Source organism: Lissotriton helveticus, chromosome 8, assembly GCF_964261635.1.
Source record: "Lissotriton helveticus chromosome 8, aLisHel1.1, whole genome shotgun sequence".
Taxonomy (NCBI): domain Eukaryota; kingdom Metazoa; phylum Chordata; class Amphibia; order Caudata; family Salamandridae; genus Lissotriton; species Lissotriton helveticus.
This window is the reverse complement of record NC_136069.1, coordinates 1,494,632,603-1,494,704,691: the sequence shown is the minus strand read 5'-3', so window position 1 is coordinate 1,494,704,691 and position 72,089 is coordinate 1,494,632,603. Positions and strand designations below refer to the sequence as shown.

Sequence of the window (72,089 nt, the reverse complement as noted above, 5' to 3'; positions counted from 1 at the left end):
GGGCTATTGGCTTTGCCAGTGGCTGTTAGGTGTGTAAGATAAATAACCACACAACTATGGCTTTGTTGTATAGAATATTGAAAATGCTTGTTCTGAAATGATGAGACTGTGAAAGAACTATAAAGAGTCTCTTTAAAGTTACCTCAAACGCAGTGAAGGTTGGTCCTGCTGCAGAGTTAAGATTTTTTTTTTTCCTCTGAGGGCAAAAATGGAGAGCCCGATAGAGACCTGTCTCAGCACCTGCTTTTTAGAACTGCTGATTGCTGTGCACTGGAAGGACCCAGCCCACTTAAAGCCTGGTGGTTGGGGCTCTTAAGTGCGCATGGTGACTTGGCCAGCAGTCTTGGGCCGGCCAAACAGTCATGCACCCTTTGCATGTTCCCCACCAGGCTGTAATACACAGCCTGGTGAGGAACATACTAAGCATGGGCGGATTTTGCGAATCTGGCGTACGCGAGCTTGCGTATTTACGGATTCGCAATCCGCAAAATCCGCTAACTCTCGCGAATTTGCGGATTTTTGTGTTTTTTTGTGTTCGCAAGGGTTTCTGCCAGTTCGCGAGGTTTGTGTACCAGTTCGCAATTGCGAACTTACTTGTCGGCTTGCAACGGCCGCGACTATGTTGTTTCTACGTCTGGTTAATCATCACAGGTTCACAGCACCCTCTGTTTCACCACTGCCACCCTCTGGTACACCCATGCCACCCTCTGGTACATCCTCACTGCCACCTTCTGGTTGGTTTATCACTGTAGATTATGGGGGTGAAAAAAAGCAAGCACACCTGCCCTGCTTCAACTGCCATGAATTAATTTGGGGTTGATTAATGTGTCACTGATTTTTAAACTTCCAGTCTGGCTGGCACCTGCTTCCTTCCTTATCTGTAATTTGCTTTCTGTTGCAGTGCAATTTTTTTTCACAGGACCTTTATGGCCTACTTGTAGCTATTCTATGAGCCTGCTGTGAGGGTCAGAGCAGGGTCATAGAATAGTTGCAAATAGGCAACTGAACTCTGGAGGGGCCCCTCAGGAAGCACTAGAGTGAATGGTTACTAATGTTAAGATTGAACTTTTGCACCTGCTGAGTGCTTTCAGTTTTGCAAAAATCGTTTTTCTGCAATTTTGCGCGATTTGGGGGGCGCGAATCCGTGCGAGATCGATTTTGGAAGCCGCGAATTCGTGCAAATACACGATTTGTTTTTTTTGCGGCGTGTTTGTTCGCGTGATTTTTTGCATGTTCGCAAGCCGCTTGTAGCGCAACGTTTGCGAAGTTACCCTAGCGGTCGTACATGGACGCGGCCATCTTGTTTGCGTGACGTAATTCCGTTTCCGGGCGCTATGTGTAATCTCGCAAAGTGTGCGGCTCGCTAGTACAATTTCGCGTGTGATCGCGAGGAAAATCTCGCGCGAACTTACCCACGCGGTCATGAATGGGCGCGGCCATCTTGTTTCTCATTCATTGCTATGGTTCTGGGCATGCTCTCTGTATCCTTTCTTAATCTCTGCCATCCTTTGCTTGTTTGAAGTTTTTTTTATCTATTTTACTTATTATCTATCCCTCTATTTTTCTAGCTCTATATTTTTGTGTTTTCTGCTACTTTTTGTTAATTTTAAACTACTTTTTTAAACGCTTTTCTTTTCTTCTTCCCTGTTCTATTTCTTCTTTCCTATTTTGCTTCCTTTCTGCCCAGACCATGGCAAAGGGAGCCGGGAAGAAGCCCGCGAAGGGGAAGGGTCCCGCACCCCGTGCCCGGCTCCCGTGCGGGCGTTTGAGGGGGGAGACAGTTATAGCTCGGGAGATTTTTAGTGCGGAGGAGGTGGCCGCACTAGTCTTTCACGTCCAGCGCCGCCTCCCCAAGACCATCATGGGAGGCGGTAAGATCGCTACCGGCTACGGGATCCGGGAGCGCCAGAAGCGGTGGGAGAAGGTGTGCCGGGCCATGTTTGAACACTCTGGGGTCCGGCGCACCTATAACCAGGCCACCCACCGCTGGACGGATCTCATGGACCGGGAACGCAACTTGCTGGACGTGCTCAGCGTAGAGATCCCCGGGCTTGGTGAGTAGTAGTAGCTATTTCTAGCTATTTCATCACTACTCTGTTTTCTCCCGCTCTGTGTGTTATTATATTGCAAATTTTTGTTTTTTACCAAGAGCAATAATGCTGCCGATTACATTGTAGGTAAATTATATTTCAACATCGTCTGTGCATTTCAGGTGCACTGCTCTCCTTCTCAGTAGCCTTGCAACTATGCTTATTTGTTTTCTAGTTTGTGTTCATGTCATTGGCCTGAGAAATTATGTATGAGTGTAGTGTAAAGAACTGCGTAATGCTAGACACTAAGGGTCAGATTTTCAATTACCGGCGCATCCCTGCAAAGTAGCAGGGATGCGCCAGTAATTGTGCGCCATGCCACCACCACCCATGGTGCGCCGTATTTACAATATGGCGCACCATGGGCCCAAAACATCATAGAAGCCTTACGCATCTGTGCCGTAAAGGCGGCGCATTGCTGGAGTTGCGTGACAACGATGGCGCAGCTTCAGCAATGCTCTGGGGTGCCCTATCTCCCCAATGCTGCATCAAGCCGTACGTCTGCTTCAAGCAGGCGCAGGGTTTGAGTCACGCATCATTGTCCTAAAAGTGACTGACTGACATCTTGTAGATTTCCCTCAGCCACTTTTAGGATTCGTTCCTGCGCAGGAACGCCCTCCCTTGCGCCGGAACGCCCCCTGATGGTGCAGGGCTTTACAACGTGATGCATCTCCCATATGCGTCACGTTGTTAATATACGCCGCACCATGGCGCCTCTTTTGTTCTGCCGCTGCGTCACAAAAGTCACGCAACAATGGAGCAAAAGAGCCGCAAGGGGCTTCTAAATCAGCCCCTACAGACTCAAGTCCAGTCCTTCCTTTAGACACATGGCTATAAGAAGAAATAGTGGTGGTGGTTGGTGGATTGATAGTTTGAGTATTCACTGATCTGCAATCACGATGGACTTTGTCTGTCACTTCGCGTGCTGCGGACTGCTGCCTGCCAGGCCTAGGCAAACCTTTTTAGTAGTTTGTTTAGTGAGTTACATAGGAACTTTCCAAGTCAACGGTCCGCAAATCAAGCAATACTAATAACGTAGTAGACCACATGAGATCGGTCAATATATCCCGTGGAATAGTTGTCTATTTGCTATTTCGCCAAAATATGTTGTTATTGTTCTTTTGAAATGTTTGATTTGGTTGACAATAATCATCCATGTTTTCGGGTCTTTCTTTCTTTCATGTTGTACATCAGCTCCCCCCAGGGGCAAGAGGACAGAGGAGAAGGTGGTTGCTGCTGCTGTAGAAGGCCAGGATCGGCCAGGCGAGGGCAGTGGCCCCAGTAAGTTTTCATTTTAATATAGAGTACCTATTTTTTCCTAGCGTTCCTCATTCGATTTTTTATAAATCGTCTTTGATCTTGTTCTAGACTGTATCTAAATTCTTATCCTGCCTCGACTATGACTCCCTGTGGTATTACTAGATTATTCTCATTAGTCTGTCTGTGTAGCTAACTAAGATTGCACATTTGGCAATTCCATTGGACTCCCATTCTAGTCAGCAATAGCTCCCTGGAAAAAGGAAAATATTTACTTTAGATTAGACAGTCACAAATTATTACATTGTTTTCTGTTTTTTTCACATTTCTTTATTCCTAGACCAAATATTATATAGTAGTGAGTGGTGTATTCTAACATTCTTAAATGTACTTTGTAGGTGGAACATCTGGTGGCGGGGCCAGCGCGGAGGTGCTGGTGGTGGTCGATGAGGAGGACATTTCTAGGGAGGAGGCGGTGCAAGTGCCGGACGACACCAATGTGCCTGTGAGGGTTCACACGGTGGTGGCGGGCAGAGGTAAGCTATATATTCCTTACTTATTGAGATTGAAGACTGCAGAGTGTGCTTTCTGCACGGGTGTATCAACTAGGCAGTAGCCTCCTCTAAATGTACTTCGACTTAGCTGTGAAGTTTTTGGCGAGAAGAATCCCAATCAGATCTGAGATGAACTTGATGGATGGGATGAACGAAAAGCAGTATTTTATGTGCATATGTCTGTGGTTACTGCTTTTGTCACAGAGAATCTTTTGTTAGTGTGCACATAAAAAAACGAAAAGCGAAAGAAGGGTGTAAGTAAGTGTGGAAGGACGAGAAATTTAATGATGACTGGCAAAGAAGAATGATATGTGTTTGCTTGGTCCCCAAGGTGGCTGAGAAGAATATGGTATGGTGCATGGCTGGGTGAATGATGAAGCAAGAATGGGTGGAAGGAGAACAGCCTTGGTGGGTGAAACAGAAACTGTATGTGTGCATATACTTTGAATAGATGGATGCCTGGATCATGGTACTATCTGACTCTTAGATAGCATATGTGTATCTAGAGAGAGTAGACGGTCACTGGATGAACTAAGTCAGGGGTCTCCAAACCGGTCCTGGAGGGCCGGATCCATGCCAGATTTTTAAAATAACTACATGTATCTCAATGGGGATATCCAAAAAATCTGGCATGGATCCGGCCCTCCAGGACCGGTTTGGAGACCCCTGAACTAAGTGTTACTTTGAAGAGCATGTAACACCGCACCCGCACGTCCGTTCCAGTGTAGGAAAGGCAAGGAAAAGAAGTTGTAATTTTGTCCAAATACTACCATGAATAGTAGCAGTAGTTTGTATGCAACTGCAAGCACAGCATATATCCGGTTATTACAGTAGACCCTCCCTACCTCTCTTAATAATTTTAGTTTAGTAGTAGTACGTCATTCATGTGTGGGTGTATCACTGTTCACTCAAAAAAGCAAAGCACCTAAAGTCATCCCATATGTAATCAAATACATCCCATGTGAAGTGATAGATAATCAGATTATTTAGTTTCTTCTTTTTCCTTCTCTAGTACTCATTTGCACTGTAGGTGAAAGTTAAATTAATTAAGCAGTAGCCCTTTTAACAGAGTATTCTCAGTGCCACCTGTAATGGAAAAATATGAGCTTCACCACCTGCATGTACTGTACCGGTACAGTAACGCAAGTCTGTCTCACTCATCATGGTGTGCGTCTGTTTTTCTCGGGTGCAAGTTCACTGCGCTGGCATTAGGCCGGCTTGCAGAAGATAACGTACCAATTTTCCTAAACAAGAGAGAAGAAGAATAAGACTGGTGTACTGTCATAGTCGACTGTAATGGAAGTCCATAGTGCTCGTAGAATTTGTTCCTTAAACTCACACTAATGTTAGAGCAAGGATGAAGAAGTGGGAGGTTAGATAGATACTGGCCTCAATAGTTATGTACTGTGCTTTCAAGTTGCTAGTTGTACTGTGACACAACTTTCTGCTCAATCATTTTGTGTTAATCTTAAGAGCATTGGTTACAGACTATGTCTTTCTTTCTTTATATAGTTGCCCCTTCCAAATCTCATAAACCATCAAGGAAGGAGCAGGCTCGAATGGCCCGGCAACGGAGGCTGGATGCCACTGTCGCTGAATATCGGCGGCTGCTGGCCCTGGAGGAGGACACGCAGTCTACGACTACATCTACTGCGACAGCTGCATCCTCCTCCGGGCCCACACGGGCTGCCAGCCAGCGCAGTGCTCCAGCGGTACGGAGCCGGGCTACCAAAGCCAACCGCCGAGCAGCAAAGACATCAGCTGCCCCCCACAGGAGTTGCAAGGCACGCCAGCGCCGCTTATCCCTCAGAGTGTCCTACCTGGAGCAGGAGGTCTTAACCTATAAGAACTTGGTGGGGGGCCTCCGCTTCGACCATGCCACCCTCCGCAAGGAGTATGATGCCCTGGCCGCTACAGTGAACAGCAGCCTGCCGTAGTGTCTCTTGCCCCTTTTTTAGAGACTTTTGGGGGGTGGGATTTGGGAGTTGGGTTCTTTTTGGGACTTTTGAAAGACAATCGTTGGGGTTAGGGAGGGCCTTGAGGGAGATTATTTTGTTAGGGCTATACAAATATACTTTTTGAAACTTTATCTGAGCATACCTGTTTTTTACTGCTTTTGAGTCTGGTGGGTGGTGGTTTAACAGTAAGTTTGTTTTCCTGAAACTTAAGTCTGTGTCATTTTCTTCCTTTAAGTGTAAATGGCTAAATGTTTTCAACACTAAGTGCCTCTCACAGAGTAAGTGATCCCCCCTTTCCCACCATGGATTTTCTTCAAATCGCTTGCAACAAAAATTACACATTCCCACGAGTGCTCTAAAACCCCAGAACTCAATTGCAAAAATCAAGAACACCCCGAAACACATGCAATCCTGCTGCTAGGGCTAACCCTAACGAACCCTAAGTTACAAAAAGTGCCAAAACCTTTTTCCTCATGGATGTTGTTTAAACCAGTTTTATCCGGTATTAGACCTTCCCAGCAATGGCCCCAGAGCCGTCAACCCAGGCGAAAACAAGTAGAAGAAGACCCCCAAACAGCCAAAAAGCAAAAGTACAAAAATATGGACTTAGTCACTTTTCTGAAAATTTCAAAAATCACTCAGCGCGCGCTCTGCAGCTAGGCCCTAACTCCCCTCTGCCTCCATGGATTTCCTTCAAACCTCTTGCTATCTAAACTATCCATACCCAGTAGTGCTCCTAGACCCCGAAACCCACCCACAAACACCAGGAAGCCCCCCAAACAGGCCCCCGAAAACGCTACATTGAGCGAAAAGTCAGAAAATGCAAAACCTTTTTCCTCATGGATGTTGTTTAAACCAGTTTTATCCGGTATTAGACCTTCCCAGCAATGGCCCCAGAGCCGTCAACCCAGGCGAAAACAAGTAGAAGACCCCCAACCAGCCAAAAAGCAAAAGTACAAAAATGTGGACTTAGACACTTCTGAAAATTTCAAAAATCACTCAGCGCGCGCTCTGCAGCTAGGCCCTAACTCCCCTCTGCCCTTATGGATTTCCTTCAAACCTCTTGCTATCTAAACTATCCATACCCAGTAGTGCTCCCAGACCCCGAAACCCACCCACAAACACCAGGAAGCCGCCCAAACAGGCCCCCGAAAACGCTACATTGAGCGAAAAGTCAGAAAATGCAAAACCTTTTTCCTCATGGATGTTGTTTAAACCAGTTTTATCCGGTATTAGACCTTCCCAGCAATGGCCCCAGAGCCGTCAACCCAGGCGAAAACAAGTAGAAGACCCCCAAACAGCCAAAAAGCAAAAGTACAGGTGATTAAAGTTTTAATTATATTAACTTGTGCAAAACATAGGAAGACAGAAACACAGGAATAAAAGTGAATAAGTATGAAAAAGAAAATTTCTGAATTCATTGGCTCATTTTCAGGCCTCGTGTCAGGGAAGGAGAGTTCGCCCTCATACTCTGCAAATTCAGGCAGGAGTAGGTCAGTGTCACCTAACACAGAAGAAATTCCCTCATCTAAGTTGCTGTCCTCCTCGTCTTCTTCCGTCGTGCGATCTGGTACTTTGAAATCTGGTGGTATGAGGTGCTCATTCATCTTGATCATTGTCAATATCTCCACATTTTTGGGCGAGAGGCGGGTCCGTTTGCAAGTTACAATGCCACCTGCAGCACTGAAAACACGTTCAGAAGACACGCTTGCGAGTGGGTAAGACAAGTAATGTATAGCCAGGTGGGTGATCTCTGGCCACAATTCTTTTTTCCCATGCCAATACGCCAATGGGTCAGCATTAACATAGACCTCTGTTGAGTCATTCAGATAGTCCTGCACCATCGACTCAAAGTTCTCCACGGTTCCTCCACTTTGCTGAATTTTCGCTCAGACCTTTTCAGAACCATAACCAATCTCAGCTAGCCAATCCTCTTCATCACCCGATATTTCTGTTGTGTCTGGTGCAGATGATGCGGTTGCCGGTGTCTTTAACGGCTGAGAGGCCACTTCTGCCACAGCCACAGGTGCAGAAGTGGAGTCTTCTGACTGGGGATGGCCTGCTGATGCTGATGTACTGCCTTTTCCTTCAATTTGCTTCCGTTCTCTTTCAAACCTGATGGCTGACCAGGCTAGCCAACGTTTGTACTTTGTAACATCTTCATCACTAAAAGGAAATAATGCAGAGCCTGCCAGCGCCTTTTTGTAGCGTGGATGCAGAATAGTAGCACAAATGTAATGCTGTTCTGAGTGGATCTTTTGAAGACGTTCATCGTCAAGTAGGCGCTCTAATAATTTCTCCGCCAAAACAAAAGGTTCTTGCTTTTCTTCATCTTTTTGAAACTTTGAAGACACCGCCTTCAGTTTGTGCTCCAGCATGCGCAACAATGGGATAGCTTTTCCCAAATTACAGTCCTCCCTGCTGACTGCACGCGTGAAGACCTCAAAAGGCCGAAGCATGTCTGTCAGGCTTTTAACTAGCTCCCATTGCGCCGCATTTAACCTCAGGTCCTCCTTCACAGCTGTACCCATTGTTAAGAAATACTGATCGAGTACCGTAAACTGCTCATACAGACGCTCAAGCATGTAGAAGGTTGAGTTCCAACGTGTTGGCACCTCCTGGATGAGTGCTTTCACTGGCATTCGACGTTCATGTAGCAGGCTCCTCAGATGCTTCCGGGCCTTAAAAGAATGGCTGAAATGGTTGCACATTTTTCGGCAGGTGACCACTAACTGGCATGCTGGACTGAGGAGTGATTCTGATAAAAATCATCATTTTCTGAAGGTTTATGCTGTTTGCTGGTGGATTTCTTGTGCAGAATTGCAAAATCTCTATTTCGCGAGTGCGAGATTGTTCCTGCCCGCCGCACCTACGTGTTCGCAATTGCGAACTCTCGCGATGCGTGCTGTGCAAGGTAAGGTGACAAGCCGCGATTATGTATTCGCGGGCGGCAAACTCCCGCGGGATCCCGCAGCAAGATCCAAAATGGCGCAGCACTCGCAAAATATCGAGAAAAACAACTCGGCAAACGCTGAATGATGGAAAATGAACGCCGTGCGCCACGCCGTGCGCCGCAATATTGTATCCCCAGGCAAAAAAAACCGCCGCGTGCGGATTTGCGGATTTTTGGCAAATTCGCGAGAGTTCGCGGATTGCGAATTTACCGAAAATCCGCAAATTCCGCGAGCGGAACGGATTTTACGCCCATGCTTAGAACATACACAGGCTCCCAGTCAACTTCTGAGCACCGAACCACGGCGCTCACCAATCACAGCGCTACATTGCAGCATTGTGATTTGCTTACGGGAGCCTGTGTGTGCTTCCTACTTCAAGCAGGAACAGAAGAGGATGAAGGGGAGGCGGCAGACGGTAGCACGATAAGTAACTTTTACATTTATTTTTCTATCCTCCTACCCGTGCTACTCAGTGGCAGCCGCCACTGATTGCCATAGAACTCCTCAGTAACTTGCAAAATCCTTATAATAAATTGCAGGGGTACTTTATCCCATATGCAGGGTACAATGGGGCATACATTATCCCTCATACCACAAAATTAGTTGCATTTTTTGCAGTAGGATAACAAACAAGCATTGGCAATGCCAATCGATCTTGCCATAGGGATTTTATATGTATTTAGCTATGCAGCACATTAGCACTAGGCCCAGGTGAAATGTTAGTTATGCTGGTGAACCTTGCGTAATTTCAGGCATTTCATGCTACACTTGTGCATAAATTCCCAAAAATATGCCATTATGCCACATAATGTTACTCCATGTCGATTCGGGTAAAATTCCTATTGTGGGAGCTTGGATCAATAGGACTGAAAAGAACACGAGAAGTTATTGCCGACTGGCAAGTAAAGGGGTTGATTCAGCTCAGTTGGTAAAAAGAGTCCTGTGTTTCTTTTTGGGGCTTTCGTTGACAGCGCCAAGACACCTCAGTATTTGTGAGTTCTACATATGTTTTACTCACGAGAGGGTGGTGCCTGTTCTTTACCTGTCCCTGGAGTGGATGCCACGGGCTTCAGGTGAGCCAAGTTTAGGTTTGGATGAAAGGGGGATATGTGGAGCAATGGCGCTCCGTGGTGCATTCAGAGGGCGGCATCGCAGCAATAGAGTGGCTTTGGCGATCACAGGCGAACCCATGAGATATACAGCACCCATTTTATTTCAAGGCAAGTAGCAGGCGCGCAGTGGGCATGGATCGGTGGGCACCGTGGGCGGGACAGGCCTGCGCTGCGGCCTAAAGGCCCTTGTACTTTTAAGAGACTTCAGTCACCCTTTAAAGAAATACAGGTACTTGTTTTATACAGGTGACTTGAACCCCGAGCCATCCAAATACTTTAGTAACAAATACTACTTTTATCAAATAGAGTGGGGATGGCTTAAACCACACCCTACTACTGGAGAGGAGGGGGGCTGTGCGAGGGACCTGTAACCGGGTCTTCGGACTGTTGAGCAGTGCGTACAGGTGGTGTCGGCATTTGTGCCGTGCACACCAGCCCACAAGTGACAATATAAACCGCCCACGCGCAAGCACAGACCAAGCTGCCGAGTGTAATTAGTGTCCATTAGGCGTCATCCATGAGTGACGCCCCATGAAGTCCTGTAACTCCACCAAGGTCCATTCATTCACGTCCCTCCATAGTCCACGCCCCAGCAAGATCCGCTGTTTCAGCTGGACGTGTTTCCAAAAAGCGGCAATTTCTATCTCCTCTCTGTATGCAAAAAGCCTCCAGGTGACACCCTTTGAAACGTGCAGAAACATCCCACCTGGGCGGCATCAGCGTGCTCCCGCGGCCAGGGCACAGTGCTCTGGTTTACCGTTACCAGGTGTGGGGCTCGGTGAGTCTGAGGAGCGTGGAGCCTCTGATAAAAGCAGTGGCCCGTGGTACGCGGAGGGCGCCCGCACTACAGACACTATACAAAAAATGAGTGCCTGGGCTCGGATTTAGCTAAGACTGCTCTTTATTTAAAAGCAGCCATGGAGCTTCGTTTTTTGGATTGCGAAGACTCTTGTATTTAATTCATACATTTCATTTCAGTTTACATACATTTACACATTCTAATTAAGTCTGAGGTTTTCACACGCCTATAACATAGAACAGCTACTACAAAAATCAGTATAACAAATCATACAAGTGATTATATGTGAGTACATAAATGACAACATTCACTGACTTCTAAACATGTTGATTAAACAAAAATAGGTTACAAAAATCGGTACACCAGAGTATGTTTTTGTTGTAGTCCTAACTTTTTGGTGTTCAAAGTTTGTAGGACTAGTCACACTGGGCTTATTACGTTTATGATTCCTAAAGGTTAACTTTAGTAGCCCTATATGTGAGCTGAGGTATTCAAATCCTGAAACAGCCACGGTATAGGTTTCCTTGGAACAGCCAAACAGCTGACGCGTTTCCAAACCCTTATCTAAGTTAACCGGGTTCTTCCTCAGGGCTGAGCTGGGTACCTACGGTGAAACAAATAATGGGGATTTTTAGCTTCTCCTGTTCCCTGAATTACTTAAAAGCAAATTCAGCATTTTGCGTAAAAGGTTACCTTAATTTTCAGAGCGATCGTTCTCTGTGGTTCTCATGCGCAAGGCGTCTATATTTCCTTCAATTACGACGCCTAGGCAAAAAATGGGGAGAGGGCGTGCTGATGTCTTTCTATTTATGTGTCAAAACGTTCTGCATTTGGAAACAGTTAAATCACATGTTGTTTTGTGGGGGTGCCGACACTTACTTGTCACTGGTTCAGTAGCTCCCTGTTGGTTGTGTTATCGGTATATAGCTCTTTTCTTCACAGGTGCATATTGCTGTTTGAACTTAATTGAAATTTGTAATCAACAGCTGGCTTTTAGCCGCGTGTTTAAAACTGTTTGTCTGTGTGGTTAATGCTTACTTGTGGGCGGGGAGAGAATTCTCTCTCGATGCGGGTCCGCTTCACTGTTGTGTCTTTATTTTATCGAGCGCCTGTAATGTTAAGGTATGGGTTTTATTTTGGCCCTACATTACAACAACGGAGGTGATGCTCTGTACGGTGCATTGATTATCTTTATGTTTCTTACCTTGTGTTACCCCTGACGGGTCAGCAAATACATCCTCCGTTCTACTGCATCACCGGCTTGCTGGTTTCCGCGATTCAACTGGTGTTGTTCACGGTCACCCGGAAGTGTTTTACCCATTAAGCGGGATGCTAGGGATGATGGGACTTGTAGCACTACAGACACAGCACCAGAGGGCACGCGACGCCATGACTGCTCCCACAGTGAATCTTTATACCAGTTAATCAGACGTTCTGACAAAACGTGCTCAAATGTAACAGTTGTAAAAGGGAGTTGACGCATGCGTAAGATAGCCGTCTGGACAGGCCAGGCAAAATAGAGTTTGAATTCACCCAGCCAATCCCAGGATAAAACAAAAATTTTAAATACAATAGGACTCGTATTTACACGAGATCTATTGCATTAGAAACGGAAGTGCTGCCGTCAAAGAAGGCACGAACGGAGGGCGGGTGGTGGTGATACGAGAAGTAACGGACTGCGGGAGGGAACGGGGGAGGCAGGGGAACAAAACAGTTTTGAAAGTAAAGGGGCCGATACCCATGGAAGGAGAAAAATGACAACCTGGCCATCAGGAGGCGGGACTAAATTGATGAAAACCAATCAGAATGCAGCATTTAGGATTTCCGCTGATCAAAAAGCTAGGCGGAAAGTGGGCGGAGCTTCCCTCGCTATACTGTATACTTCTTGCCTCGCAAAGCGGAAGAGCATGTGCGCTGCAGCGCTAGGCGAGACCTAAAAAAGGGTACCCAGTAGTCAGAAGATTGTTCTTTAAGCTGAATATAAAAATGTAACTGAAAAAAGTTGACACCTGTGACCATCATTCAACTCAAGTAACCTCCAGTAAGATGAAATGTTCTTCATAGCAGTTCATCACATATCCAAAAGTCAAATTACTACCAACCAGATCGAGGAGAAATTATGAGCAATAAATCCAGTGGATATTTCACCAGGAAGGTTAATCTGTTTGTACATGCAATACAATAAGTATACGGCCTACATTAGCCTCAAGCGTTCCAGTCAGAAATTGCATTATATTTGCATCGAAGCAAAAGCCAAATCTTCCAGTCAAATCTTTTCAGGCATCCCTTATGTTAACAAAAATCTAATGTGCCAGAGCTCTGGTGAAAAAGAAAATGATTCGTGCCCCCGTGGAACGAACTTATCACACAGGACGGCAGATGTGTCATGCTGATTTACTACTGTGTGAAAGCAGAAGGGGAAAGCCTGGGCCTCGGGACCCCCGATCTGAATAAAGGCCTTCATTTTCCGCGCATTAACATCTGCTTGGAAACGCTGACGTACAATACCGCGCAGCGCGGCTTTTTGTAATGTCACAGATTCCTACCATGGGGGTTCCCTCCGTTCCTTTCTCCTCCGACGGGAAATTCTGAAGGGTGCCTTTCACCCCACGGTCAGACATTCTTTCCTGCCCTCCAAAGGAAAGAAAAAAAAACACATGCAGAAGGGATGCAGTCAACCAGAGTTAACGTTTTGTTTTTTTGAGGCAACCGAATCTTGGATTTACTTTTTTTTTTTCTACTGGGTGGTGCTGTTTGGAATATTGGGAAGCCAGAAAGGAGCAGCGGTCGTGCCGGGCTGTGCTAACAAAGTCCTCGCGGCAGCGCTGTTTGTCCTGGGCCAGCGGAGTGTGGGTGGGAGGGTGCGGTCACGTGACGTCGAGGCGGCCACCGCCGTGTTAAAGGCGCTCTGAGGGGAGCCGCCGCGCGCACAAGTGAGCAGAGCCCGGCGAAGCGCGCGGAGGAGGCACCTGCGCGCGCAGCCCCGTCCCAGGTGGAGCTTTGAAGCGTGTGAGCGCGCGGAGCTTGGAGGCAAGGTCCCCTGGATAAATGCAGCATCAGTAGAAGTGGAGACCGCAGGATTCTGGGCTGGGACGAGGATGCACGCCTGAGCCACAGAAGCAGGGAGCGCTGATCCATGTGATAAAACTTTAAACAAGTCTGGAACTCCAGTGCAATTTCACCACCTGCCTGAGTTTGAATGTAGGCGCGCGGATAAGTACAGATACTTTCAGAGGGGCCCCCCTTGGATGAGTCTGGTGAGTAAAATGTGTCTTATGTGGATGTGGAGGGAGGGGTGATGTGCCCACTAAGTAGTCTGTCGTCTTAGTGGCTGCGTTTCTTTGTGAGCGGCGCAGGCTGATTAGCATAGGGAGGCAGAGACGGACACGCTCCATCTGAGTGTAAAGATCGCGTTACACTGTGATGCAAACAAACACAGCCCGGTAAGTTAGATCCAACCGTCCAGTTAGTATCCACAAATTGCGTTTCAGGGCGGAGTGTGGCCACTTTATGAGTTAAGCCCACAATCCTCTTGAAATACATGACTGGCTCGAGTTTGAATATCCTGAATCCGGAGTTTTCCGATGGGATTACTTTTTTGTACTTTTAATTTAATCGGATACACGTGAATAATCGGTGATAACTAAGGAGTGAACGTTGTTAGGCTGTATTCAAGGAATGTGGCATCTTATCTGACGGCTTGGGTGTGCACCCTGGCACTGGGGCCGCTTTAGCCACACGCCCCATGCAGCGCCAGGAGCATTTTGGCAGTAAGTGGCTTATAAACAATCCGTGCATGGCTTACACCTTGGCACTGTTGTGGTTTGACAGAATGCACGCGTGTCTTTCACTAACACCCTGGCTCAGATGAGTGGCCTCTGTTGCTTCCACACACACACACGTTTTTACAATTCCACCTGGTGGGATACACTGACAATACCCATGCAACGTATTTTTAGTGAAACTGTGCGTCTGTTTGGAATCAGGAGGGATATAACAGCAGACGGGCGTTATTCCAAAGCTGACTTCACTTTATCATCATGGTCACTGACTGTTCTCAAATAAATAAGTCAGCGAAGGGACATGTCAGGCTCAGCATCCCATAATTAATCACATTGGGGGCTTCCAGCTGCACAGAATGCCACGTTGTTAATGCGCAGTGCTAAAAAATTATTAACTTTCAGAATGCTGCTAAGCGCTTTCTCTTTTTCGACAAAGCAGCCGAGGTAACAAACATTTAGAGTATTTTACATAAGATTACAAAGTTTGCCTTGAGCATGGATGCCAAGTTTAATATTGAGTTATACCCTGGTTTTAGATTCAGCTATTACCCTATCCTCCTCCACCAGTCCACACTTCTTCTAGTACACCACATCACCTTCACTAGCTGTATATCCTCCTGAACCAGATTGATTTTGTTCCACTAACCCACATCTACTCCAGAAGACCACAGTTCATCCACTAAACCACAGTTCCTTCAGAAGACTACATGCCCCCAGTTAAACCCACCAAAGCTCCTTCACTACATCCATATCCTTAAATAGAGTAATTTAATTCCACTAGACAACATCTCCTGCACAAGACCATAACCCATACACTAGACAACATCTCCTCCAGTAAATCATATCCCCTCCACTAGCTCCTGATGATTACCTAGGTCAATGTAACTCTACATGACCACATCTCTTTCACTAGACCATAATCTGTCTGCTAGACAAAATCTCTAGCAGACCATATCTCCACCACTAGCTCCATATCTTTAACTAGATCAGTGTAACTCCACTAGACACACCTCGCCACAGGACCATAATCCATCCACTACACATCTTCAGTAGACCAGATCACATTCACTAGCTCCATAGCTTTAACTAGATCAATTTAACTCGAGTAGACAACACCTCCTCCACAAGACCATAATTTATCCACTAGACAACATCTCCAATTAACAAGATGGCTTCCACTGGCTCCAGATCAGTTTAACTCCAGTAGATGTCTCCTTCAGTAGACCTTCATTTCTCCTCTAGACAGTATCTCCTCCCGTAGACAGTACACCTCAGTTAAGCCACAACTTTTGAAGTAGACAACATCTCACCTAGATCACAACTGCTTTACCAGATCATGCCTCCTGTAGATGACTATTACTTCAATAGACCACATTTCCTCGATTATACAACTTTTACATCACTAGACCATGTTCCCTCCTGTAAACAACTCCTTGCTTGATCGGATGTATGTCGTTACTACGCATGCTTTTACAATGCATGCCTTTACCACGCAGGTTTTACAACGCAAGTCATTACAACGACTTGCGTTGGGGGGCGCTGGATAGTGAATAGTTTAATTTACTATTCCAACTCCAGTCCCCGTGGTTAGTAGGGAAGGTTTTGGATAGTAAATTAAACTATTTCCTATCCTACAGCGCCCCCCAGCGCAAATCGTTGTAACGACTTGCGTTGTAAAAGTTGCGTGGTAAAGGTACTGCGTGGTAAAAGTTGCGTTGTAAATGCTGTTTCCCTGCTTGATCTGACCACATCTCCCCCTAAAGTTAACTGTTATATCACTAAACGCCAAAAACCTCCTGAGGTCACTGGTACTTCACTATACCAGATCTCACCCGAAGAGAACTGTTATTTCAGTAGACCACTTCTCCTCCCGTAGATTGCTATTACTTCATTAGACCACATCTCCTGTAGATGACTATTGCTTCATTTTTGGACCACATCTTCTTCTATAGATGACTGTTACTTCACTAAACCACAGTTCCCCCATTTTAAGACTGTTACTTCACGGGACCACATCTCCTCCCATAGATGACTATTACTTCACTAGCCCACATCTCACAGAGATGACTATTACTTCACAAGACCACGTCTCCCATAGATGACTATTACTTCACTAGACCACATCTCCCATAGATGACTATTACTTCACTAGACCACATCTCCCATAGATGACTATTACTTCACTAGACCACATCTCCCATAGATGACTGTTACTTCACTAGACCACATCTCCCATAGATGACTGTTACTTCACTAGACCACATCTCCCATAGATGACTATTACTTCACTAGACCACATCTCCCATAGATGACTGTTACTTCACTAGACCACATCACCCATAGATGACTATTACTTCACTAGACCACATCTCCCATAGATGACTATTACTTCACTAGACCACATCTCCCATAGATGACTGTTACTTCACTAGACCACATCTCCCATAGATGACTATTACTTCACGAGACCACATCTCACAGAGAGGACTATTACTTCACAAGACCACGTCTCCCATAGATGACTATTACTTCACTAGACCACATCTCCCATAGATGACTGTTACTTCACTAGACCACATCTCCCATAGATGACTATTACTTCACTAGACCACATCTCCCATAGATGACTGTTACTTCACTAGCCCACATCTCCCATAGATAATTATTACTTCACGAGACCACATCTCCCATAGATGACTATTACTTCACGAGATCACATCTCACAGAGATGACTGTTACTTCTCGAGACCACATCTCCGATAAATGAATATTACTTCATTGGACCCCATCTCACAGAGATGACTATTACTTGAGTAGCCCACATCTCCTATAGATGACTGTTACTTCACTAGACCACATCTCCCATAGATGACTGTTACTTCACTAGACCACATCTCCCATAGATGACTATTACTTCACGAGACCACATCTCACAGAGATGACTATTACTTCACAAGACCACGTCTGCCATAGATGACTATTAATTCACTAGACCACATCTCCCATAGATGACTGTTACTTCACTAGACCACATCTCCCATAGATGACTGTTACTTCACTAGCCCACATCTCCCATAGATGATTATTACTTCACGAGACCACATCTCCCATAGATGACTATTACTTCACGAGATCACATCTCACAGAGATGACTGTTACTTCTCGAGACCACATCTCCGATAAATGAATATTACTTCATTGGACCCCATCTCACAGAGATGACTATTACTTGAGTAGCCCACATCTCCTATAGATGACTGTTACTTCACTAGACCACATCTCCCATAGATGACTGTTACTTCACGAGACCACATCTCACAGAGATGACTATTACTTCACAAGACCACGTCTCCCATAGATGACTATTAATTCACTAGACCACATCTCCCATAGATGACTGTTACTTCACTAGACCACATCTCCCATAGATGACTATTACTTCACTAGACCACATCTCCCATAGATGACTGTTACTTCACTAGCCCACATCTCCCATAGATGACTATTACTTCACGAGACCACATCTCCCATATATGACTATTACTTCACGAGATCACATCTCACAGAGATGACTGTTACTTCTCGAGACCACATCTCCGATAAATGAATATTACTTCATTGGACCCCATCTCACAGAGATGACTATTACTTGAGTAGCCCACATCTCCCATAGATGACTATTACTTCACGAGACCACATCTCACAGAGATGACTGTTACTTCTCGAGACCACATCTCCGATAAATGAATATTACTTCATTGGACCCCATCTCACAGAGATGACTATTACTTGAGTAGCCCACATCTCCCATAGATGACTATTACTTCACGAGACCACATCTCACAGAGATGACTGTTTCTTCCCTAGAACGCATTTCCTCTCATGGGAGTTTGTGGCAGGAAAGATTAACTTTGAATCCTAATGTTCTTTTTGATCGAAGATGATAGAAAACATGTTTGAGGTTAAATAACTAAAAGCATCTCGTCCCAGGCGCCTCGGGGGAAGGCGAGGAAAGGCCCTCTGATGGCTTTCATGTGGTCACCCTCCCTCCAGAGGCTGAACATCTGTGTACATCTGAGGACGCAGAGGAGGCAGAAGTGAGTGCAAAGTCACAAGTGACATGCTGGTTCAGTCTCTAATGGTGAAACTGTATTTGCAGGATTCCGTGGTGGCTCATGAGACCTTGTTGTTTATTTTCAGTTTTGCGTTGCTTTTTCGGAGGCTTGTGGTAAAAATACCCAGACTCACATTCATGCAGCAGAATCCATGCTGTCTGTGGACAGAACAACTTTAGGGCGTCCACGGTCTGCTCTGGCCGCGCCCCTAGTACTAGTGAGAAGGTGTGAGGCAGGCGTGAGAGCGCACATCCTATGCGAACAGTGTGATCTTGGGCAGGGTACGTGTTAACTTTCGAGCACTTGGAACCTTCCCTGCAAGGCCCGGATTGAACTCTGGAATGTCCCTACTCCCGGCGGTACCTCGGGCATTGACCTGCTACACTCCTCCGGAAGCCCCCCCCCACTCCCCCTCCGTCTTTGGCCCGTGGCCCACGAAGCCCTCCCTGGCCTTATATGCCCCGAAACAAAAACTGTCACTGCTCCCACCGCCGCCGCGCATCTTTACTCTGGGCGAGAGAGGCGTTCGCGTCCTACGGATACACAAGCCTTGCTCATCTGTTAGGACTGTGGGGGTGCCCTGGGCCCTGGAAGCCCTTTGGATGTCTATGCCCAGAGCTTTAAGTGGGGTGAAAAAACTGGGGGGGCGTGCACTCAAAGGGGCGTGGCCAATGTATTTAAGGGCGTGGTTAAATACATATAAACTAAAAAATCTGAGTTTAGCATAGTGTGACGCCCGACTAGTATTTTGTTGCTTTTGTCATTGCATCCACATATATAATACAACGAGTAACATTACACCTACAACAAGCCGGGACTGGTGGCTTTGCCAATGGTTGTTAGTCGCATTAGATAGATAAGCAACAACTTGTTACATCAATGTCAGTGAAGGGTGGTACTGCTGCAGAGCTAAGATTTTTATCACCCTGAAAGTGAGGGCAAAAAGGGAGAGCTCGATATGGACCCGTTTCAACACCTGCTTTTTAACTGAGCACCGGCAGGACCCGGCCCACCTAAACCCTGGACTATTCCTTAGAGGCTGTTGCCTTGTTTCAGTGCATTTATTTCTAAAAGTGCCCTGCTGAGAGCGGCGCTTCAGGGGCGTGGCCCCTGCTGGACAGCAGCCCCGAACCCTCGCCTGCTCTGCCAATGTGACCAATGTGACCACAGCTTACCCAGGCTGGCACGGTGACTTGAAGACAGTCGGTGACCGGGAAGAAGCAGGGTCCTTTCTGCAGTTTCAGTGTCGTTTAACCTCTGCTTTTTGCAAACACTGTTCAAGATTGTGTTTGCGCTTGCCGTATGTCTCCCCTGAGGATTATTGGCGTGGCAGGGGGCAGGGGGCAGCGAAGAAATGGTGAACGGTGCAGCCCATCTAATCAGATAACTCGGTAGGTCAATGTGCCTGCCTCCTACTGGAATCTTTTGTTTAACTCGTCTGGCTGACTGGCTCTTCCTTTCATCATCTGAAGCTGATGAGATGAGTGTGACTGACATGAGTATTATTGACACCTGTCATTCGGGGCGCTACGCTCTACACGACTGTAGTAACACATGCTACATATTAACACTTTGTGATCATGGCAGTTGCCTGGATCTCAGTTTTTATGAACCACGCCTGGGGTCTCCGCCCTTTCTTGCAGCAGGAATGGAGTAGACATTGCTACTACAGTTCCCATTGTAGTGCCTTCTAGACAGAGTCGCAACGAGAGCCAAATTTCGGAGGGGGGCGTACGAAAAATTTCGGGGGGTGGGGGGTGTCTGGCTCCTCCAGCAATATGCAGAGTTCAGACATTTTTGACTGCACTTGATGGAGAAACCCTAAAACGCAAATAATCGGCTGATGCAGGGAATGCTCTCCCGTAAAAAAAAATCCAGTGCCCGTTTGTAGAGGGAGCACTGAGCAGACAGTTTGGGTAATGTTTCACTCACGGGAGACCGTCCAAGTGTGCAGGCTAGCGATGGCCGAGACCGCTGATCCGCATCGTCACATAAAATCTCTGTGTTTCCGTTGCATCTCCAACGACAGTTCAGGAGAAAAAAAAGGCAGTCTTTGTTCCTCGCAGCCCCCTCCCTCGCCCCCGCGTCCCACCTGCAGGGGCCCCTGAGACAATGTACAAAGGGCAGAGCCCCCCTGGGAACAGTAGCTAATTTGTCTCAGTAATTTCAGGCAAGCGCTCAGATGAAGAACGCGGCGCTAAATTAAATGTTATTGTTCTAAACCAGCAACAGACAATCCTCAAAGTAGTTTAGAGATCAGAGACATGTCTTGCCCTTTTTGGGGCATGTAAAAAACTGGGAAATCCCATGATTTGCAAGTTGAGTAAAAATAATCTCAACGTGGCCATCCGGCACAACTACCCCAGGTGGGGGCAACAACACGCCGACAGAATGTCAAATCACTTTGTTGGTTTAATGCCATTCATCTCTCTTTGCTTTGACAATCTCGTGACACGGGTTTGCTTCTGTGAGAGTAACCTTCAGGCTGGCCGAAGGTTACTCACTAAAAATACCTCTGCTACAATTACCATTTGCCCCAGACTGCCCTCAAGCAGTTTAATTTCACAGTTCCAGGAATTCTGCAGTCGGGAACTTGGCCTAGTGCTGGTGACCTTGGCACCCAGCAAGGGGACACTGAAGAATTTGTTCCTGTATTGTGCATTTCTAATGTGTAATACTGTAGCGCCTTATATCTCTATCAAGGCACCACAAGGTTTTCCGTGGACAGAGCTTGTTGGAAGGGCGTGGCTTTGTATTGTATTCTGTATGGAGCGAGTTTTAGTGTCATGATCACCAGAGAGGCGTTGTTACATATATCCACCACTCACATTACTTTCATATGTCACCATACTAATTTACCATGAATCCTTTATGGGTTTCTGGGAGTAGCGTACTACTCGCCAAAAAAACCAAGCGCTATATAAATACAAAACGTGTTCCTCTTCTATCCTTCTGCTATCCTTCCGAATTCAAATAACTGACTAACCTATCCACCACTTAAATTACTTTCATATTTCACTACTCTAATTCAACACTAATCCTTTATGGGTCCCAAAGTAGCGTGCTACTCGCCGAAAAAGTGCTTCGACGCCTCGACAGGGGTAGTAAGCGCTATATAAATGCAATTACAATACAATATAGTTGTGTTTGTGCGTGGAGTGAAGAGGCCTGGGGGGACTAAAGCGCTTAAGCGCATTTAGCATCAGTGAATATCGCGTGGTTATTCACAATGTAAAATGTATTATGGATCTTCAGTAAGACATCCATTTTCTATCCGTTTCCGATACTGTCACTCATGCGAACTGAGAAAAAGTTGGGCAAATTGATATGCCCAAGATCAGACGGAGGAGGTAAGCTGGGATTGCCAGGATTACAACCCTGGTGTTCTGGGTACAAATATTTTAAACAACGAAGGAGTGACTTAATGAAAACAAAATAAGACAAAACAAGGTGTGTTAGGTTATGCAATGGTCCCTACCCGGTTGGCATAACTGTAAGGTTGGAAAAATCCAATCCTAACAATCAGGAGGTCGCAACCCAGAAGAGTAGTATAACTACACATAACTGGAAAGGACAAGTAAACCTCTTTGTTAAAAGGACCCTCACTCACCACTAGTTGGTGACATGCTTCATCATAGGGTCCCCGCTGGGGTGGCCGAATGCCCCCCCAGCGTGCTACAACGCCTGATTTACAGCGGAGCGGGTTGGTGTTGAGTGTGACAGTGGTTTAACTCAAAAGAAATTGTTGCAAAATAAGTGAGTGCAGAATTTAAAAATTACTAGGTTGAAACCCAAACAAAATCTTCAATGTGGGCCAACCTGTATCCAGATTAAAAAGGCGGACAAAATAGGTTCTGAATTTGGAGACCTGTGTCCTTGAGTGAGATATAAGGTCAACATGTTTCTGCTGTAAAAATGCAGGATCGCACAGCATTCGTCAGGACCATAGACCAATAGCACTCCGGTGGTATGTACACACTAAGGTACACCCTCCCGTGAGGCACTTGATGTAAAAAATTGAAAGAGTATGATGTAATTACTCACGGATATTGCCCGTGTCGGCACACTGTGATTCACAGCAGCCCGAGTTACAGCTAGAAGGAGGGAAATTCTCTTCATGGGTCAAGACAGCACGGGAATTGTTCACGCGGTGTAAAATTTTTCCACTCGCGACTCCCCGTCCAAAACCTATGCTACAGACGGCAGTCCTGTAGCATAGGTTTTGGACGGGGAGTCGCGAGTGGAAAAATTTTACACCGCGTGAACAATTCCCGTGCTGTCTTGACCCATGAAGAGAATTTCCCTCCTTCTAGCTGTAACTCGGGCTGCTGTGAATCACAGTGTGCCGACACGGGCAATATCCGTGAGTAATTACATCATACTCTTTCAATTTTTTACATCAAGTGCCTCACGGGAGGGTGTACCTTAGTGTGTACATACCACCGGAGTGCTATTGGTCTATGGTCCTGACGAATGCTGTGCGATCCTGCATTTTTACAGCAGAAACATGTTGACCTTATATCTCACTCAAGGACACAGGTCTCCAAATTCAGAACCTATTTTGTCCGCCTTTTTAATCTGGATACAGGTTGGCCCACATTGAAGATTTTGTTTGGGTTTCAACCTAGTAATTTTTAAATTCTGCACTCACTTATTTTGCAACAATTTCTTTTGAGTTAAACCACTGTCACACTCAACACCAACCCGCTCCGCTGTAAATCAGGCGTTGTAGCACGCTGGGGGGGCATTCGGCCACCCCAGCGGGGACCCTATGATGAAGCATGTCACCAACTAGTGGTGAGTGAGGGTCCTTTTAACAAAGAGGTTTACTTGTCCTTTCCAGTTATGTGTAGTTATACTACTCTTCTGGGTTGCGACCTCCTGATTGTTAGGATTGGATTTTTCCAACCTTACAGTTATGCCAACCGGGTAGGGACCATTGCATAACCTAACACACCTTGTTTTGTCTTATTTTGTTTTCATTAAGTCACTCCTTCGTTGTTTAAAATATAATTATTGGGGTACAGGAGTGTCTACTCGCGCCCTATCTCTCTTGTTGATTTTGTTGGTTCTGGGTACAAAGCCACATCCTACCTCTGACTCCATTTCCTTCCTGGATTCTATGGCAGGACCGGAGGCTTCAGATTATGCTTCTCAATCTTTACTGCATAAAACACAGCAGCCAATGAAAATGTATATTTTCAGTAAACAATAACAATAAAACTTCATTACCCATGAACACCCATGAGTATAGGCACGCCCCCACAGTCCATAAGAACCCCTTGCGTGCTCCCATCATCCTCTTTCTTTGCTGCTCACAAGCCAGAGTTAAGTGTACCTTCCCTGTCCCCTCACTCTGCTTGTCGCTTTGGGGGTGTCTTGGGAGACGTGCATGTGTTTACTGATTGATGCGGGTGGTTCCGCTTATGGATTGAGGACTGGGGTGCTCTCTGGTGTGATTTTATTTCATTTATGTGCTTTAACAGGTTCGAGCGCTCACCTTGCGCTCCCTCGCTTGGGCCGTCTTTCCGAGGGGCTGCTCCCGCGTTGGAGCGAGCGCCTGTCAGCGCGCGGCTTCCCTGGGGAGTGCGCGACTGCCAGCGCGTGTTTTTCACGGTCTTTGACCGGCGAGGGGCATTCCGCTTTCTCCACTGGGGCCCGGTACCGGCTGCCTGAGGGCGCGCGGAGGCTTCCCTAGTGCGCCCTGCGTTCAGGCCGGGTGGCTCACGGCCGACGCGCGCGCCCAGAAACGCTGACCATTTGGGCTGGTTTTCAGTTGGATTTGGTCGCGTTTTGGGCGGCGCGCCTCGGCACGTCTCCCTGACTTTCTAGAACGCGCGTTTTGCGCGTTCTACACACCGGTTTGCCTCACGCTTGATCGCCTGTGCTGGGTGTATTATTTTGGACGTCCAGAGTGTGCACACGCTCTTTAGATTAAGGACTTTGGCCACTGGCTGCTTTGACTACAGCTTTGCTGAGGGGGTTTGGGTACAGGTGGTGATATTATCTTGTTGTGTGCAGTGGGCTGACCCCCCCCACCACCCCCATATACTGCCAGGGTTGTTCCCTGTTACCTTGATTTTCAGCACCATGGAGGAATGGGTTCGGTACCCTGAAGATGGTGAGGCAGATGGGGAGGTAACTAATGAGGGACAGCAGGAGGCTGTCCTCGAAGATACCATTGTAGAAGCCTTGGATGCCTCGGTCCAAGCTTCTGTGGATAAGGCCTTGGACCGGAAGGTCCCCCAGACTGTGCAGCAGGCACTGGCAGTGGCCCTACGCCCCATTCAAAAACAATTGAAAGGCTTTGCTAAGCGCCATGGGTATGGGAAGCGCAAGCAGCAGAAGCGCGATGTTCCCTCTACCTCGGCTTCAGTCCCTGAGGAACGGCAGATGTGGCCGCATGCGCAGTCCTTAGCTGCCCTGCCGGTCAAAGATGTCCCTAGCCAGCCAAGTTCTGGAGGCAAGGCTACTAGTAAGCGCAGGGTAGTGGTGGACACGGATACCACCACCACCACGACTACAGGTACCGATACGGATACTGATACTTCGGAGGAGCAACCTCCGCCCCCTAAGAAGGCCAGACTGGCTCCCAAAGTGGTGGAGGATAAGACCCCTAAGGCTTTTCACTTCGATCCTTCGAATATTGTTCACCCTCGGTCTTCGGACTGGGTTCCTCCACCGGATGTGTCAGATTATATTCATGACCACCTCCGGAAGAGCTTCACCCGGGAGGTGCGCAACCGGCTGCGGTCGGAATGCCCGCGTCCTGATATTCCGGACTGCGTCGCTGACACGCCGGAAATTGACGCAAGTATGCTGACATTCCTCAAAAAATTTTCAAAGGATCCGAAAAGAGGGCTCGACAGGGCCTGGCGGGGCTGTCAGGACAAGATGCTCGATGTCATAGGGCCCCTAGCGAAGATCCTGGAAATGGCCTTGGCGGCCAAACAAGGGGCTGATCCAGTAGATCCTGACATCCTGGCGGAATGGACTCAGCGCGCCATTTGTTTCCTGGGCAATGCGAATTGCGCTGTTTCTTCGGAGCGGCGCAAGTCCTTGCTGATGCGCATGGATAGCAATTTAACGGAACTGGCGGAGGCAGAACCGGGCCCTCTGGCGGGGGGGTGTCTCTTTGGAGACAGGTTCGTGAAGGATGTCACCAAATATGTAGGCACCTTCACCGCATTGGATAAGGCCCAGAGTGGTATTAAACGAGCTCTGACGCAGGGTGTTTTCAACCGGGCCGGGCGAGGCGGGGGTCGCTCGTCAGGCCGAGGGTTCCAGAGAGGCTCCCAGAGAGGTGATTTCGGCCGTGGCCGCGGCGAGTGGGATTCTACCCGCGGAGGAACCTTCTACCCATCGAGAAGAGGCTTCAACAAGGGCCGTTTCCAGTCGGGAAACAACAGGGCGAATTTCAAGGCCCACCAAAGTTCCGGTGAGTCCGACAAATGTGTCTTTCCTTCCTTTGGGGGGTCGCACGCAACATTGCCTGCCTCAGTGGCGAGTGTTGACCCAGGATGTTTGGGTCTTGCAGACTGTTCAGGGTTTCAGGCTGGATTTCTACTCCCAGCCGGCGCAAGCGTTTCCCCCGCCACCTCTCCATTTTTCCCAACTAGATCACAGTTTTATAGAGGCAGAGGTGGCAGACTTGCTGAGGAAGGGCGCGATCGCTTTTTGTCAAAGAAACCCTCGCGGCTTCGCCAGCAATGTCTTTCTGGTCCAAAAGAAGGGAGGTGGCAACAGGCTTGTACTCAACCTCAGAGACTTCAACCAGCATCTGGTGTACAACCATTTCAAAATGGAGGGTATCCACATGTTAGCGGATTTGTTGCAAGAAGGAGATTGGTTAGTGCGATTAGATCTGAAAGATGCTTATCTTTCTATTCCTATTTTTCCTCCGCACCGCAGATTCCTGCAGTTTCAGTGGAACGGCCGGTGGTACGAGTATTTAGCTCTTCCTTTCGGTCTCTCCTCGGCTCCCTGGTGTTTCACCAAGGTAATGAAGCCAGTGGTGGCTTTCCTCAGGGAGAGGGGAGTGCGCATGATCATTTACCTAGACGACATTCTGATCATGGCGCAGGACAGGTCAGTGTTGCAGCAACACTTGACCATGACTATATCCTTACTACAGAGCCTGGGGTTTGTGATAAATCTAGCGAAGTCAGTGGTGACCCCGGCTCAGGTGATAGATTTTCTGGGGTTCACGGTCAATTCCCTCACGGCGCAGCTGCTTCTTCCGCAAGCGAAGTTGAGGGACCTGAAGAAGGAGATCAGGAAACTACTGGACAGTCAGTTGGTCTCGCTCAGAACCCTGGCCAGGATTGTAGGAGTCCTGGCGTCATCTATTCAGGCGATATTTCCAGGTCCTTTGCACTACAGAGCCCTCCAACGTCTGAAGATCAGACACCTTCAGAAGGGTCTCTCGTATACGGACTCGGTTCCGCTTACGGACGAGGTTCGGCACGAACTCCAATGGTGGCTCGGCCACGTGGATGCCTGGAACGGCAGAGCGATCTTCGGGTCGCGACCAGATGTGGTAATCGAGTCGGACGCCAGCAGATGGGGCTGGGGCGCGCGCTGTGGAGAGGTTTCCACAGGCGGCAGATGGTCATCTCAGGATCTGGAACTTCACATAAACTGTTTGGAATTACTGGCAGGATCGTTTGCGGTCCGCACGTTATCCCCGAAGCAGACATCATGTTGTATCCTCCTGCGCCTGGACAATGTGTCCGCAGTGAGGTATATCAACAAGTTGGGCGGCACGAGGTCGTCTCTTCTTGTCCAGATAGCCAAAGAGTTTTGGCATTACTGTCTACAGAACCAGATATCAGTCATAGCAGAGTACATCCCGGGTCAGGCCAACCAAGTGGCGGATTGGCATTCCAGACACTTGAGGGATTACAGCGACTGGAAGCTGCTTCCCCAGGTCTTCCTCTGGTTGCAGGCAGTTTGGGGTCCGTTTCAGACGGACCTGTTCGCGTCCAGGTTGACATATCAACTTCCCCGGTTCTTCAGCTGGAGACCGGATCCGATGGCGGCAGCGACGGACGCGTTTCTCCAGGATTGGTCGGGGGGGATCCAATATGCGTTTCCCCCCTTCCTGTTGATTCCCAGAGTTATGACTCAGGTGATACGGCAAGCGGCGGAGATTGTCATGGTGACTCCGTGGTGGACATCACAAGCGTGGTTTCCCAAGTTGTTGCAGTGGAGCTGCGACCGCCCCCGGCTGCTGCCGGATTTGAAGTGGTTGTTGCAGGGCCCTCGTCAGGAACAGCACCCATTGCTGTTGGAGGGCAGGTTATCCCTGATGGCATGGAGGCTTTCAGGGAACAGTGGCACATGCCTGGAATTTCGGACAAGACTGCAGACTTTATCAAGCAGGCTTGGGCACCTTCCACCAGGAAGCGATACTCCGCTGCCTGGAAGAACTGGGTGGATTGGTGCGTGGGACGACATCTGGATCCCGTGGGGGCAGAGTTATCCCAAGTATTGAATTTTTTATCCGAGAAGGCGACAGGTGGCCTAGCGTATCGTTCGGTCAACAACTTTCGCTCAGCCGTCTCAGCGGGGCATGCCCTGGTGGATGGTAAACCGGTGGGCATGCATCCGGTAGTTTGTAAGTTGTTGAAAGGCATCAGGGTGGCTAACCCTCCCAAACCCAAGTATACGGGTTTGTGGGATGTCTCAGTTGTGATTTCTTTGCTCGACAGATGGCCGGTTAATTCTCTCCTGTCCAGGAAGCAATTGTGGGCTAAATTAGCCATGTTGCTTTGTCTATCCTCTTGCAGAAGATCTTCAGACGTCAGAGCGCTCGACGTAACAGGTAGAGTGTTTACCCCGGAAGGGGTCTCCTTTCATATTACAGGTCGTACTAAAACAATGTCTAGACATATATCTTATAATGCTTTTCCTGACAATGAAAAACTATGTGTGGTCCATTGTTTGAAGACCTACGAGGAATGTACAAAGGCCTTGCGGCCGCAGGGCTGTTCACAATTATTGATTGCTATTCAGAAGCCCTTTAAACCAGTGGCGGCTGCCACTATTGCTAGATGGCTTCGGTTCATTATGAAGGAAGCAGGTGTTGATACAAATGTTTTTGGTGCTCATTCAGTTAGAGGCGCGATGGCGTCCAAGTCATATGGTTTAGGATCCAGTATCCAAGATATTATGCATTGTGCAGATTGGTCCTCTGATTCAACGTTTAAGACGTTTTATTACAAGCCGGTGGGAGACATTACTTCTGTGGTATTTAATCAGCGTTAAACTAGCATAATCTGAAGCCTCCGGTCCTGCCATAGAATCACAAATTTGCTAGCATTCGCGACAAGAATTTGCAATTCTATTAAGGACACGGAGGCGAGGATTATCCCACCCGGCTTAATGTACTGTATGTATTAAGCTTACCCACCCTTTTATGCAAGGATTACGGTGGTGTTGTTTCCTTTATTTCAGGATCTGATAAGAAGTCGGACTGATCGACTCCGGAGGTCAGGATGTTCCGCCTGAAGCTGTTCTTCCACGTTGGAGGATTGTGATGGTTCAAGTTTTGTTGGACTTGTTTCGCCTCAAAGAAAGAGGATGATGGGAGCACGCAAGGGGTTCTTATGGACTGTGGGGGCGTGCCTATACTCATGGGTGTTCATGGGTAATGAAGTTTTATTGTTATTGTTTACTGAAAATATACATTTTCATTGGCTGCTGTGTTTTATGCAGTAAAGATTGAGAAGCATAATCCTCGCCTCCGTGTCCTTAATAGAATTGCAAATTCTTGTCGCGAATGCTAGCAAATTTGTGATTCGGCGTCAGCCTTGTATTTTTCACCAGGCGGAGAGCCCTTCTCACACTTTGCACAGTACGGATGCCTTCCCAGCTCAGAAAGCATTTTACCGCCAGGCCCTTGTGTGCCGCGCGAGGTGAGAAGTTCACACCCCAAACTCGAGCCTTGCGTCGCTCATTAACCTTGGCTGTCAACATGGCCGCGCCCAGAACGCAGTTTTAAGATAATAAACGTTTGCTTGGGCAACTGTGGCAGAGCAGAGAATGCTTAAATGTACCTTCTGGTTTTGGGCGGGGAGCTCTCTTTCATGAAAGGGATGTTTGCAAGATGTGCCCAAAAAGTGTCAGCTTGGGAGTGAGTCTGTTTTCACTGTCTCTCAATCTGGAACAGCAGGTTCCTTGAGCAGTCACATGATACACCAAAACCCGTCCGATCTGATCCCCACTGTAACAATTTTCCTTAAAGTGTTGCAGTGTATTTACTGATGCAAATGCATTTTAATGGGTTGAAAGAAAACCCTTAAAAGGCTTCCTTTCTGTCGGGAACTGCTCAAGTCCAGTTTTGCTCCGGATGGACTTTTCGACCGTGGAAACATCTACAAGCATTTTTAGTGTGTGATGCACGTATGATAAATGTAAACATGCATTGGCACAGCCAGTTGGTCTCACTTTTGAAAGGTGTTACCTCACTTTTTGGCTTTGTCAGTGCTTGTTGCTTTTGCTTACCAGCAACAGCAAAAAGAAAGTGTTGTTGTGGATCCTGAACCACACAGGCAAAATAAGTCACAATTGGCCCCTGCATACCTCACGAGACAACAGCCATTTTGGCTTTATTTGGAAGTTATCTTCCAAGAGGGCCAACGCCCATCCTGCAGCTTGTAGTGGTATATGAAAATATGAATAAATAAAAGGTGTACGAAAGCGCATCTGAGAAAGATGTGTCTTGGTACCAAATTGAAACTGCCGGATTGACTTAATTTTTTTTAAAGGGAAGGGGAAGGGTGGGAGAAAAATGGAGAACAGGGAATGGAGGGGAACAAATGATCAACACCACTGAGGAGCTGCAGTGAGCAGGAAGGGTCAAGGGTGAAAAAGAGGAATCTGAAGAGGTAAAAGAAAACCTCGCCAGGCCAGGAAGTGTGGTGGAAGCAAGAGATGGCCTTGAGTTTGAGAGAAACACATTGAGCATAGGGTGGGGGCAGAAAAATTAGGGGGAACCGCCATATGGGGAGGAGGCGGCAGCAGCGGCATAGCATGGGTTGCCAGTGCCCGGGGCAAATCAAGGATCCTTCCACTTTTCTTTAAAAAAATTGGTACCCCTATTAAAATTTTGCGCCTTAAGACTCAAGAATGCCTATAAGAATATTGCGCCCGGGGCAACTGCCCTTGTGGTACCGCCCACACTACGCCACCGTGGTAGCTAGCAAGAAAACACATGCGCTCCAATGGAGCAGCAAAAGTGAAAGAAAAAGTTATTTTCTGAATGTATGCAGAGGAAGAATACAAGCCACCTAACCACAAGAATGGTGAAAAAGCTATGCTCCTGGAGATGGGAGACATAAGAAGAGGAATGAAAGACATCAAATCAGAAACAAGCACATGAGAATGACAAGAAAGGAAGTCAGTGATAAGCAGTGGGATGACCCAAAGTCCTTAGGGGCCCATTAGGACCATGGGTGGATCGCCACCGCCCGCATGGCGGTGGCGATCCACCTGTGATCCGACTCCCCCTCCAACAAATTCCCCCCGCCATATTACTATGGCAGGGGGGACCGCGGCGGACGGAAAGACGGTCCGCCCCTTTTCCGCCCGGTCAACGAGTTGACCGGGCGGAAAAGGATTTAATATGGTGGCGGTGTCTGTTAGACACCATCATCCATATTACTATGCAGGTGGGGATATGCCTTTCCATGGGGGCAACGCCGCCACAGAAAGACATGCAGTGTTTGACATTGGGGGCCCGTTGCGGGCCACCAGTGACTCTGGGGGGTGGGGGTGCACATGGGGGGTACCTATGGTACCCCCCAGCAGTTCCATGCACAACATGGCAGACACTGCGCTGTGCCTGCCATGTTGTGCATGGAAGTGCACAACATGCCTTCCTGGCATTGTGGCAACCGGTGCTGAGTGCACTGCCCGCCACAATGACAGGATTGCAGGATGCGCCCACCACTGTGGCGGGCGCATCCTAATTGCCCCCAGTGGACCCCTGCCCTTATGGCGGGCGGTCCCGTTTTCCGATGACCCCCATAGTATTGATATTGTGCATAATATGCCTTTCGACAACTGACAGCTAATGTTGTCTGTAGACAATACCTAAAAATCAAATTAAAGCCAACCCAGAACATAAATTGGATCATCAAAAATAAGCCACATCGTGCAAAGTTCTTTGCACACCGTTGCACTATCATGTAAGGATGAACAAAACCAAATATTTAGTTAGGCAGGCAGATGGCACTGGCAGGGGCAGCGTCGCTGAGCCAGGTGAGGGTTTGTCTCCCAATAGCGCTAACCACGAAGACGAACCAGGCAAAAACAGTCTAGGCCTGCAGCAGCGCTAGACTGCCTTGAATTGCCATGCAAAGGGTATGCTACCTCCTCAGGTGTGAATAAGCAGCTGATAATTTCCTCCCGGTGTCAGACATCCAAATCAGACATCCACTGTTAGTTGAACATGGCACCGCCGCAGACAGACCAGAAGACAATAACAAGAACATATCCTCTCAGGATGACGTAAATTAAAGTCTGCAATGAAAATCATATGCAGAGACACCCCGGACAGGCAACAGATCTTCCAGGCCATGGCCATATCTGTGGCAGACAATTGACAACAAGACAACATGATCTTCAGAGCAGTAGAGCTTGAGCACAGACTGGACCGTGGATGGTTAAAACAGGTCTACGGCAAACCTGTTCTTTCAGGGCATAATTTTTTCTGATAGTGAGTGAGGGACAATGCCCATACTGGGAAGTGAGATGGTGGTTCTAATTATGGTCAGGTTGTCACAGGGTTGACTTTCCGGTTTCCGAGTGGAAAACAAGGCCTCAGGTTCGAGTCACTGTAAAAAAAAAACAGCAGTATGGTTTAGGTATTTTCAGTTGCGGGGAATGCACCACAAAATGTGGTCCTCTAATGAGGGCACAGTCCGCTAGGGGTCCTGCATGAGTATTGTCATTCATTCTTCTCTTTTGGCACTGCTTGTTGGACCAGTAGCCTTGTTCGGCATGGCTGATCAAAGAGCCTTACAATGCCAAGTGCTAGGGTGGGCACATGGTTAGAAAAATACGTTTAAAGTTTAGCCTGCAACGCCAAAGACCATGAGATGGCCTCATTGGTCGAAATCTATCCAGGGTAGAAACTTATGCGTGACCCACCTAAAGATCACGGATTTGAAGCCCAGCGGGTCCACTGAGCATCTCATCCATCGGAAGTCGATAAACAAAATATGATAAAGTCAGGTAATGCCAACATCGGATATGCTACCAGTGCCTTGAAGTGACACGGTGCCTAAAAGTGTGCACTACACATGTACTATTTGCAAGAAAGCATGCATGGTTCGAGGGACCTAGATTGAAAATGCTTCCCCATGGGTTTGGCAGCAACTCGTCAAATTCCCTTGATCATATTTCCAATGCTCAAAATAAGTGCTAGCACTCTCTTTGTGGCCATGGGCACTGGAGAAGAGAGTGTGGCTGTGTGATCATAAAACACACCTCTAGCATTGCACTTCTCTCTGCGTTGTGTGCCGAAGGATGGGAAATTCTGAGTAATCCAAGGACTGACATTCCAGCGCCCTTTCCTCCCTCGCCCCCTTCAGGGTTTGACCCTCATTCTTCAATTCTCAGGAGTCAAGACCCACAGTCAGCATTGGAAAGTTAATAAAGCCTGGTGGGTGAATGATTGCAGGAAACCTTTTACCCTGCACTGAAACCCCTCCCTCTGAAGCCGCTACTGCCCGAAGAACTAAGGAAGAGAAATGATATGTGGGAGTGGAGATGTATCAATCTTAATAGCTGTCGCCATCTGTTTTATAGAACCAGAACAACAACACTGCACATTCCACAAGAATAAGGAATATTTTCGAATTGTCCTCCATTTTTAGATTTTCTCTGCCCGGAATTTTGTGACAGTATTTTCTCATTTGAAAAACATGGACCGACGTTATGTTATGTTATGTTATATTTGTTATGTTATATTTATTTCTATATAGCGCACGGCTACTCAAAAAGAGTGTCCCGGCGCTTTAGTAATGAGACCTTCGATGAAATAACACAACTCAGCAATAAAAACAAAGTAGAGAGCCCAATAAAGAGAAGAGAAAAAGAAAACCTAGAGAGTAAACAACCAGGTCTTTAGACCTTTCCTGAACGCGAGTAGACTGGTGGCACCCCGAAGTGTCAGCGGCAGAGAATTCCACAGCTGTGGTGCCAGCAGTCCGAAGGAGCGGCCTCCAATACGGGCTCTTCTTACACGTGGCACTGCCGCCAGAAACAATGACTCCGATCTGAGAGAGCGGGCCGGGTGATAAAAGGCAAGTCTCCTTTGGAGATACTTCGCTCCCCCAGCATGGAGGGCTTTGTAGGCCAGGGTTAATGCTTTAAAGGTGATCCGCTTGCGGATAGGCAGCCAGTGTAGGGACTGCAAAAGACACGCAGCACTGGCTCGCCTATTTAAGCCATAAATGGCTCTCGCAGCAGCATTCTGCACAACCTGGAGCCGCTGCAGCAGATACTCTGGCAGGCCCAGGTAAAGAACATTAGCGTAGTCCAGCCTGGACCCGATTAAAGCCTGCACGGTCAGTTTCCGATGTTCTTCCGAAAGAAGGGGTAAAAACTTCCTCAGCACCTTGAGGAGGCCAAAGCAGGTGCCCGTCACCCCAAGGACCTGAGATCTCATCGTCAGGCCCTTGTCCATCTTGACCCCCAAGTTCTTAGCAACTAAAGATGGACAGGATGGTGGAAACATGTTGATAGGCCACCAGGTTTGCCAGTCAGGATCCGACGCACACCCGAAGAAGAGTACCTCAGACTTTGAACACGTATGTGCATATACAAATATGAGGTGGTACTGAATTTTGTCAACCCCTTGGTCGCATTAGCAACTGGGTCAGCCGCAATGAGAGAGGGCATAAAAAAGGCAGCATAAAAGAAAAAGACTACCCCATTTGGGTAATGCATGTTAAGCACTTCCGGTTTGAGCAAGTCTGTTACACATGAAAGGAAAGCTATACACTTTTGTGGGCTGCCAGTCACCCAAGTGGGACACACAAAGGCGTTTGGGAAGGTAATGGGATAAAAAGACGCACTTGTTTGTCTGTAAGACTGCGAGAGGGGCCTATTGAGGTGAATGGTCGTATTTTGTGGCATGCACAGCCACAAGGTGAGTGAACACACATACTTGCCTTTTACAGACAAATTAAGCATGACACAGCCTTCATTTGCAATTTATAATCTTTGTATGGATGCAAAACGGTAATATGAGGTTGAGGACAGTAATATTGAGGTCTTCATTCCCGATATAATAATTTACAAACTGCAGAAAAGCAAAACAGGGTACCTCTGGGTTAAATTAGAGCCATTAGTAGACATGACTTTTTAATAAGGCGGTTAGAGACATGACACAAGCACGATGGCATCAGATCTGTAGCCGTAATTCATGATTAAAATCAAAGTGCAGATATGCACCACTTTAAAGTGATTGATGGCTGCTCTAGGGCTAGAACCAAGCTCTACTCCAACATTTGTTTTTACAGTGTAGAAAATGCCAACCCCTGCCAGGCAGCCCCCGTGCCATGAGGTGTGGGAGGAAGGACTGTTCCAGACATTTTCATAACTTACTCTAAATGGCTTCTCCACCTGCTTGTATGTGATTTTCATACACACAATGCCTGTTAGCAATGCACACTGATGGTGAATTATTAGTGGCCAGCCTTTGGGTGCATTTTTCAGATAACTGTATTAAAAACACAATTTGGGCACTTTGGGCAGAAAAAATGTGTGCATGCATAAACTCAGATTGTGGATGCAACGGTGGACTGGCCCCTTTCTATGTACTAACCAATTGTGATTTGTGAATTTGCACATTTACATGGATTAACCAATGGCGATTTTTGAATTTGCACATTGATATGGACTAACCAATGGCGATTAGTGAATTTGCACATTTATATGGGCTAACCAATGGTTTTTATGGAATTGGCACCTTTGTATGTACTAACCAATGGCGATTAGTGAGTTGGCACCTTTATATGAACTAACCAATAGCGATTAGTGAGTTGACACCTTTGTATGTACTAACCAATGGCGATTAGTGAGTTGACACCTTTGTATTTACTAACCTATGGCGATTAGTGAGTTGACACCTTTGTATGTACTAACCAATGATGATTAGTGAGTTTACACCTTTGTATGTACTAACCAATGGCCATTAGTGAGTTGACACCTTTGTATGTGCTAACTAATGGCGATTAGTGAGTTGACACCTTTGTATGTGCTAACCAATGGCGATTAGTGAGTTGGCACCTTTGTATGTGATAACCAATGGCGATCTAGTGAGTTGGCACCTTTATATGCGCTAACCAATGGCGATTAGTGAGTTGGCACCTTGATATGTACTAACCAATGGCGATCTAGTGATTTGGCACCTTTATATGCAATAACCAATGGCGATTAGTGAGTTGGCACCTTTATATGCGCTAACCAATGGCGATTAGTGAGTTGGCACCTTTCTATGTGCTAACCAATGGCGATTAGTGAGTTGGCACCTTTCTATGTGCTAACCAATGGCGATTAGTGAGTTGGCACCTTTCTATGTGCTAACCAATGGCGATTAGTGAGTTGGCACCTTACTATGTGCTAAACAATGGCGATTAGTGAGTTGGCACCTTTCTATGTGCTAACCAATGGCGATTAGTGAGTTGACATCTTTGTATGTGCTAACCAATGGCGATTAGTGAGTTGGCACCTTTGTATGTGATAACCAATGGCGATCTAGTGAGTTGGCACCTTTATATGCGCTAACCAATGGCGATTAGTGAGTTGGCACCTTGATATGTACTAACCAATGGTGATTAGTGAGTTGGCACCTTTGTATGTACAAACCAATGGCGATTAGTGAGTTGGCACCTTTACATGTACTAACCAATGGCTATTAGTGAGTTGGCACCTTTATATGTGCCACCCAATGGCGATCTAGTGAGTTGGCACCTTTATATGCACTAACCAATGGCGATTAGTGAGTTGGCACCTTTATATGCGCTAACCAATGGCGATTAGTGAGTTGGCACCTTTCTATGTGCTAACCAATGGCGATTAGTGAGTTGGCACCTTTCTATGTGCTAACCAATGGCGATTAGTGAGTTGGCACCTTGATATGTGCTAACCAATGGCGATTAGTGAGTTGGCACCTTGATATGTAGTAACTAGGGGCATAGCCCGTAAGGTATGATTGGGATGTGAGGGTATGATAAGCACCTTTGGATGTTGTTACTCCAGTTAAGGTGGAGGGAGCCTGTTGGGTGTGAACAGGTGAAAGGAGGTGCGCAGGTGGAGGTAAATGGGGCCCTTGGGAGAACATTAGGCCAGTAACATTCGTCAAATTTTCACAACTTTAAAGGTTGCTTTAAAAATGGACGAGAACAATTGTCTGCAGCCTGACACTGCTAGGGAAGTGGTTTCCTGCAGGTGGTAATATTTAGCAAACTGCATCAACAGAAACCATAACACTCTTTGAGTTCAGTGTGCACGTAGGAGGCCTCTATGCCACAGGGGCCAATATCTGAACTGATATGCACCCCCTTACCTAAACTGACCTCCCCGAATAGCTGCTCCTAAGCTTTGACTGGCTGCTCACACAAGCAGGAGTTAGTCACACTGAAGGTTACCAGGCGCCCCTTACAATGCCAAGACGTCGGCTCTCCTGAGGAGTAATTCATATTTTATCAGGGGTGGGAGCCAGGGCCTGGCATGTGGCCCCTTTTCCTCATAACCTGCATGCTGCTAGTGGGACAAAGATTAATCTCCAGTGCTCTTTTTGATATACCGAACTCCGAGACAGGGCTGCACAATTCTCTAGTCCTCATATGAATTAAAATCCATGACTTGAGAAAGTAATTAACTGAAGCAGAGTCTTGGCATCGCACAGAACTGAAAATTGGATATCAGAAGTATTTTTCTGTTTTTTTTTCTTCTTATGTTGGTTTCTTGCTGCTCCTGAAAAATATACAGGTTTCACAGAAAGCTCTGAAGGGGTTCGCCCCCTCCCTCTGGACTTTCTAGTTCCATCATATTAACCATTTGTTGCTAAAGAAGGATCTGTCTTTGATATGGTGGCTCGAATCTGTGGATTGTCGATGTATCAACAGTATGGAAGGGGTGCTGGTAGCTCCACAGGGATTGACCTGTTGCCCACCCCCTTTGAAAAGTCCAGATTCTGAAAGATCCTGCAGCCAGGGGCGGCCTTAGGCATGTGCAAGCAGTGCACCTGCACAGGGCCACCAAACCCCAGGGGCCACCACGCCAATATATATCCTTAATATAATAATCCTCTGAGGATAGATACATATTTGCGCAGCGGCCCCTGGCAGGGATTTGGCGGCTTCCGGCTCTGTTCCACTTCCAAACACCCTGACCCCCCCCCCCCCCTTCACTGGCCTCTCCGCTCCGCCCCATCCGGACCCCCTCTTCCGGGGGCCCCCTACCTACACTCCCTGCCCAGGGTCGCCACGAGCCTAGATCCGCCCCTGCTGCAGCACTCTTCAGTGGGCGAGTAAAGCAAATAAAAGTTTCAAAAATGGCCATCTCAATTGTTTGATTCATGAAGGAAAGGTGTTAGCCAGGCTTTGGCAAATAAGAAATTGACTATCTAACACGTGTTTCGCTCACGCACATTCAGACTGGGGCCTGTTCTAGCCAATATTCGTTTTGCGATGACATGTTAATGTAAATTAGTTCACAGTCAAAAGAGACTGAGTCAGAATGTGTATCCACCGATATCCCAAGGATTTAGTTACTTAAGCCATAGCTGAGCACTACTGTGCGATCAGCGTTCTAAAAAATAGAATTTTCAAAAAGCTCCAGCGTGCATTTTCCCAACTGAAACAATTTGACTGGTTTATTTCGAATTTCTCACATCATGAATAACAGCTAACAGTGTAATCAGGTGCCCTGCTGTGTCAGTCAGTATCCGGGAAAGGTACTATGTTATCTGACCCCTATGGCTGAATGGTGTTAGTAGGAGACCTGATGCCAAACGTGGAATGAGCCTATGAGAAGTTGTGTTATAAGTTCTTTTGCCCCGCTACAGAATATTTTAGGATTTTTTAGTTTTCCGGTTTAGCTACAGTTGATGAATATTTGAGGAAAACTGTTTGTCTCACAGTATGTGGATCAACAGAGGATACCACTGGAACTTCAATTTGTCAAACAACCTATACTGACTCTGCATTACTTTTTGTCCAGTTTTGTGTCTCTCTCCACATATCTACATCTGGCCTCATGCGGATACCCGAATGGTTCTGGGATGCACAGACTTTGGGTGGCGGGTGGGAGATATTAACATTTTAATATTGTCCTGCCAAAATATTGTGATCCTGAAACGCACCGATAGGTTTATGGATCTTAACTCCACACCTAGGTACCTTGAAGATGTATTTTCAAGGTACCTAGGTGTGTAGTTAAGATCAGTAAACCTACTTATCTGTATATACTCACTCTCACAAAATTGTGGTTGTGAATCTTTTGGCTATAGTATTTTGACCAGGGGAATGTTTGTTTCTTTGGATATTCTGACATACATCACATTGGAGCAGGGGCTAGTCTTAGACAAAGTCCCCCAATATCACTGGGCATTGATTTTATATTCAGTGAAGGGTGCAACACGTGTTTTGTGTCCATACTGACATGCCTGTTCCACCTAAACCCTGGATACAAAAAGTAGACAGAGGAAGATATTGGTTATGTGTGCTTTTCAACCTCCAGTTTGCATATTTAGTTTCTGTGCAGAGATAATATCTTGCTGAAGGAGTAAATTGAATTACCTGCACTCTTGAGACTCTGGTTAGGGCTGACAGTTGCCAAGCTGCTTGGTCTGATCATGTTTTTCCAGTTTATGATTACTCTGCAAGTCTGAGCAAACATCTTTCATATGGTAACCCATTTGTTTGTGCTTAGCTGGAAAATGTAATAAAAACATCTTATAAAAATGATTGTATCCTGATATGTATAGAACAAGAGGTGATGTCTCATGTAGGGTGGGCATTTCCTGGAGCACCAACCCTCCAACAACCTGCTTTTGGTTTCACCAATCCTAGCCATTTTTGTGTGCTGCCCTATGCAGAACCAATGTCACAAGCTGCTTTTTATGTTTTGAAATGTTGGTTTCCAGAAAAGTTCCTAACTCTGCTGGCGATACCTGGTCCCTCTCAAAATGAACACTATTTATCATGGGTGCTTACTGTCCTCATGGCCAGTTCTCGAAACAACCAATGGTTGTGGCAGGTACTCAATAGTTCTGTGGTGCACGACTTTATGCCAGAACCCCATGTTGTGAACCATTTCCTGGTAAATGCAATCAGTCTGTCTTTCCTTCCCCCTTCATGTGAGAGGTATGTGTGCGACATGCTTGTGAATACGTGAGTGGTTGGGGTCCCGATGTGTGTATGTAGTCACAACATCATGGATTTCCATCTTTGCATATGATGTTAGCTACGTTTTTCCTGAGTGCCATTGCCCTGCTGGTTTCTCTCTGTTCTCCATGCACAGGCGATTGAAGCTCGACTGCTGTTCTTCAAGGACAGATCAACATAACCGGAAGCGGCAGAAAATGGCTCATTGGATCAAACCAATTCATAAATGTGAGATTGGGGGGTTGCATGGTGCAGTGCCCCAGCAAAGACTGTGGTTGAGGGTATGGTCCTTGCTCTCATCTGATCAAAGGGATGTGCTTATTGCCCATCCCAGAGGTAGATTCTCATTATGGTATGTTATTTACCATGAGTTGGTTGTACCTGAAGAAAAATGCCCTTGGACTTCATTGGTTCTTCCCAAGAATATAAATACTGCAAAAGTGGCTGGATGTTCTGGCGCCACCGACCACATGGGATGAATAAAAGCTGTCCCGGTGAGACGGGAGGGCCGTTCTCCTTTTGACCTTCACAAAGGTCTATGCACAGCAGAGAAAAGGAATAGATCAAGGGCAGAAATCTTGTCTGTCCTGTGATAGTCTCGGTTATACTCTGGGACTGTGGAAGAAAGGTGTGCACCCTGAATAGATTTTCTATATCTAATTCCACACATCTGTGCTTACACAGTACATATATGTTAATGGTAAGTAGATGTGGAGTTAGGAATAGTAAATCTTTGATTACCTGTTGGATCTTACCTTTTGATATTTTGTCCCTCAATATTCGGTCCTCAATATTCTGGTACCTCGATATTCTGGGGGATTGATATTCAGCAGTACAGTCAGAAGGAAGTCCCGCACCGGAGGAGAACGTGGTCAGACTGCTTTGCACGCTGGGAACTTTGCAGAACTCAGGTGAAGATCAGCTAAGGGCCAGTAAATGTGGTACCACTGTGAGGACCACTGCCCTAGGCACAAAGCCTGCCTGATAGCGGAGAGGGGTCTCTAAAGTTCCGCCTCATCTGAAAAGAAGTGCATCGGTGGAAGCTTTGGTTCAAGAGAGACCTCCCTATGGTCCATGGCAGCTTCTGTGCAGTAAGAGGGAAGAGCTCGAGCACGACCAGGCTAATGGCTGCTTTTCTGAAGTTTGTTCAAGATGGCTTCCCTTGAAGCGTTGCACCCAACCCTACTTTCTGTACAATCGGCAGGGCCGGACTGGCCATAGCAGGCAATTCCCCGGGAGATAGGAAGGATGGTGTCTAATTTTGCAGCGGGGGTGTTTTTGTTACTGGGGGCCTGTTTTGCAATGGTGCTGCTTTATCGACCCCCAGCAACAAAAGCAGCAGCGGGGCTGGTTCCTCAAAATTGCCAGGGCTGGTTTGGGTTCCCAGTCTGGCCCTGACAGTCAGAGGCCCCACACATCTTCCTCTGCCCTCTCACTGCCACCAGTCAGGTGTGATACACTTTGAAATTTAGCAAACCCCAGATTTAAATCCGATATCTGTAAGCTTTATCATTAATAATAAACTATTGCACTTAATCTGGATAAACATTTTCTCTCCTAAAAAGAAAGTATTGAGTAATCGGTCTGTGCTGTGCATGTTTTTTTAAAACTTACAAATACATCCAAGAGTGAGCTGTGACTGTCATCCTCGCTGCCCTCTGAATCCCAAGTCTAAAATGGAAGCACTTGATGCCAGAGTTTGCAGCTTTGACTGGTACATGGGGTACCACGGACAAAGGCACCCACTTGTTATAAGGATATCCCAGTTCCCTATTCAAAGTGGGACGATTCTGATTCCCTCAATGTATGTTGGATACACAGTAAAGTGACTTTTCAGCATCAGTGAAACGGAATCTCTCTGGTAAGTGTACATCAGACAAAGTGTTGTACTGCATCAGAAATAAGATAAGACAAGAGAACATAACAACATACATAACATAGAGTGAGAATACATGTGCGCCTGTAAAGGGCGTGTGCACTGAATGCAGCATCTTGGCACTGGATAATTATGGTTTATTATTACTCAACTCTATGCTGATTTTCTCGACCTCGGAAGGATGAAAAGCTAAGTGGACGTTCGGTGATTGACATCTGTGACCTTGAGGTCAAGCGCAGATTCTTGGTGGGGGTGCATTGAGCACGTGATAGACAACCTCAGCATTCTTCTGATAAAATGTTACAAAGCTGCAAAGCACGCCTGGGACTGTTTTTTCCATAGGACAACCTAGGCCTAGAACCAGGGAGGTTCTACCAACCCAGGAGAACACATGGAACACGAGGACAATTGGGTGCCTGAGCCTGGAGTTGAAGTTGTGACTGTCTTAGTGTTCTGCAGAGGGGGGTCCTGCAGAGCCGCTGGCCCCGGGTTCAGCTCATGGAAAGGGCGTAACACAAACTCCTGCAGTTCCAGTGAGATCGAGGGGAGCCCAACCCTTCAGGAGCCCCCAATCCCTTCAGAGAAGCCCCATTCCACCCAAAGACATGAATGTTTGTGAGATATGGAAGACTCAGAGGCAGGGCCGGCCTTTAGCATGGGGGAGACGGGCCCACACCCAAAGCGCCGGCCTCCAGAGGGGCGCTGGTGCTCCCCGCAACCGTCTCCATGCGACTTAGTCCAAAGAAAAGTGTGGGAGGGAACGCCACATTTGGTTTTGCACAGGGTGCTCGCTGAGCAAAGGCTAATCCTGATCAGGGGTCACTCTTCACGTTACAGGGGGCCCCTCTTCACGTTACTCCACTGGCTCCTGGTCTGGCGTAGGCAAGAGCTCTGCAGGTGGTGGGGTTGCCAGATGAGCCAGAATTATCTTCATGGTCTAGGAAGGGATTAGAGGTGGAGAAGGCAGGCCTGGTGTAGTAGATGCCTCATGTTGTTTCTCTTTTTGGGCCTGAGTGGAGGCTACAGGGAGCTTGAGTGGTGAATATGGCCCTTGCAGCATGTAATCAACGAAAAGGCTATGTCTCACTCTCTCTGGAGGGCTCTGCACCCATATGTGTATGCTAGAATGGTATGCACATACTATTTCCCTTCTGTGCCATGGTTGGCAAAATAATGCGCTTGTAGCTCTAAGGGAACTGCCATGAGAAAAGTATCATGTCTTGTTTGCATTTCATTACTTGCACGCGTCATTGCTTCACTTGTTTCTAAGCACACTTTGCCCTCAATTTGTTTGGTCTATTTTGGAAATAGATATTTCAGGAATTCTGGCCGTCTGACTTCAGCTTCTCAGTTCTGGCTCAGCTACAGAACAGCCTCAATGATTTGCCTGCGGTCCCTTAAATAGAAAAACCCTGTCAACTAATTTGGAACCATCCTACGTTTTTGACAAAAAATTTGATAATGATGCCTCCAGTGATATTTTAACTTTTTTTAATCGTTGATTCTTTGGATAACAAAGGAAGTTTGAAACCTAACAGTTTAAGATATTATTGGGACACCAATCAGATGGTATTAAAAGTTTAGGATAGAGTAGGGTCAATTCTTGATGGTCAGCAAACTTACATCACTTGACTTGCAATGAATTGTGGGAAGCATACATCATGCGGAAGGAACACACCTTTGTGCTGTCCGATCGAGGGTTGCGGAGGCTAGCCTCGCTCTTGCTATATGATGTATTGGGTGCATCTTATGGTGCCACATATATATTTTTTTATCAAACTCTCTATAAGGAAAAACTGTTCAATGTTGATAGTAAATAATTTTATTGGGATTAAAACTGTAATAATATTGTGTCATACATTTTCTAAAGCAGCATATTGGTCTTTTCGACTGATATTTCCGCAGGCCAGTTGGTTAAAGCGTATCTTTCCACCTGACACCTTTTCCCAGTCTCTCTCTCTCTTCCTCATCCTGTTTCTCTTCTGTCTTTCTCTCCTTTGCTTTAGGTCAAATTCTGGTGATAAAAATATGCCGTGGTCCCCAAAAACCAGTGCCACAACACAGTACCTGTAAGCACAGGCATTAATTAAGTTCTCATACGCTTAAGTATAATGTTTGCCTCCATGCAGGTGCATAGCTATGGATAATGTAACAGACCCAGGCTCACTGCACCCCAAAAATGGTTACATGTTACTGCCCTAAGAGTGTACCTCTCCTAATTTCCTCTTCCACCTCTAAACAGTAAAGATACAAAGAATATGTCTTTTGTGACTCTTGGAAAAGATCCCAAATTAAATAAAACCTCTGATTGGGATATCGCTTGGTAGGTCGAAGTTGGAAAATATTGAGTAGAATGTGTGGAATGTGGTCTGCTGTGCATTTACCACAATTGTTGATTTTAGAGAAAAGTGCTGAGTTCGCATCAATAAGTACTATGCAAATTCGCACAGAAACACTGCTTTCTCATTTTATTCCCTATTTATTTGCAACTGCTTAGCACTGTTCGGAAAATATGTATATATTCTGAACAAGGCTAAGCGGTTGCCTGGGGATGCATAATCATCGTTTAACACTCAAGATAATTGACTCCGCCAAAATAATGTATACCCATATTTTACACAACAAAATGTGTCCTGCCCACATCTCCGTGTCCAGACCATTGAGCACCTGCTCCTCCCACCAGTCCATATGCAAATTTTGCATAGCTGGGGGTGAAACAGGTACCCATCACAGTACCCCATTGTTGTTCATACGAAACATCACTAAATATGAAGATGTTTTTAATCAGACATCATTCTATTTTTCTCAATAACATGCATGTATGATGATAAAACTTGATTGGTCTTGCTCTCAAATAGTGTCTGACTGCTCATATTTCATCATTGCGGAGAATACTTGTGCATCCAGTGTCATCATGTACATGTTTTCCTCCCAACTTATATGAAAGATTATTTTAAAAAAATTATAAGAATCTTTTATATATGATCTAAGCTCTCCACAAATGGTATAAGGACTTCCACAAAGTGCCTTTTCGTTTTTGTGTATTTTAGGAATCAGATATAACACCAGTAATTTGGGTTGGTCGTTTTCAAGAAATTGAATTCATCAAAATTCATTAATACCAAATCTCCCCATTGAACGAACTCAAAAAGTAATCATGTTTCAATTTTAAATAAGTGGCAGAGTCCAGGATTAGATAAATGATGATGGAAATTAATATGGTTTGCATATACAATTGCTCTATGCAAAATGCCATTGATTTAGATGTAATTGATTGTACTAGATGGTCGTTAAATAATCTGGACAGTGCCCCACAGAGGCGATATGTTGAGAGTATGAGACGATATAGAGATTCATGAAATGTTCTGTAAATATGGTTATATATTATTTTGGCAGAGTCAATCATCTTGCGTGTTAAACAAATTCATTTACCAGTTTGGGACATGGTTGAGCAATTGTATTTAAAATCTTCTTTACTATGAGGTCTTAAAACGGGAAGTCTGTTTTTCATGTGTTAAATGTTCTCTGAGCACACACTTCTTTTGCTTGTAAATATACAAGCAAATATGGCGTCTTCAAACTTGAAAAGGCCTAATTTCAGCCGAAAATCATTGTTTGCACCAATTCCGACATACATGCTCATATAAGCATGACTCCTACAATGTACCCAAAAAACACTAATGAAAAAAATATGTATAATATCATACAACTCTCGTCTCACAGTGTGGATGATTCATGTCTAACCATATGGTGCTGAGATGGACCACGTGTGTGCACCTTTTGTTTGTATGTACATTTTCAGTCACCTCCCTTTGTTCGATATTGTGGTGCCATACCTCTGCTATGGTCACTCTTTCCACTATAATATTCCAGAGACACAGACACAAGACATTTAAGTAAAAGGAATATAGGACTGAGGTAAGAACTATTTATAGATTGTTTTGGGGATGTCCTAAAGCTGGAATGAATTGGAGGAAGACGATATGTTCCTTTTAGATGGAATGACTCATTGGCAGTTTGCTGAATCAGGTCGAAAACAGGGATTTTACAATCTGCTCAGGAACCGCTCGGGCTCCCAAAACAGCTCCATCCAGTAGGATGACTCACAGACTGGAGGCTCCGGGCGCAGAGGAAGGCTTTTTGACCTGATGACCGCGCTCTTTTGTTATGTGCAAAGATTAATTACTTGTTTTGAAATTTCAATGTTAGCGCTAATTTGGGGCAATATTTCAAATAAATCTGACTTATTGTCCAGATATCTGTAATGCATATCAATTGAGCCTGTTGTACGCAGTTTGCAGTGCTGTGCATGGCAGGTTTTACTGTTACCCAAGTGAGGTCCAGATTTGCTAATGCTTTGCGCTTCACAAAGTGACTCACAGCGACACAATGTGACGCATCTGCTTTGGGTCAAAAACTGCTTTGTGCTGCTTTGCCTCAAGAGGGCGTTACTGGGGGTTACTTGTATGGAGCAGCACAGACACCCACAGGTTTTGACGCCCAGCCCAATCTACTAAGATATCCAGACAGGGCTTTGTGTCAAAAACTAATGCTTCCTTGAAGAAGGCGTTAAGAAGGAGAACAGATTTAATTGCTCCAAAATCCCCGTGCATTGCATGTGTGATGAAGTCTACAGCACACTCCCAATGGGTGGTATTCTGAAATGTGTCTAGGCGCAGGAATTCTCAGTAGAAGTGTATATTTCAAGAACATATGCTATGTTAGAGAGCGTACACTCACCTGTGGTGTGAGGCTGTGCGTCGTGTAAGGCAGCCTAAACAGAGCCCCAGGACACGGGGGGGCAGTGGATCTGCATTGTGCTTTCTCCCTTATGCAATGCATCACAGCAAATGTGTTGGTGTGCTGTGTTGTGTGAAAAGTTAGTAAATTTGCAACTTAATCTTATTGTTGTCAGCAACTTTAGAAGAATTAGGGCTTTAGTTGGATTGTACCCTAGACCTGCATGTTCCAGACATATCTCAGCAGTAAGGGATTCATTCTCTGAGCTAAGGTAAAAGCATTTTTTTAATGAATGAAAAGGATGTGTGAGGGTGTGGACTAAAAAAAAGGCAAGCCGTAACAACCATATCTAAGAAACCTCCCTAGGAAGCATCAGCAATGTAACTATGGGTGTGGCCTAATTTGTGTGAAATAAAATCCTGTTCTTGACAAATTCATGAATTAAATCTTACTGGACAAAGAATAACAGTGCTAAATTTGCGCCAGTGGTTTCCAGTGCTCAGTACCTGCCGGCATTTAAGTGCCAGCACCGGTGCTTATGATAGTCTGCCACATGGTGGCACTGTTCTGCCTAATTTAGGTATGAGCACTACAACAGCTGTTTATTAATTCAATTTACATTTATAATGACTAATACCTGCCTTCCAAACCATTCTTATAGCTTTGAATGCCTGGATACTATGAATTGTCACACTTGTGAGAGTGTGATAGTTAGCTGCTGTGTCGGCACTGTCATTGTGAATGCTGGCAGGGACAATGGATGGTGCAAGCTGTAGTGCCCCCCAGACAAAGGCCCGGGCACTTTTGTTTTTTTACAAATTAACCACTGAAATAACTAAAATCATTAGGCACGAGGATATTTATTGAACAGTGCTTATTACACCATTATACTTGTCCATACAAAATCAAACATTTGGTAAGGTAAATTTAAACGATATCAGCAGTAACTTGAGGACTCATTACGATGGCGTCTGACGAGTGAACGACTGCCATCACTGTGGGCTGGAGACCACCCAACATGTAGCCGGCTGTCCCACCTGCCGTATTATGATACCACTGCCGTGTAGGCGGTCGGAAGCATGTAGTTTTCTATTGCGGCTTGTGCTGTGACCCGGAAAAGTAGAGAAAGGTATGTTTGCAAACATCCATGCACTGTGTGCAAGGCACACATGGTGCATGGATGTTTGGGGGGCACATGGGCCCCCCTGGCCTCTCAGCTGTGGCTCATGGGGCACAGGGGCCCTGCTAGAGGATCCCAAAGACCCTTTCCGACTGACTTTCCATGGCGGTGTGACCGCTATGAAAGGGCTGTGGGAAATAGCATTGTAATCCCTACGGTCAGTGCCTGCGCAGGCACCACCTATATTGAAAAAATGACTGTCCAACCGCCACCCCGGCGGACTCCTTAAGCCTGTTGGAGGGGGTGGTCTTTCCCCCAGCTCGCTGCACTCTGACCGTCGGTAACTTAGTCCGCCAGTCGGACCGTTGCCCTGGATATCGGGTAGACCGCCACCGACGGGCCGTTGGTGGCGGTCCTCCTGACATCATAATGAGGGCCTTGGTTAGTCTGTTGGAATGAAATAACCTTCTTTGGCTTTGGGGCACCAGTCACAAACAACTGTGTCGATCAGTTTCGGTGTCAGAAAACATCCGGTGACGTTGCATTGCAGCTCCAGCCTGTGATAGGAAGGCATTTAAATTTTTGTTTCTTCAGTAGTCCAAGGACAAAAATCAACTCAGATTCAATTACAGTTTTTATTTTGCTTTGCTAGGGCCCCACAGACCGAGTTAGATTACAAGGCATTGAATCAGTTATACACAACTAAAATAGAAATTAAAATATTTGAAGTAAAATGAGTTATGAAAATGCATTTTGACCGTGACGTAAACACCATGTTCTTAGCCTCTACTTTGTAAGCCTAAGCCCCAATTAATTGCTTAAAGCTTTAAAGCTGTGGCAATTAGCACAGCCCAGACCTGGCTTCCGATTACTGGCGGGTGTCTAAAACTTTTGCACGAAAAACAATTTATTTAGTATATTTAATAGGATTTGAATAAGCAGATAAACCCAGCTGCTTGTGTGAAATGTTGTTTGCGCACACTTGTTGATGTGTGGCCAGAGTGAGGTTTAAAGCTCTAAAACGCATGGACAAAAGTTGTAGAAATAATATTGTATTGGCTGGTGCTAGAGCATATTAAATAGAAGCTTTCCTTATGACACTGAGCCAGCAAGACTCACATTCCAGAGGCCTCTGCAACCAGTGGACAGAATTGCAGAGCAGTTGAGCGACAGGCAGTAAGGCCGGCTGCCTGCTATACTTGGCCAACGCTGCCCTCTAGTGGTCAGCATGTACAGTAATAGACGTGAGAAATCGTATCTAAATCAACAGGCTGTAGTAGCATGACAAAACAAAGTACACCCGCAGGGCAACAAGAGAAAATATTCAAAATAGGCAGGAAGAAGAGGTAACATGACAGAAGTGCGCTTAGCTGTAGGCTTCTTTCTGCTAGTCACTAGGGGTATATTTTCTGTTATTTCACACAGCTCAGTGTAGCAACCATCATTGTTGCCCGCGTTGCGTTAAAGAGAGCGAGCAGGCGAGTGCATATGACGCTGTTGAACTCTTCTCAGGCGCACAATTAGGCTGCCTTGGCCATGCACATACCTTTGTACAACATTGCACAGGTGTGGTGTGTGTGACGTTTAGCATAGTTTTTTTTTAATGTAAGGCTGATTTTCCAGTACAATGAAATATGGCTAGACAAACTTGAAAACTTTTCCCACTTTATAGGTGTGTTGTATTGTACAGCACACATGCAAAGTTCGAAAAGTTTGTGGAAATAAAAACATTTCACCTGTCTTGTGCATGCATGTGCAGGACTTTGTGTAAAAAACCAAAACATGGGTGATAGCGTGGGAACGTCCATGTGCCACCCACGGGATGTGCCGTTGGCGCAAAGTCCCACAGAGCGACACGTGACTTAATAGACCAAGTTAGCATAGTTAAGCTGTACGCTAGGTGAGTGTATTAAAATTGAGAGAGTCTATGAAGTTTGCGGTGTAAGTGGTGAGCTTAAAACTCAAAATGGGCAGTAGTCTTGATGCAGCTTTAGGAAAACCTATGGGCCCTTACATCTTTACTTTGTGAGCCAAAAAATTCTGTAAATCCACCACCTGGAATCATGACAGCTAAGTAAAACAAATAAGCATTTGCAATGCAATATGTCTTGCATTTGTTAAAGTTAGAGCTGTTGGCGTTGAGAATGAGTGTTTTTTACTTTTGCATTTGCAGTGGAGTCATCATATTTTCATTGCGCTATCGTCATTGGTGTGACCTGGTTCTGCCGGTGCCACTGGCCATTTCATAGCCATTATCAAAGTTTTGCCCCTATCTCGTCCTGTTAGGCTTTTGCTTGCTGCCATTTTGTTGTTTGTTGTTCTGCCTCCCTGCCCGGCTCTCCACCCCGCTCCCACCTCCCAGCTGCTCCTCCCTCCCTCTGTAAGTTTAGGCTCGACCCTCCTGTGCAAGCGCTGTGACCGTCCTGAGCTCATCAGAAGTGGTCGCTCCTCACGCTGCTCCAGGCTCTGTTTGGCATATAATTTGTGCCTGATTGCTGATTGCATTGATATAGTAACGCTGTTTGCATTTATATCATAGCGCTGTGTTGCTGAGGTGCGCATTCATAGACATTCGGTTGTGCTTTGCTGCCTTTGCCTGAGTTGCTAATTTGTACCTGGTTCTGCCGGTGCCACTGGCCATTTCATAGCCATTATCAAAGTTTTGCCCCTATCTCGTCCTGTTAGGCTTTTGGCTTGCTGCCATTTTGTTGTTTGTTGTTCTGCCTCCCTGCCCGGCTCTCCACCCCGCTCCCGCCTCCCAGCTGCTCCTCCCTCGCCCCCGCCCCCTCCACTATCCACATATGACAGATGCTTTAGCGCGCAGCGTTCACACGCAGCGGAAGCGCCCCATGCGTGCCGAAGGTGCACCAAAGGTAAGCCCGTCTACGCCCGTCCGCGCCTGGACCGCGCCCAGCGCCAGACCCCCTGGCCCCCGCAAAATCATCTCCGCCTGCATTACATACAACGCCGCAACCCTCTCAGCCCTTAACCCCGGCCGCCCACCAAACTGCTACCATGCCGCACCAGGACACACCCATGGACCCTTCACCTGCCACTCCTGCAAATTCGCCTGCATCAGGACCCACAACAAATCCACAAACTCCAAACAGAGCTCCGACACTAACCACCTAAAGTGCATCCTGCTCAACACCCGCTCGGTCCACAGACACGCCATTGAACTCTGGAACCTACTCGACACTACATCGCCGGACGTCGCCTTCCTTACAGAAACCTGGATGAACACCTCATCAGCTCCCGACATCGCCATAGCCATCCCGGACGGCTACAAGATCATCCGAAAGGACCGCACCAACCAAACAGGAGGAGGCATCGCCATCGTCCATAAGAACACCATCCGCATCACGACCAATTCCGACGATTACCTCGCTACTGCCGAACACCTTCACTTCCAGATCCACACCGACCCCAAGACCACACTCAGAGGCACCCTCATGTACAGACCACCAGGACCCCGCACACAATTCAGCGAAGACATCACTGACTTCATCAGCCCACACGCCCTCCCCTCAAAGGACTACATGCTACTGGGAGACCTCAACTTCCACCTGGAAAATAAAAACAACAGCAACACCACCACCCTTCTGGACAACCTGACCAACCTCGGACTCGAACAACTTGTCAATACCCCCACCCACTATGCCGGACACACGCTCGACCCAATCTTCACCTCCAGCAAGCACATCTCCTTCAATCACACCACAGCTCTCCACTGGACGGACCACAGTTGCGTTCACTTCAACTACAAAAAGACCACAACCCACAACCTATTCCCCGAAGAAACTGGAACAAAATTACAACCGACCAGCTCCTCACATCACTTCACCAAAACCCTCCTGCCAAATCATCGGACCCAAACCAAGCAGCCACCAACCTCACACAATGGATCACCCACAGCGCAGACGAACTAGCACCCTTGAAAAACCATCATATCAAGCAAGGTAGCAAAAAAGCCCCCTGGTTCAACGATGACCTTAAGAAATCCAAGAAGCTCTGCCGTACCCTCGAGAAAGCCTGGAGAAAAAACCCAACCACTAACAACCTGGCCACCTTCAAGAACGCCACCCGCAAACACCACCAACTGATCCGATCCACCAAGAAATCAGCATTCAAGGATCGCCTTGACAACAACGCCCAAAACAGCAAGGAACTATTCAACATCGTCAAAGAATTTACCAACCCCACCGCCGGCACCAACGACATCACTCCCTCCCAAGACCTCTGCGACTCCCTAGCCTCAGTCTTCCACAACAAAATCGCCGACATACATAACAGCTTTGGAACCCAGTCCGAAGACCAGTCCACTCCACCCACCCCCGAACCAAAACCGCCCTCTAACAACCTTTGCGCCTGGAACCCAATAACCACTGAAGACACCGTCCGCCTGATGAACTCCATCCACTCGGGATCGCCAACCGACCCATGTCCCCACCACATTTTCAACAAAGCAGACTCAATTATCGCACCCCATCTCGGTGACGTCATCAACTGCTCCTTCAACTCCGCTACCTTCCCGGAAAGCTGGAAACATGCCGAACTCAGCGCCCTTCTGAAGAAACCCACAGCAGACCCCACTGAACTCAAGAACTACCGCCCCATCTCGCTCCTCCCATTCCCTGCCAAAGTCATTGAGAAAGCCGTCAACAGTCAGCTCGCCGCCTTCCTCGAATCCAACAAATCCCTCGACCCCTCACAGTCCGGCTTCCAAGCCAAACACAGCACCGAAACCGCCCTCATCGCAGCAACAGACGACATTCGAACTCTACTGGACAACGGAGAAACAGCTGCCCTCATCCTACTTGACCTCTCCGCAGCCTTCGACACAGTCTGCCACAGCACCCTCATACAACGCCTCAGCAACGTCGGAATACAAGGAAAAGCATTAGACTGGATCATCTCGTTCCTCGCCGAAAGAACCCAGAGAGTCCGCCTCCCCCCTTTTAGATCAGAGGCCACCGAAGTCATCTGCGGCGTACCACAAGGATCATCACTCAGTCCCACCCTCTTCAACATATACATGAGTCCCCTACATCCATCGCACGCCAACACAACCTCAACATCATCTCCTACGCAGACGACACCCAGCTGATCCTCTCCCTCACCAAAGACCCAAACTCCGCCAAAACCAACTTACACGAAGGAATGAAAGAAGTAGCCGAGTGGATGAAGAACAGCCGTTTAAAACTGAACTCGGACAAAACCGAAGTCCTCATCTTAGGTTCATCCCCCGCTGCCTGGGACGACTCATGGTGGCCACCGGCCCTGGGAACCGCACCCATACCTACGGACCACGCACGTAACCTGGGCTTCATCCTGGACTCCTCCCTCTCGATGACCAGACAAGTCAACGCCATCTCATCATCATGCTTCAACATCCTACGCATGCTCAAAAAAATCTTCCGCTGGATCCCCACCGAAACAAGAAAGACGGTCACCCACGCACTGGTCACAAGCCGACTGGATTACGGAAACACCCTTTATGCCGGAACCTCAGCCAAACTACAGAAAAAACTCCAACGCATCCAAAATGCATCAGCCAGACTCATACTAGACATCCCCCGTCAAGCTCCATTTCCGGACACTTGAAAGACCTCCACTGGCTCCCCGTCAACAAGAGAATAACGTTCCGTCTCCTCACCCACGCACACAAAGCCCTCTACGACCTAGGACCCGAATGCCTCAACACGCGACTGTCCTTCTACACCCCCACCCGCCAACTACGATCGTCCAATCAAGCCCTCGCCGCAATTCCGCGCATCCATAGATCCACCATGGGGGGAAGATCCTTCTCCTACTTAGCGGCCAAAACCTGGAATTCTCTCCCCACCCACCTCCGCCTTACACAGAACCACCTCTCCTTCAGAAAGCAACTAAAAACATGGATATTCGATAAGTAATGTACCCCCCCTCCCCCCAAGCGCCTTGAGACCCTCTGGGTGAGTAGTGCGCTATACAAATTTTTGAACTTGAACATGAACCTTGTGGCGCTGGTGAACAAATAAATGGGAAATAGGTTATGAGGAAAGAGATAAGAGTAATATGCTGCCTGAAAAAAAAGTAACAACATCCTGGCAAAAGCAAACAGTGATAGGGAATGCAAGATCAAGTAAAGCGTGTGAAATGTAAGCAGGAACAACATGGTTACCACGGGGCTCGCAGACTGCTGTGATATGTCGCTGGCGATGGAAAGGTGCAGGGAGATGCAGCCCTGAAGCTGCAACTGAAATATAAAGCATGGTGCTCTTAAAAAAGAAGGGTGACACACTGAGAGTGTAAGTATGCTGGAAGTAATGACAAACATGGAGGTGGGCGAACTGAAGAGAGGCCAGAGCCGCGTCGGCCAATGGACGTGCACAGCACTACCGAGGTAGCGCTCGTGACGGCCATTGGCTGTCGCGCGCAGCGAAGAGGATATAAACACTTAGGGCCCCATAACGATGGCGGGCGGACTTTGTCCGCCTGCCACCGTAACGGTAAACGGGACTGACCGCCAGCGGTGCGGTGTTCCCACAATGCCAATTAGGATGCGCCCGCCACACTGGCGGGCGCATTCTTGCCATTAACATAGCGGCGGGCGGTCTGTAAACAGCACCCGCCGCAATGTTAAGGGAGCATGTTGAGCATTGCAATGCACAACGTGACAGGCATCGCGCGATGCCTACCACCAGGTTCCTCTGACCGGCGTGATCCTGCCCCGCATGGATCCGTGATCTGGACTATTAGGTTCAGACACTAATAAGATAAAAATAAGGATGATGTAAATTCATACAGGCCAATCAGCCTTTTGAACTCAGACTACAAAATGTTCATGAAGATATGGGCAGAAAGATTTGTTCTGGCAGCCCAGGAAGTAATCCATCATGATCAGACTGGGTTTATTGCAGCGCTATATGGCCACAAATACGGAATATCTAATTCAGGCATTGGACTATCTGAATGCCAATTTGGTGCCAGCTTGCATTTTAATGATCTATGCCGAAAAGGCATTCGACTTGGTGAATTGGGAAGCCCTATTTTATTCTCTCGGCCAATTTGGATTCCCGGCGCAAATAGTTAAGATGCTACATAATATATATGCTGGAGCATCTGCTCAGGTAATAATTAATGCGAAACAGGCCGGGAGGATTAATGTAACAAGGGGCACTAGGCAGGGCTGTCCCTTATCCCCCTTGCTTTTTACCTTTTTTTATTGAGCCCTTGGTGGCAAGGATTAGGGATAATGCGGCTATTTTGCCCCCTATCATCGGCATGTCTAAACTAAAACTATTTGCCGATGACATTATCCTTTATCTAGCTCCTGAAAAGAAGGCAGTTGAGAACTTATTGAAAGAGTTTAAAGCTTATGAAAAGATCGGGGGATATAAGCTAAATGCTAAAAAAACTGAAGTCCTTGCTTTAAATACAGATATAGGGTTTCTCCCTAGTTTCTTGCAGGTCCAAGCTGCAAGAAAGGACCCAATTAGATATCTGGGTATTTTTGTAACTGCAGAGTATGATAGGCTTTTTGGCCTGAATTACATCAGAATGAAAAATAAAATTAAGCACCTGTTAGATAAATGGCTTTTGCTTCCATTGTCAGTGATTGGCAGGGTGTCAATGGTTAAAATGTCAGTCCTGCCTTTACTTATATTTTTGTTTACTAATGTACCGCTAAAAATTAATTTGTTTTTTTTAAAGAGTTAGAAACAATGTTAAGAGGATTTATCTGGGGCAATAAAATTCCGAGAATTAAGCTCCCGGCGGTACAACTCTCAATAGATCAGGGAGGGTTAGCGTTACCCCACCTAAAGACATATTAGGAAGCTGCTTTTTTTTACATAGTGGCAGGTCTTTTGAGGGTTTATCAGACAAGAGATAATTTTTTCTTGGAGAAAATGGTACAAGAAGCAGGTTCCCAAATCCCAATTTTCTTAAAGACCGCAAAGCTTCCTAAAAAATCGAGGTATAAGACGTTGAAAGAATATACAACGCGTTTGCTGCTGATTTTAAAAAAACATGGTTCTGATGGTTCCCAGTATCTAAGTTTGTCTGAATGTAGCAAAATAGGCCTTCCATTAAGTTTGTCTAAGATTAAAAAATGGGAAGTGTGTGGGTTTTGGGAGTTGAGAGACTTGCTAGTCCAAAATAGGGTTATTAGCTGGCAAGAGGTGGTAACTAGAACGAACAATCTAAGGCGACCGTCTTTTTTTGAATATCTACAGGTTATTTATTTTATCAAAAAGGATGTAAGTGGCCTGTTGAATGCCCCTAATAACGTACTAAATACCCTTTACGGAAGGAAGAGCAGCGGGATAGGGCAGTGGTATAAATTGCTCCACTGCTCGGGTCAATCCCCATTGATTGATAAACATTTGAATAAAGTAAGTCTCTCAACCCAGTGCATTTTCTCTTTGAAAGATTGGGAGGCTCTCTGTTTACTGGGAAACAAATCTTTGCATGCTGCTAACTATAAGAGGATGGCCTTTTTGTCCCGTTGGCTAGCTTATTATACGCCTGAGGCTATGGAAAGAATGTTTCCTGGAACAGGAAATAAGTGTTTTAGATGCTTAGCACATGGTCAGGGAGGATGGTATCACATCTTTTTTGCCTGCCCGATGCTGGAGTCTTTCTGGAAAGAGATATTTGCGGAAATTGAATTGGCCATTGGAAAATCATTTTTGCCTATGGTAGAAGCGGCCTTTTTCGGTATAAGCAAGGACAGGAGCAGGTTTAACAAATCTGAAGAGGTATTTATATTTATATCATGTGCGGTTGCTCGCTCTTTAATACTACAAAATTGGAAATCAAGGGAAATTCCATCACTGATAAAATGGTTCAATAAGATGAGGAGAACCTGTCTTTTTGAAAAAGCATACGCGGGCAGAGTAGGTTCTATTAGGAGGTTTGAAAGGAATTGGAAGTATTTTGGGGATTTGGAACAATTAAAGCAGGGATGAGTTGAAAAAGAAGGATGGAGATAAGGAAAGGGTTTTTACATTCGACTGCACTAGCACTTTCTAGATTTCACTTTATTATAGCTTTTTGCACTTGCAGTAGCACTTTATTGCAGGTTTTTGCACTTCTTTGCAGTGCCACTTTATAGATTGCGGATTTTGCACAGACCCTTCTTGATAAAATTGTTGATTGTATTCCCTTTCTGTGTTTGATGAATTTTTTCGCCTCCTCCTAATTTTTGTGTCTCATGTCTGATATATATATATACATATATATATATATTTTTTTTTAAAGCCTTTTAAATTATTGAAATGATAATTGAAAATGAAAAATGAAAAGATGTTCTGTACCATTGATTATCCATTGCTATGTTCAATAAAAAATAAAAAAAATAAAAAAAAAGAAAGAGATAAGAGTAATATGCTGCCTGAAAAAAAGTAACAACATCCTGGCAAAAGCAAACAGTGATAGGGAATGCAAGATCAAGTAAAGCGTGTGAAATGTAAGCAGGAACAACATGGTTACCACGGGGCTCGCAGACTGCTGTGATATGTCGCTGGCGATGGAAAGGCGCAGGGAGATGCAGCCCTGAAGCTGCAACTGAAATATAAAGCATGGCGCTCATAAAAAAGAAGGGTGACACACTGAGAGTGTAAGTATGCTGGAAGTAATGACAAACATGGAGGTGGGCGAGCTGAAGAGAGGCCACAGCCGCGTCGGCCAACGGACGTGCACAGCACTACCGAGGTAGTGCTCGTGACGGCCATTGGCCGTCGCGCGCAGCGAAGAGGATATAAACACTTAGGGCCCCATAACGATGACGGGCGGACTTTGCCTGCCTGCCACCGTAACGGTAAACGGGACCGACCGCCAGCGGTGCGGCGTTCTCACAATGCCAATTAGGATGCGCCCGCCACACTGGCGGGCGCATTCTTGCCATTAACATAGCGGCGGGCGGTCTGTAAACAGCACCCGCCGCAATGTTAAGGGAGCATGTTGAGCATTGCAATGCACAACGTGACAGGCATCGCGCGATGCCTACCACCAGGTTCCTCTGACCGGCGTGATCCTGCCCCGCATGGATCCGTGATCTGGACTATTAGGTTCAGACACTAATTCCTTAGAGCGGTTCCCGGTCAATGAATACAGTACCCCACCGGTGGAATTGCAGATACGACCACAGTGTCGATCCCCCTCCTTTGCTCCTGGGCCATCCACGACCCCCGGCACGTAATTTGTCCGACACCATGATGATCGGCTAAACCTTTGGATGCCTGTCCCTTTTGCCTTCAACTTAGGCATAGAACCATCCCTTGGCTTGGAATGCCCAACACCAGACGCCTTGGACAACCAAGTACAGTTGTACAATTGTCCAGGTTTATAATTCAGGCAAACATTGTCAGTCCTGATAATGATCCTTCATTTTTAATGGGATCGAAATGCCGTCGACAGTTGATGTAGTTATGCACTAGCTCTCCATCGTGTGACCCAACTGTGTTGTACTACATGAGCACAGCTAGATTGATTCTGTTACTTTATTAGAGTCTCACTAGTTTTCTAACTTTGCCTGAGATACACTTTTGTAAATATTGTTTGTCATGTTTTATTGTTTTGTGTACTGGATGCAGGATTGCGTCCCACTGTAATTTTTTGTGCTTTGAAATCTCCCTTCTATTGTACATTGATTAATAAACAGGGTCCGGCTGGACCCCTTATCATTATAGTGCAGATCTTGGCCTATAATCAATTCAAGTTCTTACATAAAATTGTCAAGGACCTCTGTTGCTTTACATACCACCTTGTGTATGGCAATGAAGGGGGATACCATAGGTACACCCCAGTGCAGCCACGCACCCCCATGGGGGCCTCCATCGGGCACCCAATGTCATTCACCGCATGCCTTTCCATGGCGGAGTCTCCGCCATGGAAAGGCATGCACACCACATGCATCATAATATGGATGGCGGTAACTGCAAGTCACCGCCACCATATTGTGTGCCTTTTCCGCTCGGCTGGCGGAAAAGCGGCCGATGGACTTTCCGTCCACCGCTGTACCTACCGCCATGCTAATGTGGTGGTGGGTAAATAGGCTGTTGATCGCGGCCGGATCGCAACCGCCTGGCCGGCGGTCGGAATCCGCCCGCGATCGTACTGCCTACGGAAACCGTAGTTGAGCGGTGCTCCTGACCAAAAAATGGAAGTGATGTATCGGGAGCGCCAACCAATGAGAAGCCAGCAAACGAGTGACACAGGAGTTAACCAATGCCAAGTAGCAGGCGGGAATACACTTTGTATAGTGATTACAGCAGGTCTTCCAGACAGCGCATGCCTGTGCCTAGGCGCGACCTAATGAATACTCGAGGATGATTGGGGAATAGCACTATGGTTTTATTTATGGTGACATAGGCATCCAAACAGCAGGTAGTAAAGCAATGAATCAGCAATTAAACCCTTATTGTATAGGCGATGTACATGTACCAAAGGACACACATTGGTCCTCAATTTCAAGCTACATCTTATGTTGGTTCTGCAGTTTAACAAAATGACTACTTGAACCCAGCACCAAAATGTAATGGGAACACAAATGAGGCAAAATAATCCTCCTGGAAATGCCATGGCATTGACAAACAGCCCTTCCAGGCAATGACAACCCATCAAATTCACATGAAGGCCAATGGCTGCTGATGGCTGACCCAAGGCTGGCTCTCTCTTTATACCTCTGGATACTTCGTTTTGATGTATTGATGACACGATCTCTCGTACTAGACAGCGAAAGCTCTGTCCGGCGAGGCTTAAAAATGGCAAATTAAAAACTTAGCTGTAGAGATATTCCAAAGTGTAAAAACTCAGAAAGGGAGAAACAAATTGCATTGTCCTTTTCTCCTGCTGTGGTGCCAGAAAAGAAGGGAGTTTATGAGTCAAAGTGTAAAACAGCTTACAATGTGGAGCTAAACTAAGGAGGCACATTTATTCAAATTGAAAGAACTCGCAGGTATGCAGCAATGTTAAAAATGTGTAGAATAGATGCGCCCTTGGTTTTTTTTTACACTTTTTTTGCCAGATTTGAACTTAGTGAGGACATCTCACTTGTTCAGAAATGGGAGCAAATGAAACCCTTCCAGCTTTTTTTGAATTAGAGGTTATATGCCCCATGCATCAACAGAAGGAATTCCGATTCCTAAATGGCAATTTTTAAGGAATCTCTATTTAGGAATTGCAATTCCTTATGCATGTAGGAATCGCAAAATAAATTGCGATTTCCAAACATTACCTAATAGTGATTCGCAAATTGCGAATCGCTATTAGGTAATATCACTCCGTTAATTCCTATCGGCCAATAGGCCCATAGGAATGAATGGGAATGCATTCACAAATTGCGATTACCAAATTGGTAATCTCAAATTGCAAAATGCAATTCCAAGGGTGCCAGGGGGCCTAAGGCCCCCCTGATGCACACCTCAAAAAAGATAAGTATGCACATGTGCAGCAAACACAAGCCCTAAGGCATGTGTGTGCTAAACATCACTTAAAAAATGCACTTTTGTGCATTTTTCAAAGCATGCGCAAATTACCATCAACTTCAAGTTGATGGTAATTAGCATTTCCTCAATGCACAGTTTGCATTTAGGAAAGGCTTGATGCTTCGGCATTAGAGAGTCACAAATTGTGATTCCCTGACTGCATTCCCAATTTAGGTAATCACAAAAAGTTGCGATTACCTAATTTGCGAATTCAAAGCCTTTGATCTATCGGAAAAGGCCTATTTCCGGTCGCAAACGTGCTGATTCTGTGAATCGGCCCGTTTGGGACCAGAAAAATGCTGGATGCATGTGGCCCTATGTTTCCTGCTTGGTTCTCACAATGCGGACCATCTATGAACATGTGTCCACATCAGATTCCAAAATTTAAAGGGATTGTCAGTCAGTTTTGAGACTGCCCTGAAGTAAGGAATAAACATCAAACTAAATAAATGCTTCGCTTGACGTGGCACCTTTAAGAACCCTTGTGGAATTGGGCCTGCATGTTCTTCAGTTTGAGTGGTAGTAAGAACTGCAGTCTGACAAAGAACAATATACGGACATTCCTAATATCTGTGCTGGGAACCGCTCACTTCCTGACCTGCACCCCCATCTTTCTCATTTAGTCAACTGGTTTCTACGTGTCTGCTCCCTCTTTTGCGACAAAAAAATCACATGTATAACAGTATTTCTTTTTTTAGCCTGCAGTGCCATATAGCTGTTTTCAGGCCATGTACAAGTGTTTTTCCACACATGTAGGCGATGTAAAACAAATCTACTGCTGACATTACTTATTTGAAGTTGGTGTGCTGTTCTGACTTCGGCCAGACAGCACGCTCCCCGGAAGCTCCGCCAGAAGTTTTCCGCCGCATCCAGCCCAGCAGCAGAGTTCGAGCCTTGCGCCCGACTCTGCAACAGGTTTTCAGCTTAATTGGTTTTTTCGCGCTCTGACAGTGCGTGTTGTGTGCTTGTGTGCTCCGTGTCTGTTTTTCTTTTATCTGCCTGATTGTTTGTCTTAAGCGCTGTAGCGCCTTGCCGCCCCCGAGCCCCGGTGATCTTTTCCTCTTAGCCCCGCCCCCCTCCAGTCTCCCGCCCCCTCCCCTTCATAGCGGCGACTGCTGAGCTATCGCGCGCAGTGGGCGCGCCTAAAGCAAGCCCGTCTGCGCCCCTCCGTGCCTGGACCACGCCCAGCGCCAGGACCCCTGGTCCTCCAGTCCGCCACCGCTACACACCCGCCATCCTTCTCGCACTCCAACCCGGCCGCCACGACGACTGCATACAAGCCTCACCAAGCAACACACATGGAGCCTTCTCGGGCGCTCTCTGCAGAAGCACCTTCCCCAAGGACGTCATGTCATTAGCCAGCAAAGTGCCGCCTACCACCAAGCCTGCAAACACCATCAACTGCATCCTCCTCAACGTACGATCCCTGCACCGGCACGCCATAGAGATATGGGACCTACTCGACACCCTCGCCCGGACGTCGCATTCTTCACTGAGACCTGGACTACCGCCAGCTCCGGGCCAGACATCTCCACAGCCATACCAGACGGATACAAACTCAAGAGGATAGACCGCCCCAACCACCCAGGGGGAGGCCTCGCCATCGCACACAAAGCCTCCATCCAACTCTCCTCCTCCAGTCCTAGCTGCACTCTTCCCAACCTAGAACACCTCCACTTCCAGATACACACCAACCCCAGAACTACGCTTCGGGGCACGCTCATCTACAGGCCACCTGGTCCCCGCACACAACCCACCACCGCCATCACGGAACTCGCCGCAGCCCACGCCATCACGTCCACGGACTACATCCTGCTTGGAGATCTCAATTTCCACCTCGAAAACCTCCGGGACCCCGACTCCAAAGTGCTACTTGAAAATCTTGCCAACCTAGGACTCAAGCAACTGGTCAATACTCCCACCCACATCGCGGGGCACACGCTGGACCCCATCTTCGCCGAAGGGTCATCAGGTTCACCCACACGACCCATCGCTCCTGGACAGACCACCAGTGCATCCACTTCACCTTCAGATCCAGCACCGCACCCAAACAAGCCCCGTGCCCGCCCCGACGGAACTGGGGCAAGATTACCGAAGACCTTTTCAACGCCACCCTCCTCCTCGAGCCCCCCTCAGACACCGCTGACACCGACGCCGCTGCCAAGCAACTCCACCGGTGGATCACCAGTTGTGCAGACAAGCTGGCTACTCTCCGCAGTCTTCCACTGCACGTCCGGTCAAAGCCGCCTGGTTCACCACCGAACTCCTCGAGTCCAGACGCACCTGCAGGCGTCTCGAGAAATCTTGGAGGAACCAGAAGACCACCGAAGCCCACACCGACCACAAGATCGCCATGAAGAACTATCACCAGCTGATCAGAGAGACCAAAAGAAAGTTCATCAGGGAAAAGATTAACAACAATGCTGCCAACAATAGCGAACTATTCTACATCATTAAACAGCTGACCAAGCCCTTATGCGAAGTCTTGGACATCACATACTCCCAAGATCTGTGCAACAAGCTCAGCACCTTCTTCCACCAGAAGACCATGACTCTCTATGAAAATTTCAACAAGCCTATCATGACCTGCACCCCCACTACCACCACCACCACCAAACCTACTATCACCACTTGGACCCCAGCATCCGTTGAACTCATCACCACCATCATGAAGAAAACTCGCTCAGGAGCCCCGATGGACTCCTGCCCCCGCACATCTTCCGCAGAGCCTCCGCAGCCATCGCCCGTACCATCAACTCCTCCCTGGCATCGGGGACTTGCCCAGGGGACTGGAAACACGCAGAAGTGAAGCCCCTCCTCAAAAAACCATCGGCCGACCCAGCTGACCTCAAGAACTACCAACCTATCTCCCTCCTCCCTTTCGTGGCCAAAGTCACAGAAAGGCTCGTAAACACGTTCATAGAAGATAACTGCATCCTGGACCCCTCCCAATCCGGGTTCCGGTGCAACCACAGCACAGAGACTGCACTGATCGCCACCACCGATGACATACGTATGCTTCTCGACCAGGGACACACCGCAGACCTCATCCTCCTTGACCTCCTAGCTGCATTCAACACCGTCTCACACCGCACACTAACCACCAGGCTCCGTGACGCAGGACTTGAGGGCGACGCCCTCAACTGGAATCGATCCTTCCTCTCCGACAGAACTCAGAGGGTCATACTCCCCCCTTTCTCTCCGAACCCACTGACATCGTTTGCGGATCCTCTCAGAGCCCTACTCTGTTCAACATATACATGGCCCCCATCGCCGCCATCGTCAGACAGCACGGACTCAGCATCGTATCCTATGCGGACGACACCCAGCTCATTCTCTCACTCACCAGCAAACCCGAAGACACCAGAATCAGCTTCCAGGAAGGAATGACAAACGTGGCCAGATGGATGAAAGACAGCTGCCTCAAACTGAACTCCGAAAAGACAGAGGTGCTCATCTTCGGGCCCGGCCATCCATTTGGAACGACACCTGGTGGCCTCCCGCCCTTGGGCCCCCCACCCCGATGGATCACGCTCGCAACCTCTGCATAATCCTCGAGTCCTCCCTCTCCATGAACTGTCAAATCAATGCCATCTCCTCCACCAGTTTCAACTGCCTCCGGATCCTACGCAAAACTTTCAAGTGGATCCCCCCGGACTGCAGAAAAACCGTCCCACATGCGCTCATCACCAGCCGTCTCGACTACGGCAACTCACTTTACGCCCGAATCAACAAAGCTCTACCACGCAAACTCCAAATCATCCAAAACGCAGTCGCCAGGCTCATACTAGGGTTACCGCGCCACGAGCACATGACTCCACACCTGCGAGAACTCCACTGGCTTTCCGTGGAAAAAAGAGTTACCTACAAACTACTCATGCACGCCTTCAAATCCCTCAACAACATCGAACCCAAATACCTCAACAACTGAATGAGTTTCCACGCTCCCAAAAGGAACCTCTGCTCAGCCGACCTCGCATTGGCAGAGGTCCCCCGCGTTCGCCGGAGCAGAGCTGGAGGGAGAGCTTTCTCTTACACCGCAACCACAGCTTGGAACTCTCTCCCATTGGACATAAGACACTCTCCAACCCTGCAAACCTCAAAACGGGCACTTAAGACCTGGCTTTTCGACTGACCGGAGCAGCCCCCCACACTCTTTCCCTTCGCCAGGGCCTTGAGACCCTCACGGGTGAGTAGCGCACTTTACCAACCCCTGATTGTTTGATTGATTGATTTATTGACTTTAATACTGCTTGCACACTTTGTGGATTCTTATGACAGACACACAGGGAAATTATCTGTATTTATGTGCATTTGTATGGTGGGAACCTAAGTGAAAGGAAAAAGAGTGCTTTACAGTTCTTAAGGCAAGGACACAGACAACATGTGAATAAAGGGTTAGCTGGTTTCTAGGAGTGCAAGTAAACTGTTAGTACATCATGATGTTAATTCAGACACTGGGTGCAAAGATGGTGGTGGCATGCTATATTTTTTCTTTTTTGAACTTCTTCATCTCCAGTTTGTTGGGGTCCTGGCCGTGAGTGTGTCGAGAGCTTGTCAGCCAGATAGATAAGCAGCGGTGTCAGTCATGATGGCTTTGTAGATGATGTAGTTGGTTTTGAAGATGGTGCGGGCTGGAGTATATGTATGAGTGAGATCGCATCTCTTTAACCCTTTAGAACCCTTTAGAACGCCCGCACCACGGTGGAATTGCCGCCGCGGTAAATGGGTTAAACTCTAGGTAAGCTGTGCAGTGGCACATAGAATAACTTTTGGGGCGGGGGGGAGTAGGGGTACTCAAGTTTTGTCATTGATCAGGACATTGCCAGAGTCCAGAATCAAGAGTTTTAGGTTGTGAGCTGCAGTTCTGAAGTTGTTTTCGGGGAGGAAGGGTTTCACTTCCTTTATTAGCGAGAGCTGGGACCATACTGGCTTTCTTGGTGTTGGGTTCCTTGAGAGTGAGATCAGCAAAATTGGCAAAATTGGTTACTATATTTATGGAAAGGCACGTCACTTTAATGCACAAGCAAAAAAAGTAGAATTCCTACAGTGTTGATATAATGAAACTGGATAATGTTGAGGACTGCAACCTAGTCAATATATAAAGGTTATTTCCACTGGAGTAAATGAGGTTGATGCATAACAAAATGTTTTCAAAAGAGTTTAATTACTTACATTCTCCTTGTGCATGAAATTATATATTTTCTGCTTTCTGTATGTGTGCCTATTGTAGCTTTGCTACATTTGTTTTTGGTGTTATGCAGAAGCATTTCTAATTAAAAGAAACACTGAGGATAGGGAAACAGGAGCAATGAACACTGACAGGAAGAACCTAAAAAGGGGCATGGAGACACTAGTGATGTGAATAACTGGGACAGCAGGCAGTAACATTGGAATGTAGAGGGACGGCCAATGGGGACTGATAGGAACTTGGGTTAAGGCAGGATTAATACAGATTGCTTAGATACTCCTATTAATGAGACAGGGAGTATAGTTACTCTGGTACTAAGAGATACTGACACAGGAGTAGGGAGACAGTAACACTGGGGGCATAGAGACATGAGATGGAAAGCAAACTCACTGGGGAGTTAGATATTGAGACAGGAATGCACAGACACTAGTGCAGAGAGACATGAACAATAGTACAGGCAGACAGTCACGTGGGCAAGCACATTCTAATATTGACAAAGATGTGCTTGCATTGTGAACTATGAGAATACAATTGAAGTAGGCATTAGGGCTGGGAGATACTGAAACTGGGGTCTGGAAAACAATGGAACTCAGCACTGGAAGACATAATATCCAACAGGTCAGAGTGCGGCATTAAAAAGAAGGAATGCCACTGGTAACCAATGTGATGTTTTCTCATATAATTGCTTTAATCCACAATTGTACCTTTCTAAATTATTTTCTTTTGCTTAACTTAGGTGTGTCCAACATGGCGGGCAGCGGTGTGCCAACACTGGTTCTTTATCTATGCACTTACCATCACGTCGTACTCTCTAATTCCCGATGGAAGCCCACATGGCCAAACTACAAAGTTCCTGTAATCCTTCCACAGTCTACCTTCAATTTGGACAAAGCACAGTTTAATGCTGAGACGCACTTGGAGGTTGCATCATCATGTGGTCCTGAGTGTCACAAGCATTCTCCATCGCCATCGTTTAATGAACTGAAGGAATATTTGTCATATGAGACCTTGTACTCTAATGGAACCCGCACCGCCACCAAAGTAGGCATTTATGTCATCAACAATGGCGGTGAGTCTTCGAGGGCCAGATCTCGGACAAAAAGGCAAATTTATGGCCAAGATAGCAGATTTAGTATTTTTGGCAAGGACTTTTTGCTGAATTATCCATTTTCTACTTCCGTGAAGTTGTCCACAGGCTGCACGGGGACTTTGGTGGCAGAAAAGCATGTTCTCACCGCAGCCCACTGTATCCATGATGGCAAAAGTTATGTGAAAGGAGCAAAGAAACTTAGGGTGGGATTCATGAAACCCAAACTGAAGGATGGGGGCAAAAAAGTTGATCAGATGAATCCTGCATTTCCTGAAAAAATGAAGTTCCAATGGATCCGTGTCAAGAGGACGCATGTCCCAAAAGGTTGGATTGAAGGAAACGCAAACGACATTGGCATGGATTATGACTACGCCCTATTAGAACTCAAGAAACCACACAAGCGAAAGTTCATGAAGATTGGAATTAGCCCATCAGGGAAACAGCTTCCTGGAGGCAGGATTCACTTCTCTGGGTATGACAACGACAGGCCTGGCAACTTGGTGTATCGCTTCTGCGATGTGAAAGATGAGACCTACGACCTTCTGTATCAGCAGTGCGATGCCCAGCCGGGCGCCAGCGGCTCAGGGGTGTATGTGAGAATGTGGAAGAGACCCAAGCAGAAATGGGAGCGCAAGATCATTGGAATCTTCTCAGGGAACCAATGGGTGGACAACAACGGGGTTCCTCAGGATTATAATGTGGCCGTTCGCATTACACCACTGAAATACGCGCAGATCTGTTACTGGATCAAGGGCAACTATGCTGACTGTAGGGATGGATAATCCAAATTACATCTAGTATGAACAAAAGCACTTCAGTGACCTAATCTCCTGTTCTGGGAGAGCCAAACTTTGTTTGTCCAAAGTGTATTTTAAATTCTTGTATTTGACTCGTAATTTACAAAAAGTGATCCAGTGACTGGATATTTAATGCCTGACTTTACTTAAGCTGCCAAAAAAACAACTACACAAAGGACAAAAAAAAAAAAAAAAGCACGATTAAGCAAAAACTTTCCAAAAATCTCAAAGTTTCAGAACCGTAGGTTAATCCTCCTTTTTCTGTTGCAAAACAATGCACATGAAAATATTTATAAGTTTTGATACTATACACTCATATTAGAAACATTATAAGGAAATAATTGTGTGGAATCGTTCTGCATTTTTTGTTTTACCATTTGTATGTCGGTAATGTGCTTTTTGCACTGCCTAACTCTAAATTACCTGGCAATGGTTTCAAATTGCCTTTCGGATAATTATCTTAAATGAAAAACATGTTCTCAGGACCTGCAGTGTCTGCAAACGCAATGCCCAATATATGCTTTATGAACTTCACATTTCTTTGTTTTGTTCTGTGTGCCTGTCAGCACTTTCTATTTTTATGAAGACGTCTGGTATTGCTTCAGGTTCATACATTTTTTAGTTTTTGATCTCTTCATTTTTTATGTCTGTTCTGTGCTGTTGTTTTGTTCCTCAGGGCTCACTCATTGCAGAGACAGGAATGACTTTAACATCCAGATCCCAGGTTGCAGACCACTGTTTTTAGCTTAACACTTTGAAATAAAATGCATTCCTTTATGAAAATTGTTTTGCATTAATATATTGATATCTATAAATATTTATTTTTACTGGATCTATAGATGTGGCTACTGATTCTATTGTTATTCTGTACAATATGTTGCTGTAATGTTCAGTGAGTACTTTAAAAGCACAAGCTGTCCTCCATACTAATTACAGACTGGGAGAAAACTATACATGTAGCTTCTAGGATGACGTTAAGACATACTGCTAGTTGTCACTGTTTAAGTGTTGAGTAAAACCTCAACAGTGGGTATTTTCATGGTAAGTACATACTTCTTAAAATCAGGTGATTATGAGATATTAAGGAGAGAAGTCATCTGTTTTGGAAGCCTGCACATTTAGACCTGTTTACAAACATTGGGTGTATCGTGGTCTCTCCTCTGCATTAGACTCCTACACAGGTGGTGATCAAGGAATTGAGGGAACAGCTATAATGGAAACATCAGAGTTTACAGTACACCATTTACATTCCTGATAACAATCAATGGTGAAAGCACTACTAGATGGGCATTGGAGCATCTTGAAGGAGAATAGAGTGTGGAGGTGGTGCACAGGTATGTGCCAAGGTATGGTACAGTCAAAGACATTGATCCAATCTATTGTTCTGTTCATTTTTAAGAGAGACATCGAGAAGATACATCAAAATATTATCGATGATCTGGCTATCCAACTGGCTCAAGAGACTGTCTTGTTTCTAGGCTCTTCAACAGAACACATCATATGATGCGGCTTCACCTCAACAACGTATGGCCGGGAGTTGGCCAAATTCATTGGTTTAATCCTGAGTACATCTCTAAATCTTCCTGATCATTGAGCATATTAGATCTTTCACCACTCCAGTTTGAGAGTGGTAGTGGCTCATGAACTGAGGGTGGATCATTCCAGTGAGGTGCGCATTAAAAAAGATGGTTGCAAGTTCCTTTGTCAAGAGCCTGAGAGACAGAGCTTTGCCTCAAGGGGTTTGGTGGGAACACATTCTAGATTTTGGAATGTTGTTCAGGAAGGAATATTTCCTGAATCTTTTATATATAGATATATATATATATATATATGGCCTTCCTCGGGAGCCAGCCTAGTGAAGTGCAAACATGGGTTTGTGTGGTGGAAGCAGTGAGGGCCCGAGACATGCCAGGCTGTAGAACATTGCATAGCCTTTAGCAGGGCCAGTTTGTACTTAGGAAGGGCTGTCAACATACCATTACTGTAGTCTATTCTGAAAAGTATAGAGCATGTTATATCTAGTGAGGTGACCTTCACAGATATAGTCTTTCTGAATTGTTGAACAGTTGTATTTCTGAGAAGTGAAGAAACTCAAAAACCTTGCGATAGACTACAATGTGCTTATTCTTTCTTCAGGGTGTTGAAGAGCGATCCATGATCTTCATATAAAATAAAACAGTAGTCGTAGAGACTCAGTTGGCATGTCTTTCTCAATCCTTATCTTTCACCACTTTAATGACAGCCCTTTCCTTGCTGTGAGCTGGCCTAATGCCAGAAGTGTGATGTAGTTTTGTATTGTTCTTGTTTGAAATGTAAGGCCTCATGATGTGGTGGCTGTTAGGATCTGATGGGTTTGCTGAGGTTTGTTTTTCAAAAAGTTCATTATTCATATCATCTGTAATCTTCATTTGTTGCAGTTAAAGGTTGACGTTTTGTGCCTACAGGGACTCTAGCCATGTCCAGAGTTATGGGGATCAGATAGAAGCTGGCTAGTTTCAGCAGGAAAGTCAAAGAAAACCTTACAACGTGTAAGGATGAGTTCTACAGCACTCCTGTGGCGCGAAAGTCGCCTACGGGCAAATTGGCTCATAGTAATCCACCTTAAGACAGAATTATAATTCTGTTCTCTTTTATTTAATCCAATCATATTTCATCATATGATAACGAGTTTGTTGGTGAATATACATCTGCGATATTCCAATAGTTCAAATATGTATCAGGTTCTCATCCTTACACGGTGTAAGGTTTTCTTTGACTTTACTGTCCAGCACCTCGAGGACTAGGAGGTGGTCATTCTCAGCACCCAAGAGATTTTGAACTTTTCTACAGCTGATTACTTGCTAACGTTTACAATTGGAGTGCAGCGGTTTCCTTTCTTCATTTTGATTTAGTTTTAGCAGGAAGGCATGTCGATGACTATCAACGGAGGAGGATGAAGACTTGACAATTTTTTTGAATTTCCTTGGAGGATGTGCGGAATGCTACCCACTACTGTTGCTGAGATAGAGGCGGTAATTTAGAGTTTAGCAGAGTGGGTGAAGTGCCATGAATTGGTGGGTCATCTGCTCACCCCCCCATTTAGAGGGTGGGGCAACACCAGGGCTTTTACCGCTGGAGCCTCAGGTGGCTCTTGTCAGTCAAACCCTGGACGTGATGGCCCCTCTGTCCCTGGAGCCACCAGGTCATCAAGACGGTATGGATGTATGACGTTACAACGCATACCATTACAACGCATAGTGCTTTTAGGCGCTGGATAGTGATTTATTTAATTTACTATTCCAACTCCAGTCCCCGTGGATAGTAGGGAAGGTGTTGGATAGTATATTAAATACATTCCCTATCCTAGAGCGCCCCCCAGCGCTATGCGTTGTAATGGTTTGCGTTGTAAAAGTTGCGTCGTAATGGTAGTGCGTTGTAAAAGTTTCGTTGTAAAGGATGTTTCCCAGACGGTGTACAGCCTTTACAACGAAACTTTTACAACGACATACCATTACAACGCAACTTTTACAACGCAAACTATTACAATGCATTGCTCTGGGGGGCGCTCTAGGATAGGGAATAGGTTAATTTACTATCCAATAACCTTCCCTACTATCCACGGGGACTGGAGTTGGAATAGTAAATTAAACTATTCACTATCCAGCGCCTAAACGCATTATGCGTTGTAAAAGTATGCGTTGTAAAAACTGCGTTGTAAAGGCATGCGTTGTAAAAGCATGCGTTGTAACGTCATACATCCCATCAAGACAGCCTTTCCACCCTATTATGGCATGGTGACCATCACTAGCTGTCCCTGCCGCGGACTGCCATGCCACATATCACAATCCTTAGCATGGAAATCCTACAATAACCTCGAAATGGAGGGAATCAAAGTTGTCGCATTTTTTTTTCAGAAACACACTCCTGCTTTGAGAGTTGAAAAATAGAAAACTTTGCTAAATGGAGCCAAAACAACATGGCACCTGCTCAGCAAAGCGCGCTGGCTCCAGAGCAACGACTGCACTGGCAGGTGCTCTGAAGCATAGAGATTCTCCTCAGGTAGGCAAGGATCTGCAAATATAGGGTCCACTTCCAGGAGATCAGTGGCCAGCATGCCTGCGGACTGGGACACAACCATTACAACGCAGTCAATACAACGCAGTCATTACAACGCACTACCTATACAACGCAGTCATTACAATGCAACATCCTTTACATCGCAAGCCATTACAAAGCATGTCACTACAACGCATGCCATTACATCGCATACAACTACAACACATGCCATTACAACGCATTTATTTTTTATTTTTATTTTAGCGATTTGTACAGCGCATGGTGACCCGAGGGCATCCCCGCGCTAAAATCTTGAAGGCGAACCTGAGGGCAGACAGGGGGGAAATTTTTATTTAGGGAACAGTATCGTTTTCAATTTCTTCCTGAACCGCAGGTGATTGGATTCCAGTCGGAGGGTACGGGGGAGGGCGTTCCATCTCGTGGAGGCATTGATCGAGAAGCGGCGGCCACCTGAGCGTGTCTTCCTATGCCTGGGGACGTTGGCCAGATTCTCATTTTCCGAGCGGAGGGACCTGGAGACTTTGTAAGGGGTAACCAGGTTTCTTAAGATGTTTGGGCCGGAACCGTTAAGCAGCTTATGTGCAGTGCAGAGGGTCTTGAAATCGACCCTTTGGCGGATAGGAAGCCAGTGGAGGTCCTGGATTGCATGCCTGGCTGATGCTCTGGAGGGGAGATTCCAGAGTAGCCGGGCGGCTGCGTTCTGCGTTCGCTGGAGTTT

The 72,089-nt window shown here is 46.5% G+C and overlaps 1 protein-coding gene across 1 annotated transcript; it reads left to right on the top strand.

Annotated features, from left to right (window-relative positions):
* The first annotated feature begins 13,629 nt into the window (after nt 1-13,629).
* Nucleotides 13,630-68,153, top strand: PRSS23 (serine protease 23). The gene is made up of 2 exons (XM_078658436.1): nt 13,630-13,981; nt 66,165-68,153. Exon 2 carries the CDS (start codon nt 66,176-66,178, stop codon nt 67,298-67,300), a length of 1,125 nt encoding a protein of 374 aa, XP_078514562.1. The 5' UTR covers nt 13,630-13,981; nt 66,165-66,175; the 3' UTR covers nt 67,301-68,153.
* Nucleotides 68,154-72,089: the final 3,936 nt, after the last annotated feature.

Excerpts from the sequence above, each read along its gene's own strand:
- PRSS23 (XM_078658436.1), top strand. The coding sequence starts at position 66,176 with ATGGCGGGCAGCGGTGTGCCAACACTGGTTCTTTATCTATGCACTTAC.